Source organism: Erpetoichthys calabaricus, chromosome 13, assembly GCF_900747795.2.
Source record: "Erpetoichthys calabaricus chromosome 13, fErpCal1.3, whole genome shotgun sequence".
Taxonomy (NCBI): Eukaryota; Metazoa; Chordata; class Cladistia; order Polypteriformes; family Polypteridae; genus Erpetoichthys; species Erpetoichthys calabaricus.
The window spans coordinates 18,844,987-18,917,075 of NC_041406.2; the positions used below are offsets into that span (position 1 = coordinate 18,844,987).

Sequence of the window (72,089 nt, forward strand, 5' to 3'; positions counted from 1 at the left end):
ATGTTATCTATGCTGGAACCGGAAGTGACATCCTCAGAGGTGCCGGGGACGGAAGTGACGTCATCAGAGGTGCTGGGACCTGGTGAGATTTCCCGGGAATGGTCTGCAAGAAACTGAGAGAGACAGTCAGCACACTCTGCCACCCCCGGTCTGGTGTAGTATTACATTTACTCAGGCCCTTTAGCTGTCTCCTACTCGCACGTGTGTGACAAGGCCCCCCTCCTTAGTCCAGACCTGCACAGAGAGGTCATGAGAACGAGGGCATTGGCGTTGGAATGATGAACAAGTGAATGCTTATACAGTTGAAGGTCAAGAAACCACCTAGTGACCCGAGGATTCGACTCTTTGTGTAGGGCCATCCACTGTAAGGGTGCATGATTCGTCACCAGAGTGAATTCCCGACCCAAGAGGTTTTACCTCAACTGGGTAATCGCCCATTTAATCGCAAGTGCCTCCCGTTCTATTGCCGCATGCCTGGTCTCCAGATCCAACAGTTTCTGGCTGAGGTACATGACGGGGTGTTCTACACCATCGACCTTTTGGCTCAACACGGCACCGAGACCTGTGTCAGAAGCGTCGGTCTGGAGAATGAAAGGAAGAGAGAAATCAGGAGCTTTCAAAATTGGTGTAGACGTAAAGGCCTGTTTTAAGTCACTAAATGCAACCTCCGTCGTATTATTCTATCCCACATTGTTAGGAGCCCTCTTCTTTGTTAAGTCAGTCAAGGGCACCGCTGTCTCTGAAACCCGGAGTACAAACTGGCGGTAGCACCTGGCTAGTCCGAGAAAGGCTTGGCCCTGCCGATTGGTTTGCGGACGGGGCCATCGTATTACGGCTTCTATCTTTGAACACTATGGTTTTACAGTACTCCGACCCACCAGATAGCCCAAATATTTAGCTTCTTTCAATTGGAAGAAACATTTCTTTGGATTAATTTAAAGCCCAACTTTTCCTAGCATCCATAACACCGCAGTAACCTGCTGTACGTGGTACTTCCATGTGCTGCAATAGATGACGATGTCATCCAGATATGCAGCACTGTACACATTATGGGAGTGGTGCACTCTATCCACCAGACGCTGAAAAGTTGCAGGTGCCCCGTGTAACCCGAATGGAAGAACACGATACTGCCAGTGTCTGCTAGGGGTACTAAACGCAGTCTTAACCTTCGCGGAGTTCGTTAAAGGAATTTGCCAGTACCTACCCCTTAGTCATGTCTAGTGTGGTCAAAAACTTAGCTTGGCCAAGCCTTTTGAGGAGATCGTCCACTCGTGGCATCGGATAAGCATTTAATTGGGATACTTGATTAAGCCAACGGAAGTCATTGCAAAGCCTTCAGCTCCCATCAAGCTTATTAACCAAGACGATGGGACTGGACCAGGGACTATAACTTTCCTCTATTACTCCTAGTTCCAGCATACACTTGATTTCAAGCTCCACTTCTATTTTATACGATAGGGCTGCCCTCTAATGATAACCCCGGGCGCTGTCACTATGTCATGCGCAATCAGATAGGTCCTTCCGGGTTTTTCACTCATCACCTCCGGTATGGACAGGATAGCTGTTTCAAGCTCTTGTCTCTGTTTGGAGCTTAACTCTGTACCAAAATTAAAGTTGATTGTGTGAGCAAAGAATGAGCTGGGCTGAGCAGAGGTGGGATCAGGATCACTCTCCTTCCATGGCTTCAGCAAGTTCACATGATAGATCTGCTCGCTCAGTGGATGATTGGGTTGTTTCACAAAATAATCGACGAGTCCTTTCCTCTCCTTAATTTCAAGGTCCTTGCCAATGGGCAAGTAATTTAGAATGGGAGGTGGGTCCAAGACCATGACATGATCTCCTGGGTGGATTTATCGGAGGGTCATACCACGATGATAATCACGGGTCTGTGCTGCTTGCGCTTTTTCCAAGTGACTTTTTAGAACAGGTCGAATTTTTCCAAATCGATTGCGTAACTGCACAATATACTCCAATATATTGGTAGAGGGAAGGGCCGCTCCTTCCCATCCTTCTTTTAAAATATCCAATAATCCCCCGAGGTTGTCATCCATATAATAATTCAAAAGGCGAAAACCCCGTAGAGGCTTGTGGGACCTCCCGATAGGCAAAGAGTATGAGGGGGAGGAGCTGATCCCAGTTCCTCCCATCCTCACTGACCACCTTGCGAAGCATTTGCTTGAGAGTCTGATTAAATCTCTCCACTAGACTGTCGGCTTGAGGATGATACACCTCGGTCTTTAAGTGCTTTATTTTAAGTAACTTGGAAACTTCCCTTCCAAGGTGAATGGTGTCCCTTGATCCGTAAGGACCTCTTTAGGGATGCCGACATGCGCAAAGACCCGTACAAGTTCCCGTGTGATTGCTTTCAACATGCTGAGCACAGTGAAACAGCCAGCATAATCAACGAAGACTAATATATATTTATGTCCTCGGGCTGAGGGCTCTAAGGGTCCTACAATGTCGACCTCAATTCTCTCAAAGAGAACATCAATCGGGGAAGGGGAACGAGAGGATCTCGGCCCCTTCTAGGAATTTGCCATAATTGACAGTCTGAACAAGAGACGCAAAAAAAGGTGAACCTCCTCATTAATTCTTGGCCAAAAAAATCGAAGCCTAATCTGCTCCAGTGTTTTTTCAGTGCCCAAATGGCCTCCTAGGAGGTGGGCGTGTGCTAATTCACAGACTTGTACCGGTAAATTCAGGATTAACAACAGCTTTCTCACCTCCCACTCATGCTCAGCTATTCAATATAATAGGTCGTTTTCTATCACAAAGTGAGGACCCTGTGGCATGGGCTGATGAGTGCGTTGGCCATTGACAAGTACTGCTGCATTTTTTGCATGTTTCAGGGAGTCATCATTCCACTGCTCCCTTATGAAAGAAGCCGGCGTTTCTCTGAACTGAAAGTGCATTTCAGAGAGAGAGTCTGGTTTGACCTCAAAGGGTGGGGATTCCTCCCGGGTGATGACGTGTCTGCCTGTGATGGTCCAGGAATCTCCCCGTCTACCTCTTGGACTTCCATATCTCTCTCCGCTGGCTGATTACATGGCGTGGAGACAGCTGAAGTTGAGTCATCCCTGTCTATAGCTAGGCCTAAGTTTTTTCCAGGAGTAGTAATTAGTACACCACTTTTAATGTTTGACCAGTCCCGCCCCAGAATCACCGCAAAAGGTGAACTCAGTAGGACTGCCACAGGGATTTTTTTTAGCGATCCTCCATAGCTGATAAAACATCGGGTGGTTTTATATTTATGGGTTTCACCATGTACACAGGTAATACTGGTCTATATTTTTATCCACTGTCGCGGTAATACATAAAAGCCTTCTTGGATTTAGCAAAAAGACATCTAAGGGACTCTCAGACTGTGAGAAACAACATTGGATGGTCTGATAAGATCAAGATTGAACTGTTTTGCCTCAGGCCCCACTCGTCAAGTGTACAATACCATCCCAACAGTGAACAGATCTCTGGACCTCATACTTGACTAAAGGTTCACCTTCCAACAGGAGAGTGACCCTAAGCACAAAGCAAAAACAGCACAAGAGTGGCTCAGTGACAACTTTAGAAATGTCCTTGAGTGTCCCAGCCAGAGCCCAGGCTTGAACTTGAATGCAGTTGAACCTCTCTACGAAGACCTGTAAACAGCTGTGGAATGATGGTCTCCATCCAACCTGGAAGAGTCTGAGGGGATCTGCAGAAAAGAATGGCAGAGAATCCCAAAATCCAGGTGTGTGATGTTTGTTGTTGCCAACCCAAGAAGACTCTGAAATCTCTTTCAAAGGGGCTTCAATTAAGCACTGACGAAAGAGTCGGAATACTTGTGTCAATGTGATATTTCAGTTTTTAATATATATTTTAATAACTATACAAAAAATTCTAAAATCCTGTTTTTGCTTTGTCATTCTGGGGTATTTAGTATTGTTGATGACGGACAAAATGAATGTAAATGGTTTTAGTGTAATGGTGCAACATAAGAAGTAAACAAGTCCTTAATGCTTTCTGAATCCACTGACTATACATAATGTAATGTCTTTGATAATGTATGAGTAGGTGTTACAGATGAGCCATGATGTGGGAAGCCAAAATTTACAAGACAAAAGAAAATGTATGTTATATGGACCAAAAAGCAGGAGACAGACCTGGAGGTGGCAGAGTTAAAGATGCTAAGATTTGCACTGGGTGTGACGAGGATGGGCAGGATTAGAAAAGAGTACATTAGAGGGTCGGCTCAGATTGGATGGTTGGGAGACAAAGCTAGAGAGGCGAGATTGTGTTGGTTTGGACATGTGCAGAGGAGAGATGCTGGGTATATTGGGAGAAGGATGCTAAGGATAGAGCTGCCAGGCAAGAGGACAAGAGGAAGGCCTAAGAGGAGGTTTATGAATGTGGTGAAAGAGGACATGTAGGTGATGGGTGTAACATAACAATATGATGCGGACAGAAAGATATGGAATAAGATGATCCGCTGTGGCGACCCCTAACTGGAGCAGCCGAAAGAAGATGGGCTTCATAATCAGAGAAGGAGAACTTACTGATATTTCAGAAAAAAAGTCTGCACCACACTCTTCACAGAGTATAGATGATGCTTGCACAAGCTTACAGATACAATGCAATGACAGACATGGTTCATTCACACTTTATCTCCATATGTGAACAAACAAATTAGATTAAATACCCAGTAAAAGAGAACAAATCTGATTATATTAACATAGCTAAATCCTGATAATATAAGGGTGTACTCACAGCGGCAATTTGTTCTGTGCCCGAACACGTTTGTCCGCAAAGTCTAGTTCGTTTGACTAGTGTGATCGCTTTTTTGCCAGGGCAACCATACTGTGCCCTGGCACACTTGAAAGAGGTGGGCCCAAGCAGGTTCAGTAGCATTCGGGAACAGAGTGATCGCCAAACATGCCCGAGCACGGAAAACAGACATGACATCAATGATGTGACAAGCAATTCTCATTTCATTCAATACCATTTGAGTTAAAAACAGGTTTTTATTCTCACCTTACACATGAACGTGACTTGTAGTTGGCAAGAAAAGCTGCAAATTCCTCCCTTAACATCATATGTCTCTGTAAAAATCTTTTCATACATACAGCACGATTAACAGCAAAACGCTGCACTGCACACTCAAAAAATCTGTAAGAGGGTAGAGTGCTATCATGCCTTACACGACTCTAAAACAACCACAAAAAAAGTTAAATCATTGGGACATATATGCTGTCACTCCATGTTCAGATCTTGTTTTGGCTTTACACGAAGTCGCATGGTCATGATGAAAGCGTGCCTGGGCCCAGAACATTAAAGCACAGTGTGAGTGCAGGTCAGCGGAGGAGTATGGAGGGGGGACAATCGCGCTTGGGCACGGTACAGAACAAACGGGCCTAGTGTGAGTGCACGTCTCAAAGTCCATTAACTCATAATTGAGATTAGGCAACCAGACATAGGAAAACAAAAGCTCAAATCAACGATACACCAAGAGAAAATAAACCTCTGGGCGTCTACTCTCAGTTAAATGTGTCACACAGACAAAGTCTGATACCCTCCTGGAAATTCTATATTATTATTAGTACACGCTAGTCAGTCTATTAAGAAGATTAAACCTATTCATCCATGGCACTTGTTTAAGAAGAATAGAGGTATTGATTTTGGAATAGTACTTTTCAGCATTTCACTTGATGGATTTAGCGGTAATCCTTGTAGCACCTTAGATGATAGGAATTACTTCAGTGTCTGTTTTCCCAGAGTCTTTTAGTAGTCCTCTATTTATGCTCTTGTTTTGGACTTATGCTATAGCACTCTTTTAGATAAATTTTATTAGTTCATATAGGTGATGTTTGGTTGGTTGGCATTAATTGTGACATCAGTTTGCACAGGGAGCTCCCAGAGTATCCTGGATGAAGCCTTTTCCAGAGGTTTATGGTCCTCCTAGCTCCATCTCCATCATTGCCAAGGCACTTGGAAATTGTTGTTCTTGACTAGGGTCCATTGGATGTATTGTACCAAGTTATTGTGACACCATAGAAATTATGTTATTACTATTATTACTGATAATTATAATAACAGCAATAAGTATTATTATTATTATTAATAATTATAATAATTACTGTTGATCAGTGAAATTGGCCAAAGCATTTTTCGCAGCAAATATGCTGTGTTCGCAGGTGACTTTGTTTGATAAATACTTTCCTGGAAATTTGACTTAGATGAACATTTTCTCCAAGCACCCCATGATACTTTGCAAGGCCAGCGTGACATCATAGAGCTGTGACAGCCAGGTGCAGGGCTTCCATGCATGCTCACTATAATGCTGCTGCCCAATCTGCTTCGCACATGCTTGATGTCTTGACTCTGTCCAGCCAGATTTACATTTGCATACATTTAAAAAAAATTCATTTGAGGGGTACAGTAGCTGACAATAACGAAAATATTATGATTACTGACATGGGATGTATATCACTAATCCCTGTGTCAGCTCAACTTTTTGCTAATTTGTGTGCATAATTAGACACGTGCAGCTCTTACCAGTCAAAATAACCCTTAAAGGTGCCCTCCTCTCCCCATCCTAAAGTTAGAATAAGATCCTGTGAAATTATTATTATTATTATTATTATTATTATTATAACAAAAAATGTATTACTATTTACAAGGTTCTGATGGTCCCAAACTACTGCTTAGTGGCACGACCAATGTGATTGCAATATATATATATATATATATATATATATATATATATATATATATATATATATATTCATTGCATTCATAGTCTGTGACACAGTCTGATTGTATGGGTGGTTACCTACCAGGTAACGCTTGTGGTTGGCCAGCAAGTCGGCTAACATCCGCCACGATGCCCTCAGTTGTGAGAAGCAGATCATAGAATGGTTGAAATAGTTTACTGTCAAATAATGCAAAGAGTACGCGACACGTGTTTCGCCCTAATTCTGGGCTCATCAGGCGTACACACTCACTGCACCCCCTCTTGGGGAATTGAACCTCGGACGTCAGCGCTAGAGGCGAAGCCCCTAACGCTGCGCCACGGCGTGTGGTTCGTTTATTTGACAGCATGTAGATCGGGGTAATTACATTCATTGCATTCGTAGTCTGTGTCACAATCTGATTGTATGGGTTGACGTCCGAGGTTCAATTCCCCGAGAGGGGGTGCAGTGAGTGTGTACACCTGATGAGCCCAGAATTAGGGCAAAACACGTGTCGCGTACTCTTTGCATTATTTGACAGTAAACTATTTCAACCATATTATATATATATATATATATATATATATATATATATATATATATATATATATATGTACTAGGGGCCTGTGCCACCTACACTTTTTGCTCACCCACCCCATAACCCCCACCCCACAGGGGCACGCTTCATGCTAGCCACTTTGCATTTCTGCCAGCTCGTGTTGTGGGGGGGGGGGGGTTTGGGGGTGCTGAACACACGCTAAGGATGGATCAGCTACTGGCTTGCTTCTAGCTGCTACCGAGCTGTGTGATCTACATGTCGTGTTGAGCGTCGATCATTACAAAGCCTGTACAGCAGCTGTCCTTTTGTCTCACTTCCTTGTGTCATGGGACGTTAAAGTGTCTCCGAGAAATTGTTTGTAAGTAGGGTGTGATGTGCAAGAAGTCCCACGGGACTTCAAAGTGTCTCTCTGAGATGATCATGTCTCGACCCAAAATTTTTTTATATAATAGATATTTATATATAATATATATATAGCCTCGTGCCCTGTGTTGCCTGGGATTGGCTCCAGCAGGCCCCTGTGACCCTGTAGTTAGGATATAGCGGGTTGGATAATGGATGTATATCTCCCCTGGCACCTTTGGCGCCAACCCCCAGTTACAGCCAGTCTGCCGCTCATGTTGTGAAGGGGGGGGGCTGAACGCACCCCAAGGAGATGCAGTTGCTCCTCCGAAACCCCATCTTAAACAGTGATACAATGGGAAACAATTACAGTTTTTTTTACCTTCTCTTTGCTCAATCAACTGCTGGCTTGCTGCTGCTGCCGTGCCGCATGATCTGCATCTTGCACGGCGCTTCGAACATTTAAAAGCCTGTACAGCAGCTGTCCTACTCTTTGTCTTTTATTTCCGGCCCCGGGCATGGTTAAATCTCTTGGCACAATGTCTCGTCTCTCGGGATGTGAGTTCTTGATATTTTTTTAGTTTATAATTTAAAAACGGAATAAGAATCTGAAAATCTAACAACATCACATTAAAGTTCGATAAATTCTGAAAAGAATAATACCAAACATATATATATGTAGGTTTTAAAATAAGCTTGATTTAAAGTATGACGAAAAACGTGACATAAAGACATCACATAAAATCGTTGCACAAAATTTATGCACTTTTAGGTTTAGGATTTTATAATATATAAAGAGTATATATATATATATATAAGATTCAGCGGGTTGGAAAATGGATGGATGGATGGATATATATATATATATATATATATATATATATATATATATATATATATATATATATATATATATATATATATATATATATATATATATATATATATACTACGAATGCCATGAATGTAATTACCCCGATCTACATGCTGTCAAATAAACGAACCACACGCCGTGGAGCAACGTTAGGGGCTTCGCCACTGACGTCCGAGGTTCGATTCCCGAGAGGGAGTGCAGTAGAGTGTGTACGCCTGATGAGCCCAGAATTAGGGTGAAACAAGTGTCGCGTACTCTTTGCATTATTTGACAGTAAACTATTTCAACCATTCTATGATCTGCTTCTCACAACTGAGGGCACCGTGGCGGATATTAGCCGACTTGCTGGCCAACCACGAGGTAACCACCCATACAATCAGATTGTAACACAGACTACGAATGCTGTCGAATGTTTACCTTCCAACAAGACAATGACCCTAAGCACACAGCTAAAATAACGAAGGAGTGGCTTCACAACAACTCTGTGACTGTTCTTGAATGGCCCAGCCAGAGCCCTGACTTAAACCCAATTGAGCATCTCTGGAGAGACCTAAAAATGGCTGTCCACCAATGTTTACCATCCAACCTGACAGAACTGGAGAGGATCTGCAAGGAGGAATGGCAGAGGATCCCCAAATCCAGGTGTGAAAAACTTGTTGCATCTTTCCCAAGAAGACTCATGGCTGTATTAGCTCAAAAGGGTGCTTCTACTAAATACTGAGCAAAGGGTCTGAATACTTAGGACCATGTGATATTTCAGTTTTTCTTTTTTAATAAATCTGCAACAATTTCAAAAATTATTTTTTTTTGTCTGTCAATATGGGGTGCTGTGTGTACATTAATGAGGGAAAAAATTAATTTAAATGATTTTAGCAAATGGCTGCAATATGACAAAGAGTGAAAAATTTAAGGGGGTCTGAATACTTTCCGTACCCACTGTATATATATATATATATATATATATATATATATATATATATAGTGAGAAGCAGACCAGATGCAGACAGACGGACATCACCCAACACACGTTTATTATTTACATTATTTACAAAAGTCACTGCACAAACCCTGTGCCTCCAGCACCAATCCCCCAAAGTCCAGGCCTCTCTTTACAGTGCCTGCTTCCTTCAGGCCGCCTCCACTCCTCTCCAACACAACTCTTGTCCACTTCCACCCGACTCCAGTCATCGTTTGCAAGGAGGCGGCCCCTTTTATACACACCCGGATGGGCTCCAGGTGCTTCCCGACACTACTCCACGGACACTCCCCTGTGTGGCGGAAGTGCCGGCTGTGCTCCCAGATGCTTTACTTTAATGACTTCATTAAACTTATATATGTGTGTGTGTCTGTGTGTGTAAGAAAGTTTAATGAAGTCACATCCTCAACTGGAACTGGTTGCCTGTTCACAACAGACTTTTCTTTCTACCATATTGGTTTATCTATAGCATGTTTGTTTGTTTATTGTTTCTGTTGTTTTTTTACATTAAATAAATATTAAATACTGGAATTCAACAGTCTCATATCTCCAGTCATCTGACCGTGACTCCTGCACTCGACTTTCTGTTAGCTAAACCCTGTGAATTAGTGCATTTCCAGAGGTCCCTGGAAATATATATATACTCACAAAGGTGCTTGTCAAAAACAGGTAATAGAATCATTTATCAATATCCGCTGTCTCTTGCCTTATGTGTATTTTCAGCGCCTTTTCTCTGTCGTGTGTCTGAACCTCTCGTCACCGGTGCTCCCTTTCTTGAACACGTTCTCATAAAGCCTGCTCTCAGACCCTTTGATTATTTATTTCTTTCTTTCACACCTCCTGTCTGGTTTATACTTTCCATCTTTGAAGGCGACTCTCTCAGCATACGCCTTTACTCTTCCTTGTGCATCTCGCACTCGCACTCCCTCTTTTGTTGCGTAACCAAAGCCAAACTGACCAATCGCACCAAAGCCAGACTGACCAATCAGATTACTCTGAGGGACTGAAAACACAGACCTTACTGTTTTACTATACAGTATTTGCTGTACTTATTGCTAGTTTGCAACCATTTGTTGTGTTCTGTTAAGTTATGGTTCCTTCTGCATTTTTTGCTATTTGCACGGCTGCATCAGAGCTCAGATCATATTTTGGCTGCAATAATCGGTCCAGCATAGTTCAAAGACACTTCCCTAGCCTTCTGTGACACTTAAAAAAAACATTAAATTCAACTCAAAACAGTGATTATGATAAAATTCCTCCTTGTATTGTCTTCAGTGTATTTTGCAGAATTCAGCGAGGTTCCAGAACATTTCAGTGATTTTGCCAAACTCACGAGGTAGCGAACCTTTATGTGTTCGCTCATTAATAATAATAATAATAATAATAATAATAATAATAATGTTGTCAAAGCAGGCACAATATTAAATGAAGAACTGATTCAGTTGTCATATGTGAGCATCATAATTAAAAGACATACTGCGAGATAGGAATGGACTCCCTACGATCCTGAACTGCAATAACAGGTTAATAAAAAATTGATAGAAGCTGTGTGCGATTAAAGTCCGCTGCCTTAAAAAGTTTACATTTCCTTTTCCAAGCCTCTTTCTTTTGCCTTCATCTGTTTTATCAAATCCGGGATTAACTGGCTTCGTTAAATTATTTAACCGCGGCACAGAACTTTCCAAATCTGCACTATCGGAGAACTGTCAGCACTCCAAATTGAGTGTGTAATGGTTAACATTTAAATTGATTTGAAGAAATTGCTTAACTTAGCCTTCACTTAATATTTAAGATGGGTAAAACATGCCTTTTTTTCTGTGTGTTTTACTATTTTATAAGAATGGCACATAATCAATGAAAACAGAAACAGCTACTTACAGTGTCCTGAATGCGGATTTAGTTTATTTGCTAACCGTTAAAGGAGATATTAAATTATGTATACAGTACGTCTAATGTTCTGTTTCACTGTCATTAATGAAGGAATTCTTTGCCCAACACTTCCTTCTCTCATAGTTGTTTAGCTCTCCGTGGGTTAAATAAGAGCCCATTTGTCAAAGGTTACGTTTTTGACTGCGTGTTTTTGTTGCAATCTTTATTCAACACAAGAGAAGGTTAAACTGCGGCTCCGCACGAGTTAACTGAGGACAAACAAGTCTGAGTTCACAAGTGTTGAATACCACTGGGAAGACTCAATAAATCAGTGCGGCTGTCATTCAGCACTCATTGACATGGTTTTAAATAGCTTAACATTAGCAAAGAATTACAGCAACTCGTGCTGTCTGTTGCATGTACGCCGGCACCTGACACGGCATTTCAACCAAGTCTGTCAAAGTCTGAGGGGTTCTCAACCTATGTGAGGAATAATTAAGACTTGGAAAGCATCCCAACAGGTTTTCAGATGAAACATTGAAAATAATCGGAGCTGCAATGCTTTTGGTAAGTATAATTAAGAGTAAACAAGGAATTGACGCTTTCATTTTCACTAACGGCACGGAGTGCAGTTCCTACCTGAAATGATTTGAAATACACTAATTTAATTGTTTAGGCCTAATAAAGAATTTCCCACAATTATGAAATCCAAAGTGTGTGTCCGGAATAGATCTTGATGTATTTGACTGCTTGTGAAGACGGCGAAGTCTTGTTTTCCATTTGTTTTCCTTTAATCCCTAAAGTCATTCGGCGCTCCTCTCATGGAATTATGTGATGAACGCGTACAAATTTCGACGTCAATGAAAATAGACTTATGAAGCTGACAGGTGACTGACAGGAAAAAGAAAAGCAACATGATTAGGATGCAGACTGCATTCAGAGAAAAAACAAACGAAAAAAAAGGGGAAAAGTTTGAAGTTAAACAACACAGCATGAGAACCGGAATAATAAAACAAAAAGAAAATTCTACCTGCCTGAATATTGTATATGGTTCTTTCATATGCATGAGCAGTCTTATAGATACTTGGAATCTTTCTAAAGATCACTTAATTTATTACTTGTTATATTCAAGGTTCTAAGCCTTTTCAGTGTATTGCATAAAATGTTAACCAATTAATCAAAACAATATTGCAATAAAGAAATACCCGAATAACATCTTTTAAATATATGTAAAGCAGCCCCTTATATATGCTCCTGGAAATATTTTATTAAAGGAAATACATCCCCAAATATTTAATCGACTGATCTGGCCTATATATGAGATTCAATTATGTTGTTCCTGAATTATTATTTAAGTTTTTCTCCGACATTGCGAAACTGATATTCATTCAGATCATAGTGTGTGGATTGAGAATCATTAAACGGGTGAGCTTATATGTGAATTTTTAAATGTACAATATGACTGTGTCATGATCATCCCGTTTAAAAGTTATCAGATAACCTAAATTTCTCAGCAATTACATAATGTCATTAATTGGGTTCGTGTTTTAACAAGCTAATTACATGTTTGGAGTGATACCTCAACTGAGGAAATTATTAAAAAAAAAAAAAACTTATTACCATTGTAATCATTCAGATGTGTGGCAGAAAGTTCAAATCAACAAATTAAATCCATGCCCTATTTGTTGCTGGAGTTCACGCATCATCGCTGTATTAAGAAGGACGCTATATGTATGCACAGTGGAACTGCAAACTACAAATCATTATTGGTAACTTAGCCGACTCCTTTATCCAAGGCGACTTCCATCATTTGGGATACAAGTAGCTGCATTTCTTTTTTAACTCTCCGATTGGAACATACCGGCAAGTGAAGTGACTTGCTCGAGGTCACACAGCGTCAGAATTCGGATTGGAACCCACAGCCTCAGGGCTTGAAGTTCAAAGCCGTAACCCCTGTGTCACAAAATGACGGTGTTAATTTTATATTAAACGCCTTTAAGGGGAAGACACTTCAGCGTGGAAGGTAGTTATTTATCCTTAATCAACTCGTCTTTTTTAGTGTGACTGATCTTTAAAAAATCATTAGGTTAAACAGAGGACAACATGTACCGTATAATCAATACCCAGCTAAGGCTGCTCCATATTTTGTGCCGACACACAAGGAAGGGCTTTTTTTTAACCGTTTAAGCATTGCAAAATATGCAGTATGATATTTCTCTATATATACAAAAATAGAAATATATACCGTACAGTAGTAGGAAGATGAAGGATCGCAATAACTATATGCTTAACGTCACAGTTTTATGGGAGGTTAGTGAAGTGAGTGTGGAGCCCAGGGACTTACTTTTTTTTCCAAGAGAGTCAGGTAGAGTGAAACGCTTGCATTAATTTTCTGAAGCTCACTCTAAAATGAACGTATCTAGTCAAGAAATGAAGGTGGATCCCCCCAGTCACGAAAAGACTGTTCTTCAAGGAATTAAGCTGGAGAAAGAATAAGGTAGATTGTTTTATTATAGTTTCTTTTTCTCTCTCTCTCTCTTTTATTGTCATAAGCATACCGTTTGTCAGACCATCAAATAATTTGCACGCTTCTATGGAGCTCCATGAACGAGGGTTTAATTTTTCGTTTGTGTGTTTAAAATAAATCAATCAATAAATAAACTGTACCTGGTTAATTCGTGAAAGGTCAGCAAAAGGAGAACTCTTCTCCTTTCTATTTTCTCGGTTTTATTGTCACAAGGAAACTGTTCGCATTTTCCATACCATTAAATAATTTGCACTTTTCCAAGGAGCTCAATAAATAAGGATTTTGTTTATTTGTTTGTTTTGTATGTTTAAAAAAAAAATCTGAGTTTAAGTACTGCATTTGTGAAAGGTCAGGAGTAGGAGAAACCTGACACTGGCATACACTAAACCTGTTTGTATCTCAATGGCTTAGGAATTAACACCTCTAAAGTTGGGAGTACAGTACACAGCGGTAAGCGGCATTTTGAGCATGCAAAGTGAGGAAAATATACTTGTCAAATTGGGACCTTGAATGGTGGTTGTTATTGGCCTCAAAGCCAACAAATAATCTCAGGCACTTGCTGTTTATAGATACAGACTGGCTTCAGGATATCGATGATCGTTTGCTATGACGCAATGAATCTGCACGATTAATATGTAAAAAAAATGTTTAGCAGGTACATTATGATAGATAGATAGATAGATAGATAGATAGATAGATAGATAGATAGATAGATAGATAGATAGATAGATAGATAGATAGATAGATAGATAGATAGATAGATAGATAAAAAGCACTATATTAAAAAAAAATTGTTCTTTAAATATACTTTACTACAGGATACTGATGAACGTTTACTGGGAAGCAAAGAATATGCACATTTAATATATGCATAAAATATTTGGCAGGTATATTGTATTTAAATATATGAGCTTATGGCTCCAGCTTCGTTTGTGTAAAGTATAAGTATATTACGTGACTTTTACAGACTGATTTACATGAAAAAGAAGTATAAGAAAAACATAACCAAAGCACAGTCCTTGAAGCATACCAGGCAGACAGAAAAAGAAATAGATAGATAGATAGATAGATAGATAGATAGATAGATAGATAGATAGATAGATAGATAGATAGATAGATAGATAGATAGATAGATAGATAGATAGATAGATAGATAGATAGATATGAAAGGCACTACATAACAGATAGATAGATAGATAGATAGATAGATAGATAGATAGATAGATAGATAGATAGATAGATAGATAGATAGATAGTCATTTCTATCTATCTATCTATCTATCTATCTATCTATCTATCTATCTATCTATCTATCTATCTATCTATCTATCTATCTATCTATCTATCTATCTATCTATCTAACAACCATTTTTCTATATTGAATGTGCAAATTCATTGCATCTCAGCAAACGGTAATCAGTACACTTTAGCTAAGGCATCTTTAAAGAGCAACTGACTGAGAATCTATGTTGGATTTCAGTTTCCTTCATCTATCTATCTATCTATCTATCTATCTATCTATCTATCTATCTATCTATCTATCTATCTATCTATCTATCTATCTATCTATCTATCTATCTATCTATCTATTTTTTATATAGTGCCTTTCATATCTATCTATCTAGATATATTGCCTTTCATATCTATCTATCTATCTATCTATCTATCTATCTATCTATCTATCTATCTATCTATCTATCTATCTATCTATCTATCTATCTATCTATCTATGTTTAATTACGGAATTTTGCGGTGTCTCTTTTGTAAAACACAGCTTTGTTTCCCTTTATTTTAATGGTTAAAGTTAATCCAGCAGGAAATGTGTCTATGAGTTTTTATAATACCTTGAGAAAATTAATTACTCTCTGTACAGTCTTTGAACATATTAAAGAAAAGAAAAGAAAAAAAACTCGTTTAGGAGCCCTTCAAATGTCCATCGTTTGTTGTAAATACGTATTTGCTCAAATATGCCATGAATGGGAGACTGGACATGGTAAGTTACTAAGCTTATCTGTCAACATTTTCAAAGCATATATGTGTGTGTATTTGTCTGTGAGACACGCACACACTCACGCACGCACGCACGCACACGCACACACACACACACTCACCCATTATGTATATATAATTTCATGTTACATATACTTTTGCTGGGAAGAAGTACAAGTTGAATATCAATAGCTCTGTACAAATAACTGCTTTCGTTTATTCTTACACAAGCGACACAATTAATGGCATGCATCTGAAAGTACAAAATATGCCTTTGTTGGCGTGTTCAAAAAACATAACTGAATAGCATTTCAGTTTAATGACGCTGCCCCTTGGCTTGCATTTAGTCGCGTTAGAATATGTAAAAAGGTGCAGCTTTGCGATCGGATACTCGCTCCTTTTACTGTGTGGTTTTTCAGCGTCTATTGCGCTTCTAAGCCTTTCGATTTCTCTCATCCGTCTGTGTCGATCTGGCTGTGTCTCCAATAGAGAGAGGACAGGTAATAAAAATGCTGAAATAAATGCACATTACTAGATGGAAGTAAGCGAAAGTCCTGTGAGCAGAGCAGCTCTCTGATTGCTTGGTTGTTATTAACCGAGGTGGCACGAGGAGATTATGGCAGTTTTCGTATATTAAAGGTCCACCAGGCTTTTATTGAATTTATGTACAAACAAGATTATTAGAATGAGTAAAATGTCAAATTAATTATGGTGAACTATCGTATATTATATTGTATGCAGTTAGGCATGGAGCGGAAAAAACTATTAAAAGGACGATTTTATTCTTGAGATAAATTGAAGGCAGTAACACTACTGTCCATAATTGATATAAAAGGATATTTAAGGCCTTCTAAAAGGGTTTATAAATACTGTATTCATGCTATAGCCTATTAAAGTGCAGTGGTCTTAACAAGAAGAGTATTCTCAAGTGTTCTGTGTGTCACTCTCTGGCACTTATCTACTGTTACATCAGAAAACACAAGAGACATCGTCTGCGGCAAATTGCTAGGCTGAACATCTATGGGCCTGAAAATGGTCTTTGGGTAGAAAGGATCAGTTGTTTGCCCGAGCTGTTTAGTTAAAGTGATGTTTTAAGTCTCTGTATTAGTATCTGATAATTCTTTTAACACCGTGATTTTAAAAGTCGTCTGTATCAAATAGTGAATAAAGGAATGATTTTAAATGATTCATTTTTTATACATTCAAGGATGACAAAAAGGGATCTCGTCAATATGTGAATATGCAAGTCGGCCAATTAGCAGAAATATTCTATGAAAGGTGCGTGCAGAAGGATGAGGTGTACACATAAACCGTAAAGGTTACGCCCTGTTTAAAAATAAAGAAATCAATAACAGAAAATAAACGACGCACTTCCTAAAATATGTTGACTTCATGATTCATATAGGTTATTACTTCAAGCTGAGGAGAAAGAGAGGAACCGTCTTGATAATTTAAATTTACGAAGAATTCATTATTTTGAAAGCTGCCCCTAAATGCCAGCAACTTGTTTTATGTAGCCTAACTTAATTTGGGTACAAGTACTTTCATCTGTAAATGAAAGCAATTATGCAGCACATATTATATTATGTTGGCTGTGGTCTCCAGATAGTCATCAATCACCCTCAATCGAGCTGTCATTGTGGGCAGATTCGTTTGTTGCAGGCAGTCTTCCAGCTGGGGAGAAGAGGAGAACATCATCATTAATTTGAGTGTGACCCTGGGGCTATTCACATGTCTGAACCCGGGGATCGCTGAGCAAGTCTGCACACCAGCACCGCACATCCAGCCTGCACTACCACCTATGTACAAAACATAACATTTAGCTCCTGAATTAAAGTTGCTTTAACGCTTCAAAGGCGCGCTTCAAATGTGTAATACAAAAAAAAGGCACTTCATTAGCCGGCAGGGCTGCTGAAGCGGAAAAGAAAAGCTGTCAGAAAGCAGCAATATTCGATATTCACTTCAAGCTATCAATATCTTACTTCCAGGAACTAAAGTCATTAAAAAAATAAGCCATGTAATCTACGCAATTTTAAACCATCAAGGCAAACAAAAATGTTTATGAAAAGGTGAGAATATATCACTAAAACAAGGCATGCACATGCACCATCATTGATGAATAGGAATGTTTAACTTACTGTTTCAATCATAAAGAGACTCGTTTTCATCTAATAGGCGTGGCAGACAGTCGGGTCTAACCGTCAGCCGGTTGTCATCAGGCGAGATGAACTGGGCTGTTTGTTAATACATTGTTTAAGTATTTATTATTTTAATTGATTGCGTTCATTATACAGGAAAATATGGAGGGGGGGGGGGGGGTGCAAGGTATTATTTAAATGAAAGTAATATATTGTGTATTTTAGGTATTCTACAATTTAAAACTGTGACTTACTGTAGAATGAAAAGACATCCATTGGATGCGCAAAGAAAAATATTCAGAAATCATTTCTCTCCTAAATGTAATATTAGCATGGTATAGACAGGTAAAAATTAATGGCTGGCTAGATAGATAGATAGATAGATAGATAGATAGATAGATAGATAGATAGATAGATAGATAGATAGATATGCAAGGCATTGTATTAGATAGATAGATAGATAGATAGATAGATAGATAGATAGATAGATAGATAGATAGATAGATAGATAGATAGATAGATAGATAGATAGATAGATAGTGTTTCTCCACATTTTAAAGAGCACATATAGTGAAACAGTCAGGTAGGAAATGGAATATCGTTCAAAACATGTGGTCCTGTATTTTTTATCTTATTTTTAATTTTAATTTAATTTAATTTTTAATTTTTTTATTTTTTGATGTGACAAATGCTTTGTCAGATCCTGACAGAAGATTTACTTGCGTGTATGTTTTACTTGGTTTGCCTCATTTGTACTTGAAACTAATTATTTCGAAAAGGGTGGAGTGAGGCAGGAGCTCATTAATTAATTTCTAATTAAAAGTTCTCTCCATCCCTCAGTGACTTGGAGAGGAGCATTGATTAGTTTAATTATGCCAGGTACATTGACTTTACAGTTTATTTTTTTCCGAGCAATATCTTTTTTTTTTTTTTTTTTTGAAAGTTTGCTTTTGTGCAAATGATAATATATTGCAGAATATTTGAATAGCCACAATTCTAGTAAATTGGTAGGCTTTGCTCCCAAGAAATGCATATTAAAGTTACAGTCTGGTCATTTTGAGGGGGATTCATCTGACGTCAGAGTCACTGGTGTTTAAAACAACGTGCATCTGAGCTGACGTGTTTTATACTACTTTTTAAAAAGCAAAATATGTATTTCCATCGCCAAAGTGATTTTTTTCTGGATGGTCGTATGTTTTCTTGCATGTTAGTGTGCTCATCTCTTGCAAAAAGAATTTGAGATGCATCAAAGCTACCTGATGTATTCCAGAAAACCCTTTGGAGAAGCATTTTAACAAATTAAATATGGTATTCTGCTTCGTCCTATAAGCATCTAGGAGCCTGTGCTTACCAATCAATTGGTACAGTGAAACACAGCAAGACTGCAATAGCGTTGAGACCAGGCGTCTCTCTTTATTTCTGACTACTGGGACCTCTCTACCATGTCATACCCACAATTCGGATACCCATACTCATCCGCACCCCAGGTAAGGTTTGATTTATTGATTATCGAAAGGGGGAACTAGACTGAATGTATTAGGTTATCGATTACAAAAGTTTATGGAAGCGCCTACAGCTACATATTTACTAACGGTCGGCTTTAAAAGTACTTCAGATAAGGATAACGAAGGGACGTTCTCTGTATATGAAAGGAATGCACTCTGTTAGATCTGGCAGATAAAGACGGTGCTGGTGGGTATTGAAAAAGGGTGACGAGTTAACTATTTATGGATAATCCTAATTTCTGCTGCACGTTATGCTCACCACAGTAAAAACTGTATAGAGTAATAATTTTACATGTTGTGTGTGTGTGTGTGTGTGTGTGTATATATATATATATATATATATATATATATATATATATATATATATATATATTTATATATATATAGGTTTACAATATGCTATAATTTGTGTGTAAATATTTTTCGTGAGTATTATATCTGTCAGTACAGTCCAACTTGTAAAGCTTTTAAGAAATGTACAATGTCTTATGCACATGTTCACTCTGGAGTGATGCAGCACGTAATTCAGAAAGACTGCAGACAAGAGAACACAGTCGCCTTATCCCGGTCTCTTATCCCTGCATGCTGTCGCTGTCCCCTCCAGTTCCTGATGACCACCAACTCCTTGACAACCTGCTGCGAATCCAGTGGCCGAAGCCTGTCCGAGTCCGGCTCCGCAGCCAGTGCTCAGACGCCGGTGTACTGCCCCGTTTACGAGAGCAGGCTGCTGGCCACGGCCAGACACGAGCTCAACTCGGCGGCGGCTCTTGGTGTCTATGGAAGCCCTTACACCAGCAGCCAAGGCTACGGGAACTATGTGGCTTATGGCGCTGACGCCTCGGCTTTCTACTCCTTGGTAAGCGATTCTCTCATCTTTTTTTTTTTTTTTTCCTCGCCATTGATTATTATATCAGAACCAATTAAGGCTTACATAATTGCACCTCTTTGTCCCTCACAAAGTGCTTGTTTCAATCAAATACACTGCAGTTTGATGGTTGTGATTTATCTTTTCAAGCAGAACAGCGGCTTTTCATTTTGAACTAATTGGCAAATGTACCTCTGCATTGTACGGGCAAGTCGACCTATTAATTATGGCTTGGATTGCAGGTGACACGCGATCAAACTCGATTTATATTGCGAAATGTTCGATTGCACGTGTCGTCTGCTCTTTGATTTTTTTTTTATCGTACCATAAAGTATTAGATCGTGAAAAGATCACGAAAATACTCATTTATTGCTGTGTTACTCCTATCCCACAATAAAGCACAGCTTGCAGACTACTTTGATCGCTTTTTTTAATACCAGGCTCACGGACTGTGCTTCTGGTGCAACTTGCTGTGGTATTTTTTCTGCACTTTTTCTGATATTTGTTTGATAAACCACCCATCGGAAGCGGCATATGCCATTGAATTATTCATGCAGATGATGCGTATCAGAACCATGCAGCAGGTTTAAAAGCTGCCTGTCCGATTGCAAACAAGAATTATAATATTTTTTTTTTTGGTAGGTATGATCTATTGACTGCATATTTTTACTTGAATGCCGCTAAAGGTCATCAGTTGAGAGTAACGGCTAACAAGGTATCATCACCTGTTTCTGATTTAGGGGGCATTTGACACGAAAGATGGGACAGGATCTGCGCATGCGGGGATCACCCAAGCAGCTGCCTACTATCCTTATGATGCTACTTTGGGACAGTATCAGTATGACAGGTAAAATCGATCAATAAATTAAATTAAAGCTAATCCACGTATTCCACTGTTACAGGATAAATGTGCACAAACAGTACGGCGTGCATTGATAATATAATGTGTATTGCTTATATATATATATATATATATATATATATATATATATATATATATATATATATATATATATATATATATATATATTATGTTTTGCTAATAATACAGCCTGAATTTTTTATAATTAAGTTCTGTTAACTGACTTTTTCATAAGTTAGGTTGACAATGCTGTTACAAATTGTATAATGAACTAAAGCAGATAGCTAGATATGTGAACGGCACTATATGATAGATAGATAGATAGATAGATAGATAGATAGATAGATAGATAGATAGATAGATAGATAGATAGATAGATAGATAGATAGCAGTTTATTTGCCCCAAAGTGGAAATTTAGGTTTTTAGAAGACATTATACACTCTTAAAAATAAATGTGCCAGAGCAGTTCATCAAAGCGATGCCAAAGGGTGACCATTTTTGGTTCTTTAAAGAACCATCCACATGAAGGTTCCAGAAAGAACCCTCATATATTTAGATCAATGAGAGGCATACAATAACACAGACTGCGTTCAGCGTTTCTTGCTCTGATAGTATCTTGCTATAGGTACTCCACATTAACATTTCTTATTTTTTCTACATATTCGGAACCTTTTGAAAGCCTACCAACATCTAATTCAAAGGACCCTTCCTAGAATGAAATGTTGCTTTATCAGTTAAAGTTTCTATGAGGAACCACGGAATCCACTGCCTGTGACAACTCATCAGTTAACTTTACTATTATATTATCAAAGACGACTTCCAACCTTTGGTTTTATATATATATATATATATATATATATATATATATATATATATATATATATATATATATATATATATATATATATATTGCACGAGTAGGTGAAGTGACTTGCTCATGGTCACACAACACCATTAGCGGGATTTGAACTCGCAGCAATAGGTCTTGAGGTAGAAAGCATTAACAGCTAAGCCACATTTTCCTGTAATTGGAACCTGGGTAATGGGGAATATTAAATAAACAACGAGGCAAAATTAATCTGCGTGTTTTAAATTAATATATAATATATGAAAAGTAGCTCCTTGAGTAAATACAAACGAGTACATTAACGCAGGTTCGTTTATGAATTTACTCACAGATCCTGGACATTTTCTTCCTAAGATCAGACTCAGTACGACGCACAGCACGCTTTCAGGGTTGTATTAATTATTAATAAGCACACTTTCCCTTTAATACTCTCTGTAAACATTTAAATAATAAAAAGAATGACCATAACGATAGCATTGTGAGCCTTAAGCTATGCGAAGCTGTAATTATGACTTTAGAGCGAACATAGCTACACTAATATTTCTTTATGATACAATTTAACCAGAGGGTCCTTTTTTGCACAATCAAGCATTTGTAGCGCGGGTTATTTTATCCTCAGGGATCGCAAACTTGGAGATACGGATATGGTGTCACTGCTTTACGTTAGTTCTGTATGGTGGAAGCTGTAAGTTAAAATGACTCCATGTTTTGTTAGTAGCATTTTATACTTTATATCGCTGTAGTGTTTTCATTTTTATTGAAGTTCCCGGGGTGGGTTCCTGCCTTGCGTTCGATGCTGCCGGCACTGGCTGCAGGCACCCGTCGCTCCACCCTCTTCCTCAAATTGACCGAGGCACTGAATTAGATCGGGTTCAAAATTACATAAACGGTTGCTAAACATTTCGTTTGTATTTTTACGACCCCGTGGTTAATGTGTGGCTTTGTTTTTGTCAGGTATGGAACCATGGATGGTGGGACAAGGAGGAAAAATGCCACTCGAGAAACAACGAGCACTCTCAAAGCCTGGCTCCAGGAACACAGGAAGAATCCATACCCCACCAAAGGAGAGAAAATCATGCTCGCCATCATTACCAAGATGACCCTCACCCAAGTATCTACCTGGTTTGCCAATGCAAGGCGGAGACTAAAAAAAGAAAACAAGATGACTTGGCCACCACGAAACAAATGTTCCGAGGGAAAGAAGTACGATGATGCAGAAGAAGAGGACGAGTCGCAAGAAGGCCATATAAAGAATGAGAAGGAGGATGACGGTTAGAATTAACCTTCGCTCTTATACTTTTTTCTCACTTTTCAGGAATGTCACACACAACCCAAATAACTGACGTCAGTGTTCATTAGTTAGTCTTACTGTAGATAATAAGGATTGCCTGTTATTACCATAATATAAATTTAACACTTAGTGCCCAAGGGTCCCAAAAGCATTGCAATAATATGAAACTACCGCATTTTAACCCTTGTCACAACTTTTTATATTCTGAGTTTACGCGGAAGTTTTGGTGGTGATGGAATATAACGAAGAGTGGGCTTTTTAATAACATTTGAGGTACAATTGGTTATTATTCTTTTGTTTTTCTAACTGAAGTAGAGGCAGGTTAAGTAATTTGCTCAGGGTCACACAGTGACTCTGGCGGAATTTGAACCCCACAGCATCAGTGTTCGAAGTCACAGCTCTTAACTACGACGCAACACCTCCTGCCTATAGTGAAATACTTAAATAACCGTGTAGGATTTATAAAGATTAATAATCACTTAAGTTCCTACTCCTTAGGACGAAGCGATGGGGCCGCACTGGTACCACACAGCGCTCGGACTCGACGTCCGTTCTTGAGCCAGGATATTTTCTTTGTAGTGTTCGCATGTTCTCCCCTTTTCGTTTAGGGTCCTTCCCACAGTCCAGAGACCCACGATTAGATTAAACGGTTACTGTAAACTAGCACACTGTGGAAGTGTGCGTTAATATGGCTCGTTATTTACTTTACGTCCTGTATAGGCTATAGTAGTTGTCGTCATAAACCTCGGCTTCTTTGTGAATCCACAAGGAAGGAGGGTTCAGCAAATGGTGGCATAATTCTTCATTAGTGCGCAGTGCTATAAAAAAATCAGCTCCTAAAGTTTATATCTATTGCGTAACAGACATTAAACCTAAGAGAGCATTTGAATGATAATGGGGAATGGAATGCAATCCTGAAAACAAATCAAATCAACTTTTATTTGTCACATATAAATGATACATTTAACTGTGCAATATCTAGTGAAATGAAATGCAGATGCTAAACTCCAATACGTTTCCAACAAGCTTTGGTTGTTTTGTATAACTTTGGTGAATGTTGTTATTATTATTATTATTATTATTATTATTATTATTATTATTATTATTATTATTATTATTATCCATCCATCAATTCATCGCTTTGTCCTGTTCAGGGTCTCCGGGCAGCTTATTATTATTATTATTATTATTATTATTATTATTGTTATTTTAATTTTCTTCCTCTCGTTTATATTTGACGGGTTTACTGGTAAATCCAGATCTCAACAGATCTATCTATCTATCTATCTATCTATCTATCTATCTATCTATCTATCTATCTATCTATCTATCTCATATAGTGCCTTTCCTATCTATCTATCTATCTATCTATCTATCTATCTATTATTATTATTATTATTATTATTATTATTATTATTATTATTATTATTATTATTATTATTAATTCTTCGATGGGCTGGAGTCCTTATCCAGGTGTTGTCCCTGCCTTTGATACAGTATGTTTAGGATTTTATTAACATAGTGACGCCTTGCACCTGGTGACTGCTGGGAGAGGCTCCAGCTCCCCGTGACTCTGCCCTGCAGTCTAGAAATAAATGTTCTGTAATGGCTCTTTACTGAATTGGGTGGCTATTTGTGAATGCATTGCGTGATAAAGAAACATTTCATTTTGGGAAGGACTCCATGCTATATGAAGTTGATTTCTTGGGCTCTTTAATGTATAATAGGGCACCTAGCAGGATATCATAACCTGTATGAGCCGTGACTGTGTTATTGTAAGCAGGAGAGAAACCTTTAAATTTAAAAAATTATAAAATTATGACGCCACCGGTATTTCGTAGACCTGGTACAATCTGTTCACGGTTATTTATGAAATCTGACACAGATGTATATAACGGTTCTTTCTGCATTATACAGATAGTTCTTTTGGGCTCCCCCATGGCATCGCTCTGAGGACCTACTTTGACTCTTTTATTTTTAAGAGTGTGAATAATCTGGTTAGGAAAATGGATGTATATAATAATACTACTAATACTAATACTAATAATAATAATAATAATAATAATAATAATAATAATAATAATAATAATAATAATAATTTGCTATCTCGGCAATTTTCCGGCGACTGTTGCGGTGTCCGTGTCATGACCAAGGCCCAAAGGTTTAACCCACCACTTTAAAAAACATTTCAGCCGTTCTCATCAGCTGTTATGGTGTCCTGGCGGCTCCTATTTTGTTAGTACCTAGAGGCCCGACTACCACAGGCACAACTCTAATGTTGGTGCCCCGAATTCAGGTGATCTCGATCTTTATATTTATTTTTTATTTATTATTTCTATATTTACGATGATGCTGGTTTGATCGTTGTTATCTGATCAGAGTACACTGTGCCATGTGGCCTGAGGCTTTATTCCAACGTGTTGTTCCTTCAGCTCCTGCCTTAGCGAGACATTTGATCTGCCTGACATTCAGCTGCTTGTACTCGTAAAACTCTTTGAGGCTGCTGATGTCTATAAAAAGGCGCTATAAAACAAACGTTTTTCTTCAAATGATAATGAAGCATTTTATCTTCTTTTTGCGATGCTATTCTCTGTAAAAAGGCGCTATATACCTTTTCCTGTAAACGATAATAAAGCCTCTCCTCTTCCTCTTTACAATAACACATCATTATATGAAGACAATGTAATAAGGACACGGTGGCGCAGTGTTAGCGCTGCTGTCTCATATTTAAGAGACCCGGGTCATCCCTGCGCGGAGTTTGCATGTTTACCCCGCGTGCTCTGGTTTCCTTCAAAAAAGAAATGGAGGTTAGGTGGGTCAGCGATGCTGGATTGACCCGCGCGGGCACGTATGTGCGTGTGCGTGTGTGTTTGTGCGTGCTATCACTACAATAGACTGGTGTTATTCCGGGGAAAGCATGACTTTTAAAACTGCCTTATATATAAATTTATGTTTAAAAATGTTTTCTTTTTTTAGAGGATGTCAAGAATTCATCACTTATTTTGATATCTATTGAGCTGTTATTGCCGAAAGTGGCCACTATCGCAGGTTCCATATTGTAACGCAATAAAATTTCCATAAAGAGAATATTATTTAGAGGTGGATTGACTATGCTCAATTGTCCCCAGTTTGTTTGTGTGTGTGTGAGTGTGTATAAGAGAGAGACACAGAGAGAGAGAGTGAGAGAGAGACAGAGAGAGAGAGAGTTCACCCAGGTATGGACTGGACGAGTCATTCCAGTCTTGCGTCCTACTCTTGCTGCATGGTAGAGGCTCCACCTTCCCCGGAACCCTTCTCATTATAAAACGGATTTAAAAAAATGTACGGATAGACGGGTAATAAGAACGTCATATTCATTTAGATTTAATATTCTGTTCTATTAAGGAGTAGTATGCCTGAAATAAATCGCTTAACTTTTTATCGCCTTTTTGTTATCCAGATGTCAGAAGCAGGGAAGAAAAAGAGCTGCAGCTAAGCGACCTGGATGAGTTTGAAGCCATCGAGTCCGAGAGTCCCGAATGTGACCTCAAGCGTCAGTTCCACATGGACAGCAGTCACTTGCGGACAAGCGACCGCTGCAAAGACGCTGTCTTGAAGATGCCCATTACGGCCTCCTTGGAAGGGGACGAGGACATCGGCAAAAACTGTCTTAAATCGGCGTCTGAAGATTGCGAGCACAATCTAATATCTGCTAGGCAGACAAAAATGTGTTTCGAACAGAGCCAGCATATGCTGGAGAGCAAACCGAGGATCTGGTCTTTGGCGCAGACCGCCACTTCTTTGAACCAAACAGAATACCCGTCATGCATGTTGAAATGCCAACAGGTGATCCCGACCACGCCCACCGTGTCATCTCCCGTCAGTGTAATGGACAGACAGCAGGATTCACCGGTGACCACTCTGAGAAACTGGGTGGACGGCGTTTTCCACGACCCCTTGTTTAGGCACAGCACTTTGAACCAAGCATTGACCAATACCACAGTTTCGTGGGCCACAACCAAAGGCGCGGCGCTGGAGGCGGGGGTCCTGGGACGGTCCCTTGCCAATACGACAAATGTCATTAAAGGACACGTGCCTAGCTTGCAACATCAAGAGGCCAGTAAAGACACTCTGCTTTTCCCTAAAACGAGCAGCAAAATGTTTTGCTCCTAACGAACATAAGACTTGGTTGGCAGCAGCAAAACGCTACTCTGGGATGTACTCTTGAGAAACGTGGAAACGCTCGATTTCAGTCTGATACTTGTGCTTCGTGAATGCTGGAATCGCATTTATATTTGATCAGCCAAGGGACTTCTGTTTTTGTTTTGTTTTTTTCTTTCTTCAATTGGTTGTATGGACAGCAGTTCACTATAGTGGAAAACTCCCCGATTGGGACTGGTGTTTATGTTTCATTTTAAAGGAAGCACGTTAAAATGTAGAGGTATACATGAAAGTTTACATTTGAAAACGTTTACAAAAAAAAAAAAGAGACAAAAACACCGTATTAGTGAACTTTGTTTCCTTTAAAGGCATGCTGAAAAACTAAAAAAGACTTCTGATTTTCCTATTTTAATAATCGCAATTGTCAGCCAGAGTCACGAACATCACTGCTTAACATTTCACATAACTGCACACTTTTTCCTTGCGATCGGGAGGATTTGTTAAACGTATGTTCACTTTAATAAATGATCTGTTTCGGATGTACGCATCGGGTGTTGTCTGCTTACATTATTATTGTTTTTCTTTAATGCGACTGACTTGATTTTTTTTTCTATAGACTTTCAACAGGACTTTTATACCCGTTAGCCATGTCTTAATGTTTTTGGACTACTCGCTCTCAGTCTCATTTATCAATTTATATGGTGAACTTTAAATTCGAAGAGGGAATTAAAACGTATTACTCTTAAAAAATGACGATTCTGTAATGGCTGTTTACAGAGCCATTGTGCGGTTCCTTGTTATAGAGTCATTGCTTGATAAAGATTCATTACATTCTGGGAGGGATTCTTTTGCATCTGAAGTTGAATCTCTGTGCTTTGAAAAGGTTCCTAATATGTGGTCAAAATGGAAACCAATTAGTTTATAGTAGGATACCAGTAAGATAATAACACATCAAGAAAACCTAAAATGGGCTGTGTGTTACTGTATGGAACAACAATGCTTTCAAAATCAGAAGCCTATTGGGATTTCACAAGTCTGTTATCACCTATTCATGGATATCAATGGCATTTCTTACAGAACTAAATAAATAAAGGATCTTTTTAGAACATTCATGTGAGCTGCTTATGGATTTAAAGAAATTAAAGGTTCTTTCTGGAACCATGATGTGAATGGATTTTTCTTTTTGGGAAGTAAAAATCATTCCTCACTCTTAAAAATATGCGTACCAGAGTGGTTCTTCAGAGCAATGCCACAGGGGAGGCTTTTTTGGTTCCCAAAAGACCCATCCACATAAATGTTCTAGAAAGAACCTTTTTATTCATTAGATCCATAACAGGGTCCACACAGTAAATAACTGTGAATAGATGATGATATTTGTGAAACACTAATGAGTCACAGTTTTACATGCTGCATGTAAAGCTTTCTTAATCTGTTAGTGTCCTGAAGCCTACCATGCATTAAAGATTTTGTTTTCATTTTCAACATATTAGGAAGTGTTTCAAAGCACAAAGAATCAGCTTCTTAGACCAAGATCCCTTCCTCAGAGTGAAATGGTTCTTTTGTCAAGCAATGGCTGTATGAGGAACCACACAATCCAGTAAAGAGTCATATAGTGCCATTATTTTCAAGAGGGCCCCATGGCATTGTTCCACAGAACCACTTTGGCACCTTCACTATTAAGGTGCCACTCTATAAAAAATAATGAATTATTAATGGAACCTTACTGGTTTGAGTAGTAACCTTGCTTGACAAAGAACTGTTTCATTCTGGAAAGGGTTCTTGAATGTGAAATTGTTTTTTCGGGGCTCTTGAAAAGGTTCCTAACATGTGGGCAAAATGGAAATCCTTAATGGGTACTAGCAGGATAATAACAGATCAAGAAAATCTGAACCACCTCTGTGGTATTGTATGCAACAAAAGTCCTTTAAAAAATCATCAACCTATTGGGATTTCTTAAGTCCGTTGATACCTGTTCATGCTATCAATGACGCCTGTTACAGATCTAAATAAAGGTTCTTCCTGGAACTTTCATATTGATAGTTCTTACCAAAAATGGTTCCCCTATGGGGCTGCCCCACGGGACCACTTTGGCGCCTTTATTTTTGAAAGATAGATAGATAGATAGATAGATAGATAGATAGATAGATAGATAGATAGATAGATAGATAGATAGATAGATAGATAGATAGATAGATAGATAGATAGATAGATAGATAGATAGATACTTTATTAATCCCACGGGAAATTCATGAATGAAATTCATTCATTTCACGAGTACTGGTTCATTTGTAGCAATTAACTGGGTCAAGTTGTACCTTGCTTGACAAAGAGCCATTTCCTTCTGGAAAGGGTTCTTGAATGCAACATTTTTTTTGGGGGGGGGGGGCTTTGAAAAGATTCCGAATATGTGGGAAAAAACAGACGTCTTTAATGTATAGTGGGCTACACTCTTAAAGCCTAAAGGTGCCAATTTGGTTCTTCTGAGTGATGCCCTAGGGGATCCATCTTTGGTTCTTAAAAGAACCATCCAAATGAAGGTTTCAAAATGATCTTCTAGGTATTTAGATCGTTAAACAGGATCCATAAACAAACATGATTAGATGATGGCAGATTTGGGAAATACCAATGGGTTCCTGATCTTTATTATCGGCTAAGGTCAGGTTTCCTTAATCTGTTAGTATCCCTGCCTGCTACACATTAAAGGTTTACATTTTGTCCGCATATTAGGGACCCTTTCAAAGTCCAAAGAACTAATCTTAAAAGCAAAGAACCTTTCCCAAAATTAAATTGTTTTTGTCAAGCAAGGGATGTAGGAGCAACCACACAGCCTCGAGACATGGTATTCTAGAACCATCCATGTTTTTAAAAGTGTAACTAGCAGGATACTAACAGACAGGCCCAGTTCCAGGGGTCATTTAGCCAGGCTAAGACCCACTCCCAGTAAATATCATGTCAAGCTGCCCCCATCATTCTGTCGAGTATACTGTTACTTGTTGGATTTTTAGGATTTTATCATACCATACCCCTAGTATTTAAGAGGCCCCTCTTACCATTTTAGTCTGGAGCTGGAGCTGCTAACAAGAAAACCTTCAACTCCGCCTGTGTTATTGTAGGCAGCAAAAACCCTTTTCTAAACACACGTCTTCCATTCAATGCTAGTTATGGAACCTTGTTACAGATCTTAATTTAGGTTCTTCAAGGGACCTTCATGCGGATTGTTGTTTGGAGAACCAAAAATGGTTCCCCTATGGCATTTTTCAGAAAAATCCACATTGGCCCATTTATTTTTCAGAGCGAAAGACTAACTTTGCAGGATGTTCTGCAGATTCACTTCTATTAGAGAGAGGGAGAGTGTTTCAAAAGTTATGTCTGTAATTTTTATATAAAAAAAGGTTGTTGGAAAGATGCCTAGCTTGCAATATCAATAATTATTTTATAATCCTAAACCCACTGGTATTTCATGAATCTGTTATCATCTATTTATCGAATCTGTTCTGTATATCTTAAAGATTCTTTCTCATGTGAATGACTTTGTTTGTTTGTCAACCAAAATTGGTTCGCTTGTGACATTGCTCCGCAGAAACCTCTTTGGATCCTTTTAATTTTTAGTGTAGTAGTGTAGGACTAAATTCTGTCGCAGGGGGTTTTACAAATTGTTGGAAAGACGCCTAACTGGTAACATCAAGGGCCCTTTTATAATCACGAACTGACTGTTATTTCACAAATCTTTTATCTATTTATAGAAACAGTTATGGATCTGAATAAAGGTTCTGAGTGGAACCATCAAGCGGAAGGTTATTCTGGAAAACAAAAATTGTCTCTCTATGGCATTGCTCCGAAGAAACACTTCAGCACATTTATTTTTCAGAGTGTAAGACTGACTTCCTTTGTAGAAACTTTTACAAATTTTTGGAAAGCTTCCCATCGAGTTCTTTTGGTAAACGTGACCCCATTTGGTATTTCATAAATCTGTCATCATCCCATTATATGGAACCTGTTACAAATCTTAAAGGTTCTCTTTGGAACATTCATGTGGATCGTTGTTTTGTGAAACAAAAATGGTTCCCTAGTGACATTGCTACACAGAACTTCTTTGGCACCTTTATTTTCTAAGAGCGGTTTAAGACCATCTTCCATTGCAGGAGGTTCTACACGGTGTTGGAAAAATGTCTAGCTTGCAACATCAAGAGTCCTTTAAAAATTATGAACCCACTGGTATAAATCCTTCCTGTTGCATGGAACGTTATTATCTATCTTGAATGTTCTTTCCGGAACCTTCACATGGATGGCCATTTTGGGAAACAAAAATGGCTCCTCTGTGGCCTTGCTCTGAAGAGCCACTTTAGCAACATTTATTTTGGAGAATGTAATAATAACTTCCTCTGCAGGAGGTTTTACAAATTGTTGGAAAGAAGCCTCACTTGCAACATCGAGAGTCCTTTTATAATTAGGAACGCGCTGATATTTCACAGATCGGTTATCAATTTACGGAACCTGTTACAGGTCTTAATAAAGGTTCTTTCTGGAACCTTCATGCAGATGGTGGTGCTTTTACCACCGTCATTGTTACGAGTGTAAGACTAACGTCATTTGCAGGAGGTTCTACAAATGTCAATCTATTGGAGAGGGAGAGTGTTGAAAAAAGGTACATCTGGGACTTTTTATATAAAAATGGTTGTTGGAAAGATTTTTATTGTTATATATTTGAGGATGTTCTTCATACTCTGTATAGATCTCTCTATATATATAATCCAACATCTGTCTGTATGTCTGACCACTTTTTACGAGAGAACTACTTAACAGATTTAGATTTTGCTTGAACATTCCGGTTGATTTTGCGACCTCTCTCATCGCACTAAGTGTCATAGTTCACTTGTGGTACTGATTTATTTGCACAAATCCGATAGAGACGCAGCTTAGGTGGAGCCCTCCTCACTCAGGCGCCAGCCTCGGGGAGGAACCTTATATGCGCTTAGCTAGCGAACGAGAGAGCTACTTAACGGATTTAGATCGGGTTTTTTTCTAGAATTTTCTTGAGCATTTCGTTTGATTTTGCTACTTCTCTCATCGTGCTAAGTATCATAGTTCACTATGAAGGAGCGATATATTCGTGCTAATCCAAGACAGAGGCTGCAGGCCAAGGGGAGTGGGAAGCGTGACGTCGGTAGTGGGGAGTCGGTCTACTTCTGTGTTTTGGAGTGAACCTTCCTCTCTGCTTAGCTAGCAATACCCTTTTATTTATTGATTTTTAAAGTTTCTCCTGTTTCACTACTACATGGGCGGAACTGAGGGGGACGGCTAGTTTCTAAATAATCGTCACACTAGGAGTTGCTTTATTGTTTCTCTGAGTTTATTCCACATTGTTCGACAAGACTAACTAACATTTTTTTTATTAATCTGCATTGTTTCTTGTATGTATGAAAAGAAGAAGAATATTTCATTGTCTGTGATGATGTTGTCATGCATTGTTTTGCAGGTAAAGTGCTTTACTTACTGATTCTTCATTGAACTGATGTTTTACAATGTACCATTTCTTTGTGAGGGTTCTTTGGATATGAAGCTGGTAGAAAAACTTCCTAATATGTAGAAAAAAAACTGACATCTTTAATGTATGGGCAAGCTACTTGGACAATAACAGACTAAAACAACCAGGACATGGACTGCATGTGCTAATGTATGCTACGAGAGTCCTTTTAAAATCACAACTTATTGGTATTTCACAAATCTGTTACACTCTTCAAAACAGAGGTTCTTTAATACCACTTGATGGTTCCCTACTCGGTTGTGTGGCTCCTTATAAAATTATTGTTTGAGAAAGCACCCACTCTTAAAAGTGCCAAAGTGGTTCTTCAGAGCGATGCCATGAGGGAAACCTTGTTTAGTTCAACAAAAGACACATTCACATGAAGGTTCCCGGAAAGGACTTTTATTAATTTATATCTGTAACAGGGTCCGTAAAGTACACAAGTGGATGGTAACAGATTTGTGAAATACTAACAGGTCAAGATTTTAGAAGGACCCTTGCTGTATATGTCCAGTAACACAGGCTAAGTCCAGGTTTTCTTAATCTGTTAGGATCCTGCAGCCCGTCATACATTAACTCTCTTTTTATTCTTCAGTTTAGGGATGTTTTCAAAGCACAATGAACCAACTTCATATGCAAAGAACCCATTCCAGAATGAAATGGTGATTGGTCAAGCAATGGAGCTATGACGCATCCTACAGCATAATAAAGAACTATATGGTGCGATAAAAGAATCATTATTTTTAAGAGTGCCATTTCTTTGTGTGGATGGATCTTTGCATACACTTAGTGTGGTTCTTTAGAGCGATGCCACAGGGGAACCATTTTGGGTTCCACAAAAGATCCATCCATGCACACGAAGATTATTGATTTAGATCCAAAACAAACTACATAGATCTCATAACTATGAATAGATGGTCACAAATTTGTGAAATAGCAATGGTTCCTAATTTTAATTCTTGCTGCACAGGCTAAGTTCATCCATCCATCCATCCATTTTCCAACCCGCTGAATCCGAACACAGGGTCACAGGGGTCTGCCGGAGCCAATCCCAGCCAACACAGGGCACAAGGCAGGAACCAATCCCGGGCAGGGTGTCAACCCACCGCAGGACACACACAAACACATCCACACACCAAGCACACACTAGGGCCAATTTAGAATCGCCAATCCACCTAACCTGCATGTCTTTGGACTGTGGGAGGAAACCGGAGCGCCCAGAGGAAACCCTTCAGGTTTTCTTAATCTGTTAGTGTCTTGCTAAATGGCCTACTAAACATAAAAGATTTCAGCTTCTTTCTGTATATTAGGAAGTTTTTTCAAACCTCAAAGAACAGACTTCAATTAGTTAGAACTCTTACCAGAATGAAATGGTGCTTGGTCCAGCAATAACTGAAGATCTCAGTTCCAAAATCAGCTAAGTACAAAAGATACATTTTGGAGATAAATAGGAAAATCTGGGTCCGTAAGCAGATTTTGAAACTAAATCCCTAAAACTATAGCGCTACACTGTTGCAATTAGCAGGTTTTGAAGCTCAAACATATTTTCTGCGCATAACCAACTGCATGAAAAGTCACAATCATGTGTTCACTAAATTTTACTAATAGATGTAATTAGCAGATTTTGGAATTCATATCTTCAATTCTGCATGGAAACATACAACCCAGTAATGAACCATAAAACGCTATTAAAGAACCAGCATTTCTAGGAGTGCAAACAGAGTTGCTTTGATAAACGTTCTATTATGTAGAAAAATATGAAATCTTTAATGTATGATAGGCTACCTAGCAGGACCTTAACAGATCAAGAAAACTTGGCCTGTTCTATTGTATGCAGCAAGAGTCCTTTTAAAATCCATTGGTATTTCACAGATCCTTTACTATCAATTCATTGCTACTTACTACACTGTTGCAAATCGAAATAAATAAAAGATCTAAATAAATAAACGGTTCTTTCTGGAACCTTCATCTGGATGGGTCTTTGGGGAACCAAAAACGGTTCCCCTGTGGCATCGCTCTGAAGATCTGCTCAGGCAAATTTATTAATAAGTGTGATACACAACGATAATCGTAAAAAAAAAAAAGTTATCCGAAATTACACACATACATATAAACACAAACAGGGAAAGTAACAAGTTCTTTGTGAATTGTAGTCATCGGATCCGTTATACGAGTGTGATTTTGGTGAAGTCGGCGTTAATAATTAAGGGCAGCACACGGATACAGAAATCCCAGCATTTAATAAAGGCAAGACATTTACAGATTTTTATTTATATATATATATATATATATATATATATATATATATATATATATATATATATATATATATATATATATATATAAATCTAGCAACTTTGTCTTGAATGTATTCCTCGTTAATTTGCTAAACAATCTGAGCGATAATGAACGCGCGTTTAAAGAAGCGTAGGCAGCAGACGGCGAAGAAAAAAATGTTTATTGTTAAAATTTAAAAATAAACAGACAAAAAAAAAAAAACTATCTGCAATCAGCTGTAATTGGGATGTATACAGTTATAAGTCTTGTCATTGTATTGACTTTCTCTCTTCAAGATGATATTATCGAAATCTCTGAACCTCTGTAGTGATCCAGCTGTCAAAAGGCTAAGACGAGAGCCCCGGTCGCTAAAATGTGCAACAGCCAAGATAATTTGAAGTGAAATTTTCATTCTGACACTAACCCCTCAATTTCCAAAGGCTCTGCACCATGTGATATCCACGTCAGGGAAAGGCTTTACAGGGAGCCATGTCTTAAACTGAAAAGGGCAAAGGAACTCGAATTAGTTGTAATAGATAAAAAGGGCAAAAATAAGGAGTCAAGGGTACTTGACAGCAATAGCGAAAAGTCTATTCCCCTGGGAGAGGTGTTACAGCTCCAGGCTGGGCAATGATGAATTTTAATGCAGACGCCAGGCAATAGAGATCTTTTAAGTGAAACCTCTTAGACAAAGCAAATTATTTCGGAACAATGAGAAGAACACCGGCAACGTTAACATGCTGGCATTGCCGATTTTTTTTCTGATCCCATTAAAGTAAGCAACCATATTAATTGTTATTTTTTTAAGTATCAAGTCATAAACTACTAACTGGACCAAAAACAAAAGTGTTACATTATTTAAGTGTCAGAGAATTCCATTCAGTGCATGCGAAGGCTTAATTTGAACCCTTGCGGAACAAATCAAGCCCTTTGGCAAAACGGCACCTTGTTAAATAGGACAACTCTGCAAACTGGGATCCCTTATCTTGACACACAATACTCTTTTATTTGTAATTATTTGCACAGTGAAAGAGAAAATAATGTATGGCCTGGCTTCTTTCATTTCACATAGTCTTTTTTTAATAAATAAGGGAAGTGCCAGAAGAACGTTTGCTGTGTTTCAGCTTTATTTTTAGTTCGATAGAATTAAACGAATTAATGGTGGAAATTGTTTATTATAGTAATTAGAAGCAGAATGTTTTTTTCCGTTATTTTGTCTGAAAGGTGCCAAGTCTCAAACTCAAACCGTCCCATAAATGTTTGGCGAAATTCTTGCGGTTACATCCCGAAAGGCTACTTGGCGTATCGAAGCTACTCTGTGATCGGATGGAACATTTAAATATTATAAGTGTTCCCCATCAGAGTCATCGAAGAGCACACCAACGAATTAAGGAAGTCAGAAGCTGTTACAAGAACAGAGAGAAATGTGAATGGAGGCGAACAGGGCGTTAGGAACACAAACAAAAAGTGGAAACTGTAAAGTGGTTCAATGGAGAAATTAGAAAGAAAGAAAAAAGAGGGTGGGAGGATGGAGCAAAGACAGAAAGAGATAGAGTGAGAGATCGGCTTCAAGCTGGAAGAGTCTAAATCATTCAGCCATGGCAAATTCAAACACACAGAGGAGGGGATGCTAAATTAACAGCGCTTTTTACATAGGGCCCAAATAAAACTGTAATCAGCGACGCGTTACTTTTCATTAAGCGAGTTTGACAGCAGCATATTCAGTCTCGACAAGGGAACAGGACCGGGGAAATAAACTGCTCTCAAACCGAGAGTCATAAGATAATTCCTTAAGCTCCATTAACAACTCTTAGCCGCAGGAAATGGGCTCCCTGAAAACATCTCCAAATCTAAAAGCTTTATCGACCTGGCAAACCTCTGCTGATGGTTCTATTTTTTTAACTTAAGGGAAAGATACGTCCAGCAGAGGTAATAGACTTTGACACAACACCTTCTTAACGTTAGAGTATGAGGGGCAGCGAGCGAGGGGGACAGACAGGCAGAGACAGAGGCAGAGGGACAGGAGGAAACTGAAGTTAAAGGCGGCCAATTAAGATTTCAAATGATACTCTTCAAAATGTAATCATTTACGTTACTGTCTTTCTATTAATTACAATAAAAGGCTTTTGAAAAATACTTATGCGCTCTTAAGTATTACTAGTTACCCTACCATCTTATCGTACTTACATATTAAGATCGTTAAATGGGTCATTAATATTTTAAACCATAAAATACAAGACTGGGGACTGGATTAACCTCCGTTAGCGGGTCATAACGACAAACGGAAAGTGACTACTCGTGTCTATTGTCAGTGGGCAATAAAAAGAGAGAGAGAGAGAGAGAAAGAGAGAAAGAAAACTCTCTTAAATAAATAATGCAATGAAATCCTTTTCACCTACTTGTGAATTAAAAAGTAGCAGGTCCCAAAATATTTATAAATCAGTTAAAACACCATCATGTTCAGGTCGGAAAACAAAAATCTTAAAATGGAAACGTTACAGTTCTATTATTGTACAACGGGGAAATGAATAATTACTTTTCTTTTGTACATGCGCAATGTAAATCAAGCTCCATTTAATATATATCTGTACAGTATATACATACATATATATGTATATATATATATATATATATATATATATATATATATATATATATATATATACATATATAACATATATATGTGTGTATATATATATATATACATACATATATATATATATTTTATATATATATATATATATAAATGGTTAGTTTAATAGTTTAATATGCATTATACGTATAGTTTTATGAAGTCATACTCTCTCTGTGTCTGTTCTTCTGTATGCTGCTAAAGTATTAAAATATCTACTTTTATAGATATATGCTTATATATAGTGCATATTATACTGCACATTATACATATATTGGACACATTTTAAAACATATTCTCTCTCTGTGTCTCTACTTCTGTATGCAGCTATAATTGTGGATATATAAATATATGCTTTTACATATATATATATTTGTAGCTACAGATATGCAAATTTGATCACAGACCTTCACCTCCATAAATATATATGTACATATATTGGGTATACCTATCTATTCATCTCATACAGTACATTTAAATATGTTATACTTCTCTATACTGATATACTGTTGTATATACTGCACATTACATATATATATATATATATATATATATATATATATATATATATATATATATATATATATATTGTGAATTTCCCATTGGGATTAATAAAGTATCTATCTATCTATCTATCTATCTATCTATCTATCTATCTATCTATCTATCTATCTATCTATCTATCTATCTATCTATCTATCTATCTATATTAGGTAGTTTAAAAAGTCATTGCTAGTCACACAGTATGTGAACAGTATGTGAAGCACACATATATACAGCTAGACATCTTTCCAACAATTTGTGGGACCTCCTACAGAACAATCAAGTGTTACCACTCTTACAAATAAAGGTGCCACAGGGAAACCATTTTTGGCTCCTTTGGAACCTTTTGTCTGGATAGATCCCATAAATACATAATAACAGATTTGTGAAATACCAGTAGCTTCCTGATTTTTAAAAGACTCTCGACAGTATACAATCACACAAATGAAGTTGAGTTTTTCTTGTTCTGTTTGTATCCTGCTAGGCACCCTGCTATACATTAAAGATTTCTGTTTTGTTCACATATTAGGAATCTTTACAAAACCCAAAGAACTAACTTCATATGCGTAGAGCCCTTCATGAAATGAAACAGTTCTTTGTTCTATGAAGAACCACACAACCCAGTAAAGTGCCATTACAGAACTGGCATGTTTAGAAAGAATTATTAGAGTGCAGTATATATATATGTGTGTGTGTACAGTATACTGTAAGCTTGTTTAAAAATATAGAACACACTATGTAAAGAGCATATAGTACATATGTATATTTCTATCTCTCTCTCTCTCTCTCTCTCTCTCTCTCTCTCTATATATATATATATATATATATATATATATATATATAATTCAACATGCTAAGTGTTTTGCTAAAGTTATAATAAATTTAACAACTGCATAATTATTTATTCATCTAATAATTTTATGTATAAGGTTTTTAGATTTTATCAGTTAAAATTGACCAAAATTGAAGAGTATTTGCGTTATTTAGAAATGTAGCTGAAAATTTGAAGAAAAAATGTACGTCAGGTTTTATAACTATTATATTGTATTTTAAATATTAATAGTACATTATAAATATCTGACAAATTGTACCATTGCTATGTTTGTCCATTTCATATGTTTAATTCATTCCCATCATACTGGATGATACAGTTTAAAACCTCTGTTTCTTAGATTGTGTAAACTTATTATGCCCCTTGCCCTGGAGATTCTTTAACCTTTACTGCTTACTTTTATTGATTGACCGGGTCCATCAGTTCATTAAATTGATATGATTTACTCGTACCATTAAAAACACTAAATTCAGCTGCACAACATCAAACTATCATTACATATCCTCTACTTTTATGTCAGAATATGGATTTGTGATAGAACTGCATACATATACCCTGATTTGACATTTATAAAAGTCACCATTTTAAATAGGTTTCAGAGCCAATCTCACATGTGACCCATTGATTAAAATTATAATTGTGGGATCCCAGGTGTAGGATTCTAAAATAGTTTCAGTGTCTTCCAAAAAATTATTCAAATTATAAAAATGAAATATTTGGCAATAACTATGGTGTTTATGTTTTGTGCCATTTTGCCTAACTTAGGAAATGTGTTTTTGGCTCTAGCGTCCTTTTTTTAACATACATATATTATGAGACTTTCAAGGATTGGTCTGCATTAATACTTACATGAAAAGGTATTAGAGAAGTTACAAAGCATATCCATTGTCTTTCAAACATGACAGATAGATAGATAGATAGATAGATAGATAGATAGATAGATAGATAGATAGATAGATAGATAGATAGATAGATAGATAGATAAGTACAGTATTACTGTTTGAACACTGTTGGTATATAATTAACTATAGTTAAAATAAGTAATTGAAGGCACCTCAGAAGAAAATTTCATTCCACAAATACTGGCCTGTGTTTTTTTTTAATCCATTTATGTTATGCTTCCATTTTCCATAAACAAGGCTATGAAAAAAGAAAAACAAGTTTAGATTCCCTGCTCTGATATTTCACAGGACATAAAAAAAAGATAATTATTTTTACTTATACATTAACTTTAGATACAAAAATAATATCCGTGGGTAAATTAGCTAAATAAAACACACTGAACCATATTATAAGTGTTTTGAAAACATTTGTGTTTGTCTTCTTCAGATTGTTTACAGCAGACAACCTTTGGAAATTTTTCAAGTTGTAGTATCTGACCAACGTAATGTGACAGCAGAAGGAAAATCGACACTGTAAACCATACAGATACAGTATTTAATTCTTTGAACTTGAAAACAAATCTGTCTCTTTTTGATGAAGACCTCTTCTAGGTAAAATGCATTGTGTTAATCCATCCATTTGTCCTTTTTCTTTCTGCTTATCCATGGTGGGCAGCTAGGGTCAACCACTGCATGCAGGGCATCACAATAAAATCTTAGACATATTAAGTCTTAAGTTACAGGGAATTCCAAACTTTAGTAGTTACATTATTTGCAGGCATAAATTAAGTAAACCACAAAATTATTTGCTTGAATTACTCCTACAGAAATATTTTACAGAACAAAGTGTGCTTTATATTACATGTGTGGGGTGACAAGAGGAGTGCTGAAGTGTTTATGCTTTTGCAGGGAATGATTAGGACTGGAGTGAAGTGTCTGCAGAAAAAGTTATTTTTATCATATTAGTAGATAATGTAAACAGCATCAATGCCTCCCTTCACACACACACACACACACACACACACAATTTGCTGACAGGTTTTAAAGACATTAAAATATTAGCATAACAATATTTATTATATATTGTGTTACTGTAAAAGTTTGCTGAAGGTAGACAACTGCATAAACATTTTCAGACCATAAAGTCACAGTGTAAGTATCATCTTCTCACTGTCTGTGAATCCTGAACAGCTCGTATTTTTATCTGTTCTTTCAAACCAGTGTGAGTCTGTCTTTGTGGGTATGAAACATTTAATATATGATTAAAACAATGAGTATATACGTTACCGGCAATGTATGAACAGCAGGCATTGTATAGAATGCCTAGGCAATATATACTGTAGAATTCCTGGTGTTTTTGGGCAAAGTATGAAATAGCTGAATTATTTCCCAGGCATTGTATGTAATACCTAGGCATTATATACTGTAGAATGACAAATGCTATTTAGGCAAAGTATTAAAAGAGAATCATGAAAAGGCTTTTATTGAAAAGACATATATGAAAAGGAAGGAAATACAAAATAAAGTATTAGGACTTTCTTATTGAGAAACATCATTAGTGGGAATATTTTATACTTTGCCGGTTTGTCTTTTGACATTGCATAGAATGCCTAGAAAATGTGAGAAATATTCATACTTTGACAACAAATTTTCGGCATTCTATATATTGCCTAGGTATTCTATACAATGCTGCGGTGGGTTGGCACCCTGCCCAGGATTGGTTCCTGCCTTGTGCCCTGTGTTGGTTGGGATTGGCTCCAATAGACCCCCGTGACCCTGTGTTTGGATTCAGTGGGTTGGAAAATGGATGGATGGATTCTATACAATGCCTGCTTTTCATACATTGGCGGTAACATATACAAAAATCTATCTATCTATCTATCTATCTATCTATCTATCTATCTATCTATCTATCTATCTATCTATCTATCTATCTATCTATCTATCTATCTATCTATCTATCTATCTATCTATCTATCTATCTATACTATATGTATCTTTCTCTCTCTCTCTCTCTCTCTATATATATATATATATATATATATATATATATATATATATATATATATATATATATATATATATATATACACACTAGAAGCACTCCAGCATTTTACTCACATTTCGTGTCAAAGAGGGTATGCTGAGGTATTTCACGCCACACAATATGGATATTCTTACTTTTTTCTGTATAAGACGAACAGTGGGAATGTAGGTGGGCTGCATTACAATTATTTATTGATCTGGTAGGCAATACGTGGTAGTTAGGATTTACAGGGGGGATACAACTGTATGGCAGAAAATAATGATTGCAGATTTCAGACTGACTGACCTTTTTGTTTCTTTGGTTTTTTTAATTTGGCTACAGATCGGACAGTATACATCAAGATTGTCTATTCAGCTTTCTCAGATCCTTCAGAATAAATAGATAAATACATTATTTTTGATATCACATTTTTCTTGTTTGCACCTTACTGCTCAACTCATGTTTCTTATTTCAGATGAGTATTACTTTAACTTGTAAATATTATAAGGCATTAATATCACGCTTGTCTTGATTTTCAAGTCCTGTAAATTCCGAGAAGCACCACATTCTTATTGTAATTTAGTTTTTAGATTTCATAATTCTTTTTCAGCACCTCATTGATTTTCCCCAAATCTCGTAATGAATATTTTGTAATGCTCTCTGAGGATGTCCCTGTTTCCTCACATACAAAGACAAGGACATTTAATTATTTACTTTTCATATTGTTCCAGCCAAAAGGATGTCACAATTCTTGACAAAAATGCAATGCCAATGTAACATGTATTACACCTGCTACCATTTAAGTGCAAGTTGTAAGAGGATAGACAGACCACGATAAAGAGTTGGGGCACCACCCTGGTGGCCCCATATAATTGGAATGCAGCAATGCAAACGAAAACAAGCAATAATTGCAAAAACACCTTTTCAGGCACGAGTTCCAAAGAGAACTGTTTCAAGATTTTCCAGGTTTTTTAATTCCTTTCAGGAGGAAGAGGCGGGTCCAGGTGGATGGAAACTGGAAGTGACGTCAGAGGTGTTATAGCTGTCAATCATCGAGAATAGGTATTAGAACAACAGCAACAACCCCTGGACTGGCGGAGGATTACAATTACCAGAGTCCATAAGCTGCCCTCTATGTTCATGTGTGTGACAAGGTATACTGCAAGATTTTATTACATACAGAAAATAAAGAGTACATAATTAAAAATAGAATAATTATATGTGTGAGCAACTGAAATAAAGCAAGAAGAAAATGAAGTAAGCAGCCAAGAACAATAATCAGATATTGACAAATAAGAAATACATCAAATCCTGTTATTATGCTACCTTTACAGTCCATATTCCTTCCTTCCTTCCATTTTCCTAGCCTTTGTGCCTTATAAAGAGACACATCATTCTACAGGAGATGTTGAGAGCACACAATAGACCTGTATGTCAGCTTTCTTTGTCAGTCGGTCTAGATTGTGTCTAGCAGAATTACACCTAACTCGGTACATGTCTACTTCAGCATCCTGCAATGCCCAGCGATATACGCCAGCTTGTTGTATATGGCAAAAAGCAAAAGCAACACAACACACTCCTTTGAAAGTATTTACCAATGTCATTGGAGTTCTGTCGTCGACAACTTCGAGGGCCGCTGTAAGAGCTGTTGGTTAGTCACCAGCTGCCAGCCTGTAGTCAGAGTAGCACTCCTGTCAGGTCCTCTGTGCTTCTCTTCATTTGCTGCCATCTCCAGACTTCCATGTCACTTGTTATAAATGTTGGTGTTCATTCAGCACAAAGGGACTTTAATTAGCTGTAACTGTTCACCTACGGTACCTCACAAAGGTGAATGGAAATCACAGTGTTCTTCAGATAATCCCAGGAACTGCATTAGCAGAAGATTTCTGTAGTTCACATATATAAAATGAAAATAAATAGCAATGTCTGATAAGACAATGCACAACTGTGGTAACCCGCAAGGGCGGGAAGCATTCAAGACTCTGGGATTGCATGGTGCAGGGTCAGTGAGTCAGATTTCATTGTTTGATTGTTTTGTTACTTAGGAACTCCATGTTGTGTGCAATGCTGCAACTATGTGTTTTGTTGTGGAGCTCGACGGCCTTAGTTTTTTACTACAGGGATGACTGAACAGAATTATTAAAATTTATTACATATTATTTGTAAAGAAATTCTGTCTCCTGATGATGTGCGCCTTTAAAGAAAAGATGTTGAAGTGGTATGACATATTTTAAATGACCTTTTAGATTTTCCATCAGCCATGCTGATTGTCATTAATGCTGTCATACATAGGTAGCATTGATCAGTACTGGTATAATTAAGTTCAAATAAATCTACATATTATATTATATTATATTATATTATATTATATTATATTATATTATATTATATTATATTATATTATATTATATTATATTATATTATATTATATTATCCATGATACATAACAAAGACAGTTAATAGAATAATTAAAAAATTGTTTCTATCTCTGGCCCTACATGTACCTTCAGTGCCTTTCCTTGGTAATTGTGTGTCTGATCATCTCTTCACCACACTCCCTTTGATGATTGTGTTCCCTTAAAGCCTTCTTCTCAGACTCATTATTTTTTAGACGCCTTCCTTTACCTCCATTCCATTTTTATATATGCCATTGTATTAAGGAGAACAGAGACAGTCAGAGTTTTGGGGCACCCTTAGGCAAACCATATGCAAAAATTAGTCTTCTCAGATGTGAGTTCTACTATGACTGCCCAAGATGGCGGTTCTTTTGGTTATAAGGTAGAGGCGGGTCCAGGTGGGTTTTAATTTTCCAGTCTGCAGAGAAAGGAAATGAGAGAATGTTATCACATAGGGCCATTCCCTCGAGTGGCAGAAAAAAGCCATCACCAAAGCCCATATGCATGCATGTGACACCATCTTTGAAGGTGATTCTCTTACGCTCTCTTCTCTTCTACGCTTTTACTCTTCTTTCTGCATCTCATACTTGCACTTCCTTTTTTGTCGCATCACCATAGCCAAACTGACTAATCAGATTGCTCAGAGGGACTAAATACACAGACCGAAGTGTTATATTATATTATATTATATTATATTATATTATATTATATTATATTATATTATATTATATTATATATATATTATATTATATTATATTATATTCGATAGAACTTTATTTGGTTTGAGGAGGAAATTTGGATTTTTTAGAGAAGCTTAAATATATATATATATATATATATATATATATAATATTATATATATATATATATATATATATATATATATATATAAACATATATACTGTAAATATTACAATAAACAAGAATTGCTAAAAAGAAAGAGAACGTCTGATTTGGCTAACAATTTCAGAGTAGTTCCAGTCACAGTGAGGCACTATACAAACATATTGGTCTTGTTATAAAGGAGCTCCAGCCACGTTTCCTGACACACTTCTGCTGAATGATTCATTGCTTGAAAGTCTTTATTGTTGGTGTGTCATTGAGAGGATGAGCAGCATTGATCATAATGGCACTCAGTTTTGTCTTCATTCTCTTCATCTCTACTACCTCTAGAGGTTGTGAGTCCCATAACCAAGCCTACCTTCTTAAACAGCTTGTTGATTCGTTGGGCCTCTCTTAACTCTTTGAGGGCTGAATATTTTTTCCAAAAAACATAGTTTTCTGAAACGCAATGGCTTCACACAGAAATCAACATAAAATATCTGTTGTTGCATGCTGTGGCTGCCAGTTTGCCAAGAATGTTCGGCAGGCAAGCTGCCAGGCTGCATTCACGTGGCTGCACGAGGCAACAGCAGTGGTCACGGTCACAGTGCATTGCAATCTGGTTTCTACCTCTTATCATTGTTAAGTGGCAGTCCTCCCAGGCGAACAGTGCCATAGGCATGTCAGCTACATGAACCTGTTCAGCACCACGATTAGCTGGGGACCAATCAGCTGAAGCTGATTGCTTGTATCAAAATCAGTGTCCAACAAGTCTTAGTCCAATTTAGAGAGAACAGGCAACACGTCCTCCACGGAGTATTTTGCTTTACGCTTTCGCTTTAATCTCTTGCCAGATGGCAGTGCCATTTTTGCCATTCTCTGCGCCTTGCTGCTCATGGAAGCGCAGGAAATCTCGGTCAAAACCAATGAAGAGAACTTTCCTTCTACCAATGAGAGCATAACTAATTGGTTGGTTTTGTCACAGTTTACAGCTGATTACCAATTATCGTCAGCTCCTCCTATTGACAAAAGTCGACATCATCCCTGAAAGAGTTAAAGTGATGTTACTGGGCCAGCACACCATAGTGTATAAAATAACACTGGCCATCATGGGGTTGTAGAAAATTTAAAGGATGTCACTACTCACATTAGCTCTTATATACATGGGACTTTCAGGAAACACTATTACATACCTTGGGTCCTTAGTGACCCAAAAAATCAAGTCAGAAATAACCATTACTGTGCAAACCTTTACTGAATGCCTCTTTCCTGAATACTACACATTTGTGATGGTCCGGGTTAGCTGCAACTGCCATGTCCCACTCAAACCAAGAGTCATCAATAGTCATGTCCGAGGATGAGCTGGGCAATGACGACACATAACACTAGAACATTAGCACAGAGTAGATGAGAATGCACCATTCGGACCAACAAATCTCACCAGTCCTATCCACTTAAGTCTTCTAAAATAACATCAAGTCGGGTTTTGAAAGTCCCTAAAGTTTTACTCTCTTCCACACTTGTTGGTCAATTATTCCATGTGTCTATGGCCCTCTGTGTGAAGAGAAACTTCCTAATGTTGGTGCGAAATTTACCTTTAACTGTGTTCCCATGTTCTTGATGAAGAAATCACAGTCTGAATATGCTTAACTAATTCCCTACATAGTTTTAAAAACCTCAATCATGTTCACTAATTGTGTCTGCAATATACTGTATAGGTTGTCATAGAGAATGGCAGGTCATGAGAAAGAGAAAGGTTGTGGCACCAATCTGGACATCGTCATTTATTTCCAAATAATAAGAAAAAATAAAGAAGCGCACAGTGGCGTCAAAACTATAACAAAAGATTGCCTGCTTGGGATCTGGGCAATGTAGTTCTATTAGGTAGTCGTGGAGTTCCATCTTGAAGAGACGCCTCCTTCCGACTGGTGGAGCTTTTATGGCCCAGGGGCAGAGTCAGTTGCCCTCACTGGATGGTTTCTTGGTACTATGGGGGAAAAAGATGACAACATAATGGCAGCACCCCATCTCGACCTATGGTGGGCCTACATACCTGGGAGGAACCCTACACAATTTATTTGTATTTATTTATATTTATATTTATAAATCATGACATGTGTGTCAGAGGGTCACCCCATATAATTGATGGAAATAATGTAGCTAAAAAAAAGTCACAAAGACAAGAATAAGCAAGTGCTGCAATTTATCGTCTTCTTCATACAAGGTCTTTTTAGACACTGAGCTGCTGGTGACGATGTCCTATTTAATTCAACCCTGAAGGAAGTGGGGGTTTGGGGGGTTTAAGGAATGTGGAACCAGAAGTGATGTCACTGTTCTTCGTGATATGGCTCTGAGGTTGAAGAGAAACAAGAGGCATTAGGAGACGGTGCCAACCCTTGACTTGGAGCGAAAGATAATAAGCACCGAAGTTGAAGTGTGTGGTGGTCTGCTCAGCTTGCAAATGATTCCTCCTTTGGGTCAGCTGGGCTTCTTATATTACACAGACTGGAAAGGGTGGTGCTCAGTGCCGTCACAGGGTGGTTTCTCGGTGCTGCAGAGAGAGAAGTGGAAGAGAATTTTAGTGCCATTGCCCCCTCTCACCCCAGTGGGTTGTCACATACATCGTACGAGCCTGTCAGTAGATCTTTGGACACGGATGCACGACTATGTTGTACATATGTCTTCTCCTTAATTATTCCATTCCCTAATTTGTCCATGATACATGTTAAGCTTACTGAACTATGGTTACCTGGATTTGTCTGATCACCTTTTATAGATAACAGGATAATATTTGTTATTTTCCAGTGTTTAGGAAATTTCCCAGTGTGTAGTGAATTTTAACAAATATGAACAAGGGTTTATGTATCCTCCTTATTGTGGATACTTTGATCAAGGTTTAAAGGAAACTCAAGGTCGAATACTCTGGCATTTAGCACAAGTGGTTTAGTAAAAATGTATGCATTCAAGCATTACTCATGTAATTATAGCATTAACTTTATACTTCTCATTATAAATTTCAGAAGGCCTCTACTTCCCAATTTTGTAAGATTTACTCAAACATGATGGAATAAAATAAACCTAAAAAGCAGGTGTTCCATAGTTGTTAAGCTGCCTAAAAATACAAAACAAAGAATAGAATAGAAATCAAACAAAAAATCTATGCTATTCATCCATCCATCCATCCATCCATTTTCCAACCTGCTGAATCCGAACACAGGGTCACGGGGGTCCGCTGGAGCCAATCCCAGCCAACACAGGGCACAAGGCAGGAACCAATCCCGGGCAGGGTGCCAACCCACCACAGATCTATGGTATTCAATGTTGAAAAATCTTTCTACTACTGTATGTAATGAAACGCTAATATCTATGTGTGTGTGTGTGTGTGGTCTCTCTGAGCAATCTAATTGTTTGTCTGATTGCTCTGTTGTGCTGTGGTTGCTCAGTCAAATGTGATCGAGACAGTAGGCACCAGACAAGAGAGGTTGACACATACACATGAAGAAAGTGAGGAAAGGCTTAGGAGAAATGTTGAGAGCTGCCTTCAAACATGGAAGTATTGCCAATATATGAATGATGTTTTCCCACCAAGTAATATTGGCACATCTCCTGTTGGTGGTAGTCAAAAACCAGACAGGACGCGAGCAATGCGCCTCGAAATGACAGAGTCTTGTAACACGACTGAGAGAGGAAGAGCTGGCCAAGAGGGGCTGAGACACAAGAGGATACCAAAGAAAGGCGTACAACAAACACTGATGGTACATGTAAAGCAAGAGATATGAAAAATCAAATATTTTTACATTTATTACAAGTACCGTAGCTAGTATTTAATATTTAGATTGCATCAACTATCTTCTTCTTCTTTCGGCTGCTCCCGTTAGGGGTTGCCACAGCGAATCATCTTCTTCCATATCTTTGTGTCCTCTGCATCTTGTTAGATCGCATCAGCTATCTAAAATTTTTAAATTCTGAACAGATAATTGAAACTGGTTTTCAAGTTGTGAATTTTGTGTAAAAGTGAGGGCTGTTTAATACTTTTCAGATATAAAAATAATGCCTAACAAAAGAATTAACACAAAAGCCAGCAAATATAACTAAGTGAAAGTGAATATGACCACCCACTGATAGAAAATAGTAAATATTTAATGAGAAAATGTGGCATTGAATACTGTAAATAAACTAGCCGGAATAAAAACATTGGCTGGGAAACCTGAGTGCAGTGTCAGTAAACCAATGCACAAGACACGGATTGTGTTAGATTTGATGTGTATACTTCCAACGAGGCTTTATGGTAAAATTTTTAAAAAAGCATAAAAATATTAATGAATTTCCAGTTACAGTTCCTGTTACAGAGACATGACATTTCTCTTACTTCCTGAAAAGAGAATAAAAACTAAGTAACACCAACCTCATTAAGCAGATGTGAGAGGTAACCGTCTCGGCCTTCTGACTGAGAATGGTCTTCCTGGAGAAATACTTAATTTGGAAGAAAATTCTTAATTATACAGTAATAGTTCTTAACTGTTATACAAAGGATAATATTCAGACCCCTTCACTTCCTGCACATTTTATTGTGTTGTAGATTTAATTTTAAATTATTAAATTTCCCATTTTTGCCCATCAATCTACACTCAATTACCCATTATGACAAACTGAAAGGTTTTCAGAAAGGTTTAGAAGCATATTAAAAATCAAAAATTGAATTTTATCATTCATTTAAATATTCAGATCCTTATCTCAGTTCTTCGTAGAAGCTTCCTTGTCAGCAATAAGTTTTTATTTAAGTCTCTACACGATTTGCACATGCTGATTTGGTCTTTTTCTCCCATTCTTCCTGACTAGATTGGAATGGGAAGCATCTGTAAACTGACATTTTCAGGTCTCCCCATACATGTTCTATGGGTTTAAGTCTGGGCTTTGACCTATGTCAAATGTCTATGACCCTCAGAAGTGTCCAGAGGTCACTTGAATTGTGCATCAGGTCATTCTTCTTCTTCTTCTCTTTCAGCTTCTCCCATTAGGGGTCACCACAGCGGATCATCTTCTTCCATATCTTTCTGTCCTCATCATATTGTTATGTTACACTCATCACCTGCATGTCCTCTCTCACCACATCCATTAACCTTCTCTTAGGCCTTCTCTTTTCCTCTTCCCTGGCAGCTCTATCCTTAGCATTCTTCTCCCAGCATCTCTCCTTTGTACATGTCCAAACCAACGCAATCTCGCCTCCCTGACTTTGTCTCCCAACCATCCAACTCGAGCTGACCTTCTAATGTCCTCATTCCTAATCCTATGCATCCTCACCACACCCAATGCAAATCTTAACATCTTTAACTCTACCACCTCCAGCTCTGTCTCCTGCTTTCTGGTCAGTGCCACCATCTCCAGCCCATATAACATAACTGGTCTCACTACCATCCTGTAGACCTTCCCTTTCACTCTTGCTGATATCCTCACAATTCACTCCTGATACTCTTCTCCACCCATTCCACCCTGCCTGCACTCTCTTTTTCACCTCACTTCCACAATCCCCATTACTCTGTACTGTTGATCCCAAGTATTTAAACTCATCCACCTTCGCCAACTCTACTCCTTGAATCCTCACCATTCCACTGACCTCCTTCTCATTTACACACATCTTGTCTTGTTCCTACTGGTCTTCATTCCTCTTCTCTCTAGAGCATATCTCCAATTCTCCAGGGTTTCCTCAACCTGCTCCCTACTCTCGCTACAGATCACAATGTCATTTGCAAACATCATAGTCCATGGGGACTCCTCTCTAATCTTATCTGTCAACCTGTCCATCACCATTGCAAATAAGACAGGGCTCAGATCCGATCCCTGATATAATCCCACCTCCGTCAGTCCAACTGCAGACCTCACCATGGTCACACTTCCCTCGTACATATCCTGTACTGCTCCAACATACTTCTCTGCCACTCCCGACTTCCTCATACAATATCACAACTCCTGTCAAGGCACCCTGTCATATGCTTTCTCCAGGTCCACAAAAGACAAAATGCAACTCCTTCTGGCCTTCTCTAAACTTCTCCATCAACACCCTCAGAGCAAACATTGTATCTGTGGTGCTCTTTCTTGGCATGAAACCATACTGCTGCTCACTAATCATCACCTCACTTCTTAACTGAGCTTCCACTACTCTTTCCCATAACTTCATGATGTGGCTCATCAATTTTATCCCCCTGTAGTTACTACAGTCCTGCACATCCCCCTTATTCTTAAATATCGGCACCAGTACACTTCTTCTTTACTCCTTAGGCATCCTCTCACTTTCCAAGATTCCATTAAACAATCTGGTTAAAAACTCCACTGCCATCTCTCCTAAACACCTCCATGCTTCCAAATTGTTAAGCTTAAATTGAACCATCATCCCAGTCTGAGGTTATGTGCAGTCTGATGCAGGTTTTCTTTAAGGACCTCTCTGTATTTAGCTGCATTTTTCTGTTCCTCAATTCTGGCAAATCTCCCTGCCCTGCTGATGAGAAGCATTTTCAAAGCATGATTCTGTCACCACCACAGGGGATGGGATTAGGCAGGTGATGAGCAGTTCCTAGTGTCTGCCAGACATAGTCCTTGGAGTTCTGCCCAAAGAATGCAATTTTTGCCTCATGAGATGTGAGAATCTTTTTCCAGATGCTCTCAGAGTCCAAGCTGGCAGTTATATTCCTTGGACTCAAGAGTGGCTTCCATGTAGCCACCCTAACATAAAATGCCTGATTGATGGAATGCAACTGAGATCGATGTCCTTACAACAGGTTCACTCATCTAAATAGAGGCCTTACAAAGCTTTGTTAGAGTAATCATTGGGTTCCTGGTCACCTCCTTGACCAAGGCCCTTCTTGTCCCATTTATCAGTCTCTCAGGATGGACAACTCTAGGAAGATTCCTAGTAGTGCGGCCATTGTGCTACTAGAAACACTCAAAGCTTTAGAACTGGTTTTATCCTCTTGCCTTGATCTATGCTTCATCACAATTTGATCACAGAGGTCTACAGAGAGCTCCTTCATCTTCATGGCTTGGTTTTTGTCCTGAAATACACTGTGAATTGTGGGACCAGCTTATACACAGGTACGAGTGGGCCTTTCTACATAATGTTCATTCAATTTACAGTGAAAGAGGTGAAATCCAATCAAATTCTAGAAACATCTCCAGGAGAATTAAAGCAAACAGGATGCACCTGAGCATGACTTGGAGCGCCACAGCAAAGGATCTGAATACTCATACAATGGGTGATTTCAGTTTTGAATCTTTTATAAATTTGCAAACCTTTCTACAAACATGTTTTCACTTTGTCATTATGGGTTATTGAGTGGGAAAAAATGGCAACTTTAGCAATTTTCAAATTAAATATAGAACACAATGAGGTATGCAGAAAGTGAAGGAGTCTGAATTCTTCTTGAATGCAGCATATGCGCTCATAAAATGCCTCTTTATGCATTTTATCTGTCAACACCAGATAAATAAGTTAACATATTAACTGTGTGCTGTCTTCTTTTGAAACACTCATGACACTATCATTGCTGAAAACCCCAGCGGAACTGTCACACCAGTGTGTCTAGTATTCACAACTATGACATGTCCCAAGTCATTTTGATCTTTTGTCTTCCTAGTTCTCTGTTGAGTTGCAAACATGAATGATACACACACACACACCAACATACTGTCACTGGCTTTTCAGGCAAGGTCATAGGCAGGTGACCCTAATTAAGTGGACACTTGATGCATATCTTAGCAGGCACTATGACCTGGGCGCTAAAGATATTGAACGTAAGTCGTAAGTGTGTTGGTTCAGCCTGCAGAACTGACTGAGGATGTGACCCTCAGTAAGTGACATAACCCACCTTAGTAGCAACAGCTGGATATGAAAATAGAGGTGCCACGTACATAGGATTTGCAAGTTGTTTTGAATAAAAGAGGTATCCAAATACACTTGTAAATACATTTCAAGTTGTGACTATTTTTAGAAGCTTTTTTGGAAAACCAGTGGTTGCAAGGAGTCTTCTTTTGTAGTTTGGTGTCATTCTGGCTGAAAAAGTAGGTAATTTCTTAATATATGTCTGTCTATATTGGACAGAATTGGTCAATTTAGTATGGAAAGAGTTTTCATTTCGTAAATGATGTTAAAACACTAGTGTGGGCGGAGATAGTTTTAATTTAAAAAGCACCATTAAAAAAAGAAATGTAGCAGTGGGAACGTAATTCAAGTCTACCATTTTTCTACAAGTAAAGGAACACAACGCTACAGTTCTAATGTAAAATTATACGCCTTGCCAGGTGGCAACAACTAAGATTTCTTTTCTATAAAAAGAAAAAAAATGCAATAAAAGAGTAAGGATGTATTACAACAAATTAAAACATTTTATATTTCCACATTTACTTAGTTATGGTGTGCTTTATTTTATCAAGAACTCAATTGTTTAGTTAAAATCAAGAGAGGCCCACCGAATCTACAAGATAATTAAATGGGCAGGCTCAGGTATGGTACACACTCTGGACCCCCTGGAGGTTTTAGTAGCAAAGAAGAAAATGAAGAATGAACTGAGTGCCATTATGAACAACACTGCACATTAACAGTGAGAACTTTCACACAGCAAATTATTCAGTAGAAGTGTGTCAAGAAACGAAATGGGGGCTCCTTAAAACCAAAAGCAATATACCAGTAGAGTGTCTCACTAGGACCGAGACTGCCAAGTCAAAAGCTTTCTTTCTCTTTAATTGTTTTGGTTTTTAGTCAATCTGGTGTGCGTTAAGAAGATAGAGAAATACATATACATACAAACACACACACACACACGATCTGTTTATCTATTTAAAGAGCTTCTGCAAAAAGTTAAAATTTCCCCCTTGGGTCAAATAAAGTTCTATCTATCTATCTGATGTTAAGAAATGTCTAACATAAAGGTAGCAGGAGACAATATCCGAAAGGTCCTGTAATGGTAATGGATGCTCAATGTAAACTCTGAAATGAACAGCCCCCCACAATTTATGGTGACTGCAGTTTAATGGGGTACAGAACACTTAGAGAAGTTCTCAAGTGAGAGAAAACGACAGACGGCAGAGTGCGCACAGGTTTAGCAGTTTGTAGAAGCACAAAGAATCTTAGTCCAAGGAGAATGAGTTTAAAAAATGATAAAACACAAAAGTTACAGGAGACGGCATTTTAAAATCAAATAATAGCTTGTAGGCTAAATTCAGATCAATTTATTTTTGTTTAACGTTCTTCATCGAGTCCAGGCTGAGCGTGCTATAACAAGTAAAAAAACAAATTACAAACATTAGAAATGACATATTGCACATACATAAAACTACAGATTAGTTAAAATTCAATGTAAAATAAACAGATTAATATAAAAGGATCCTAACTAAATATGTCCATCAGTATTATCACTAAAATATGACTAGTTGACATCAGTGGAAAGGAAAGCAAAAACTCTAGTCAGAAGCATCCCTGGAGAAAATAAACCTTCTGGGGTCTGCAGTTGCTTAGAGCACAAAGTCACAGACCAAGTTAGACGTAGTCACAGGTCTGGAGGCCCAGGCCAACTTGAATTCTGCAGCATTAGAGGATTAATTGCATATATATATATATATATATATATATATATATGTATATATATATATATATATATATAGTCATGAATAAAGACTCTTCACAATACAAAAAAGAGTTGGGGAATGTCCCCATATAATGTCCACCGGACTAGCAACAAAAACATGTGTAAAAAGTGATCAAAAAGCAAGGCAATTGATAAACAGAAACAGTGACATGGCGTTTATATAGAAAATATGGCTGATGAAAGTGATGTGGCAGGAGATGACATCAGAACGGATGGACGGCAGTGACGTCATCAATGGGAGAGTGGAAATGATGTCATCATGGTTGTGATGGAAGTGACATCATCAATGGGAGACCAGATGTGATGTCATCAGATGTGGAAGTGATGTTAGGCAGCCATTTTGTGAATCCGGAAGTTGGAGCGGTGAGTACAAGGAAATATTTTTCTTCGTTTGGTCTGATGAAAAAGAGAGTGAGGCGTTAGTACCACAAAACAATACGTCATCTCGCGATGTTTCACTCACCTCAGGGCTTGTTGACTGCCACCTAAGCGCACGTGTGTGACAATATATATGTTTTTTAAAGAACATATGTAAAAACTCAAATTTCCTTCTGGAGACAAATAAATTTCTCTCTATTTATCTATCTATCTAATCACAGCATTTTCATACAATAATAAATAAAAAAGATTTCAACTCAACAACTACTGTAACTGAACTTGTCACCCACTCTTTTAATCGATTATCTGAAGGACTCCAATTGTTATGAATCCAGTAGTCTTCAATAGCACAAAGGGTATGAGGCCTCCTAAAGACTCCACAAGTCAGGTCAGCCCTTCCAAGGCTGCCTAGAATAAGCCTCACTCCAAGAAGTTTGACTTTCCAGCAACACAGCACACTTCAGCCTACTCAGGCACCAAATTCTGAAATAACTGTCAAAGTTCTATAGAATCACTTGAATGTCCCAAAAAATCAATAAAATGCATAAAAATGCTCTTTTAGGGAAAAGAACTGTCAAAACTGATGGCACAAAGGCACAAAGTAATTTTTATAAATGCAAAAATTTATTTTGAGATAACATAAATAGAACAAAAAGGTAATAAGGACTTTCCTAAAAAATGCAATGCTAGAAAATCAAGTCCCAATACAGAATCCAAAGAACAGTAGCATAAATATTTAAGAACCAGAATATCCAATTGTCACAATTTTAAGCACTCAATAATTGTCAAGGGAGCACTGAAGGATCTGCACTCAGCTGCAGGTTATAAAGGCTGGGGGCGGTTCTTGAGCAGTGACATCAGGATTGCCTCACCTCTTTGGGTTCCACCCACAAACTGCAAGGCACATAAGAAAACAACTCGATTACACACAAAGAGTGAATAATAAATAAACAAGACATTAACAGAAATACATAATTACCATAAACATATGCAAAATAATACTTCAAAATAAACAAGACACAGAAAAAGAAAATTAATAGAAGTCAGAGAACACACCCTGGCTAAAATATGACACAAATCAACTGCTTGAATTTTAATTACTTGATTAATGATGCCAACTAACTTATTTAATATTCTTTGGATATCAGACAGCACAACATCCCTGTTGCTCCTGAATCAGTAGCTAATTTTACAGTCAAAGCTTCAGTATGTAATTCTAAGAATTACATTAATAGCTGTGAAATTACAATGGTCTGCACAAAAATCTACCTGCGCAAAAAAAATAAGTGTACTTCATAGATTTAGGTGTAATGAATCCATTTCTGAAATGGGAATTTCTCCACCAAAAACTGTTCATTACGATTTCAGATTTATTAAAATATGGTGCTTTCAAAAAATAGATTTTTAAAAAATAAGTTGTGTTTATTTTAACACATAAGTATGTTTCATGATCAGGTTCATTGAGGTGGAAACAACCTGAAATTAAGCATTTGTTACATAAGTCAAAGTTTTTTTTCATTCTTATTATACCTTCAGATTAGCCAGAAATGTATGTTTAGAAGGTTAGAAAGTCAAGTCAAATCAAGTTGGGAAACATGCACTGGTACAGCGCGTTGCCGCACCCACTACACAATGAAACAACTCGGGATCCCGGTTTGCAACACCCCAGGCAGACACACGGTCCAGTCCCACCCTCCGGAAATGACCCTCTATCTGCCGCAGCCAGGTGTTATGTGGGCGACCCCTTGGCCTGGTCCAGCCACTTTGGTCCCCAACAATGAGGATCTTACGAGCTGGATCACCCACGGGGAAACGAGCCACATGGCCGTAGTGCCGTAACTGACGCTCCCTCACAATGCAGGTAATGTGCGTCATTCGGGACTCCATGGGCAACACAAAGTCAAACCAATGATACCCAAGGATTTTCCGGAGAGACACAGTAGCAAAGGAGTCCAGTCTTCGTCTCACGTCACTGGATAGCGTCCATGTCTCACAATCATATAGCAAAACAAGAAGCACCAGGACTCTGAAGACTTGGACCTTTGTCCTTTTGTAGATATCGGGAGCGCCACACACCCCTTTCCAGTGACCTCATGACCCCCCATGCTCTCCCAGTCCATCTACTGATTTCATAGGAAGAGTCACCAGAGACATGAATGTCACTGCCAAGGTAAGTAAACCTCTCAACAAGGTCGACACACTGCTGATGGCTGTGCCCAAAAGGTCATTAAAGGCCTGGATCTTGGTTTTTATCCAGGACACTCGTAAGCCCAGACACTCAGACTCCTCCTCCTTTTTATTGGAAGAGAGAAAATTGTTTAATTGGCTTTTGCAGAAGTATGGAAATTCAAAGTTGGAAAAGTATGAAGGACTAGTTGAAGGCTTCTCTCTTTCTACATAACATTGGGTAATAAAAAGATGAGTTTGTGTGTTTGTCTATGTGTCCATCCAGTTGCTGTTTAACCTATCATTCCAAAAGATAGCACATCACAAGCATTTTAGTAATAAAATGCATTGTATTTGTTATTCCAACAGATGGCTCATCACAAACATTAACACTGCTTTTACGAATCCCATACCAAATGGCATTAAACAGAAACGTATGTAATGCATGGTGTACTGCAAACATTAGTCTATGGTGAATGCATACATTCATCCCATCTTAGACAGGTAGCACAGCTAGTTCACCTTAATAAAAGGCCAAGTGTCTGTGCATCCATCCTGTTGCCATGTCCTATCATTTCAACAGATAGTGCATTATAACCATTTGCAGTAAAAAATGCATTGCATTTGTCATTTCAACAGATGACACATCACAAACATTAACACTGTTTCTACAAATTCCCTACCAAATGGTGTAAAACAGAGACGTATGAGTTGCATGGTGTACTGCAAATGTTAACGCTGAGGTCTATGTTGATTACTTAGATTTCAATCCCTCTTAGACAGGTAGCACAGCTAGTGTCTTTAAAAATCCATTTCCTACACTCTCATTTGGATTTTTTTCCCTGAGGACATGAGAGTGGTCTTAGATGAACGAAGGGTGAGGTTCTAGCAGGACTTCACTCAAATAGAGGGACATTATAGTGGAAAGTGGAGTGAGTCTATGTTAGCAGATACCTGTTGCTCATTTCACCATGAAACACAATCAGAAAATATATGACTAATATATAAAATAAATATATGTTGTAGCAGTAGGGGGCACTAACAGATACCACTCCAAACACCTGGTAAAACTATAATTATTATTTATTTTATAATAATAATGTGCATAAAGCACCCTCCACTTCACACTACACATACAAGTACACTATAATCACTAATCAATACCAATCCTCCTCTCCCAGACACTTCGCCACCCTAAATCCCAGCTCAGCTCAGCGTCTGGGCTTTCCCACAGTCCTTTCATATTCCCTGACCCGGAAGTGTTTCCCATCCTACAGTCCATGTGATTTCTTATCACTTCCGGGTCAGATAAAAAGTCCTTCTCTTCAACCCGGAAACACGTCGTTCCTTCTGGTCATATAATCATGACGTGCTTCCGGGTTATAGGGCACGTATAAGTCCTTGAGCCTCCCTGCAGCGTCCTCTGGTGGGCCCCACGGTGTCCAGCAGGGTTGGGAATGAAAACTCCATTGTCCATAATTCCCTGCTGGTCTTCGGGGCCCTTCCATGCTACAGGGAGGGCTCCATCTAGCGGCCTGGGGGTATTGGCCTTGATGAACAGCCGGCCATCTCCCACAATGTGTAATATATATATATATAGTTTTAAGTCATAATAATCACTTTTACATTTTTTTTTCTAAAATAGTGTTTTTAATTTTAATAGTTTTTCAGAAACTGAATGTAATAGAGCAATTCTTTTGCCAGATATGGATTCAGCATCCTCAGATCCATAAAGAATACCTACAATTTTTGACAGGTGTAATACATTTCATTTTGTTTATTTATTTATTTATTTATTGATAGACCAGTGGAAAGGTTTTATCCTCCCCCTTCTTAATTTGACTTTTTAATTAATGAGCCATTTTGTTTCACAGTAGCATAGACAATATGCAGCAGCAGCCATAATCTTGTAAATCTGCTGTGACAGTCTGTCCTTTCCCCTTCTTGTAAAAAGATTCCAGAAGTTTTAACCCTTAGGAAGCATCTGGGGACTGCAATGACATGAACATGTCTGGGTAAAATGATGTCATTGTGTGACGCTCACATGAACATCTGGGTCATGCATGACTGAATGGCATATTCTTCATCAGTGGATCTCCAGTTCAATCATGGGAATCTATTGTGGTTGCAGGTTTTCAATCCCAAGCCAACTTTTTCTTTTAATTAGACTCCAATCATAATTATCCAAGCCGAAATTTTCCAGTTTGTATGTTTTGGTGGGAATCTTAAAATTACAAAATAGGATTTGTTAAAATTTAATATGTAGCAAGTACATCTGCATGTCATATGAAGGTAATTTGACGTCCTTTTGTGTGCTACAGCCAGGATTTACTGTATATGTATGTTTCTGTTTATTGTTGCTTTTGTTATTTTTAAATTATTATTTTTTCATGTCTTTATGTAATTTCTATTAGGTTTGGTTTGTTATTTAGTATTTATGCACTGGGTCTATGAGTATTTGTTCACTCCTTGTGTTTTGTGAGTGGAACCCGAAGAGGCGGGGCCACCATGATGTCACTGCTGATTACATATGGTAGGCTGGGTCAGCTGACCTTTCAGTAGATCAGTAAGTGTTGTTGGAGTTCTAGTGTAAGTTGAGTTTTGTTTGGATTTTCTGGTTTTGCTTCTGTTCTTGGATTTTTGTATTGAATTACACATTGTTACCTTTTGAATAGTCTTTTTGTGTTATTTATGCCCCCTTTCCAGATTAAATACAAAATACATTCTCAATTTATAAAGATTCATGGTTAGACTTCTAGGGACATACCATCTACAGGTAAATTCTTGAGGTGTTAAAAGGTCACATGGCCATTTTACATCCAAGTTTGAGGATAACAAACCTTTTCTTTGTGGCTTTTCAAACCTTTATTTTTGATTTCCTGGTTCATGAATCTTTGCTCTTGTCCCTGATCTTTGATTTTGATCTCATATTGGCTCAGTTTGATTCTTGGTTTTGACCTCAGACAGTATTTTGATTTTACATAAGAACATCAGAAATCTGACAAACTAAAGGAGACCATTCAGTCCATCGACCTCACTTGTTTAGTGAATAGCATACTGTCCCTGTATCTTGCTCACATACTTCTTTAAGGTTGCCTGGGTTTCTGCTTTAACTCTATGAGCCAGTAGTTTATTTCAGATTCCCACAACCCTTTGTGTAAAGAAGAGCTTCCTGGTTTCAGACCTAAATGCACTTCTCCTTAATTTCCACTGATGTCCTCTAGAACATTATTCACCTTTACACCGAAAGAATGTTGTTGGATCTACTTTATCGATGCCTTTGAGGATTTTGAAGATCTGGATTAGGACCCCACGCGGTCTCCTCTGCTGGAGACTAAACAGGTTTAATTCTCTGAGTTTGTGACAGTAGGACATGTCCTTAAGTCCTGGGATGCACCTGGTTGCTCTCCTCTGTTGAGCTTCAAGTGCTGCTATGTCTTTGTTGTAGTGTGGTGACCAGAACAGCACACAACACTCCAGATGTGATCTCACTACCGCATTATATAGCAGAAGCATAGCGTTCCTCAACATTATGTTTTTATAGTATAATGTAGCTTTTTAAAATGCTTTTATGTGTACCTCCTGGTCCTTTACAGAAGAATACACTGTCTCTCTCTCTCTCTGAGTCAGTAAACTCACCCATTCACTATGTTTGTGATTCCCATTCACAACACCGCTTATTAATCAAATAATAATTATTATTTTAATTCTGTGTATCCATCTGTTCTGGAAATTTAAACTACTATTTACTAATGAGCATGTGCAGTAAATGTGACAGTGAAATAGTGGCAGCCTTTCAGTATTTAATGTTGTATACTCCTATGTTTCATTAATTGTCATTTTCAGGATACAATTAAGAGAAGAAAGTCTACGGAAAAAAATTAGTTCATAGGAAACTGTCAACAGGCAATTGGACCATTAAAGCTATGGCAAAATTACAAATATTTCTACATTTCATCTAAATGTACACAGCTGCAGCTTTCTAAATACTTAATAAGAAAAGGGAAAAAGACCAGCAAATTAAACAATGAGATCAAATAGAGGTGAAACAAGTCGCTGATATTATGTTATAATGGGTCTTTTACCTGGCTTAGACTTATTTTCCATTGATAAAATTTTATTTTTGTTGTTTTGAATTATTATTTTAAATATTTTCATTTCTTTCATTAGATTTATTTATCATTTACTAGGGGGCTTTGCCCCCTGCTCACTTCGTTCATCAACCCCCTGGGCCTGCGCTACGCCCCAGTCACTTTGTGTCTCTGCCGCTCGCGTATGTCGATTTCATTTTCACCAAACAACAAATCTTTTAATTCTCGTGGATACACCTGTTCATTGGGAAGAAACACTACTTTTCCCTGATGGCAACATGAATTAGATGATCTACAAGTCTCCGAACAATATATTCGATCTCTTTTCACTGTTCCGTTACAGAGAAATAATTTCTGTTTGTTTGCGCTAATGCAATCTTTACTATCGTTTTTTTTTTTTGAGATTTTCGAATTTTAGTACTTTCATTATCTCTAACCTGCTTTGCATGTGTATCGAGCCAACTTTTTTGAATTCTTTATGGTGTTCTACTTTGTCATCTACTCTTTGTCTTTTATTTCCAGCCCCGGGTGTGGTTAGATCTCTTAGCACAAAGTCTCGTCTCGCAGGACGTGAAAGTATCTCTTTGAAAAAGTTTCGTCCCAGGTTTTTTTTTTATTATAATAGAGAGATGATAGATGTTTGAATATATTCCTTGTTGTTTTTGTGGGTGGGGCCACCATGATCTATCTGGGACCACCCTCAGATTTTTATATTCAGGTTGAGGAGATGGTTCCAGCAAAATGTCTTTGAAAATTGTGGAGTGTAGGTCATCATTGTGATTTCTGACCTAATTTTCTGATTTAGTGTAGATTTCTAGTCATGAATCTATACTAATAAAAGAGAAGCCCTCACTGACTGACTGACTGACTGACTCACTCACTCACTCACTCACTCACTCATCACTAATTCTCCAACTTCCCGTGTAGGTAGAAGGCTGAAATTTGGCAGGCTCATTCCTTACAGCTAGGCAGGTTTCATTTCAAAATTCTACGCGTAATGGTCATAACTAGAACCTGTTTTTTGCCCATATACTCTAATGGAGGAGGCGGAGTCACGTATCGCATCATCACGCCTCCTACGTAATCACATGAACTGAAAACAAAGAAGAGATTTACAGCACGAGTCAAACGTGGGAACGAAGGTAAATGACGTTAATTGTTGAGTGTCTTTTAATACTGTGTAAGCATACATATTAACACATGTGCAATTAAACGTGTGCATTTACGGGGTGATTTCTCAGGCTTAAAAGCTCGCCTTTTATTAAAAAGGTAAATGCAAACTGTTTTCATTCTGAAGGGCACAAACCACGTTAGATTTCATGCTCAAGAGTAAGCTCAGCACACAGCTTGGTCATATTACAACCGGAGGGGCGAACTGACAACGTGGTATACAAAGAGATCCTTAACAAATAATTATTGATTCATTTTCCCTCAGTTTAAAAAGGTTTACTTTTCTTCTTAATAAAAATTTTAAAGCAGTACTTCGCTGCTGCGAAGCGCGGGTATTTTGATATATATCAAAATATATCGCGTCATCACGCCTCCCACATAAGCACGTGAACTGACCCGCTGCCATTTGCAATGCCATATTCGCGAGATACAAGTTTAATGAGAAGACACGAGGTATAAACGAGAGTTTGGATCACTTTGTAACAGAGTTAAAATTGCTGTAGCGAGAAACTTTTAACTGCCGGGTCTTAGCTAACATTAAATAAACCCGTGGACATCGTAACATCACACAAGAGAGCGGCTCACATGAAGTGACTGAACGCAGCAGGAGTGATCACTTCGATGAATCAAACCTGTTCAAAAAACACATTACACAATTGATAAGGTAGGAAAAGAATATGAAACAAAGCACGGTATAAACCGTAACTTTAAATTAAGTTTATAGAAACGCTCCCGCTGCCGTTTGCAATACCATATTTGCCCCTGCGAAGGGGATTTAGCTATATATATTAAACTATTTCAACCATTCTATGATCTGCTTCTCGCAACTGAAAGAGGGCACCGTGACAGAAGTTAGCCGACTTGCTGACCAACCACAAGCGTTACCTGGTAGGTAACCACCCATACAATCAGATTGTGAATCAGACTACGAATGCCTGCAATGTAATTACCCCGATCTACATGCTGTCAAATGAACGAACCACACGCCATGGCACAACGTTAGGGTCTTCGCCTCTAGCGCTGACGTCCGAGGTACGATTCCCGTAAGGGAGTGCAGTAAGTGTGTACGCCTGATGAGCCCACAATTACGGCGAAACACGTGTCGCGTACTATGCATCTTCAAAGCACGCTGTAAACCGTAAGTTTAAACTGAGTTTATAGAAACACTCCCGCTGCCGATTGCAATACCATATTCGCGAGATACAAGTTTAATGAGAAGACACAAGGTATAAACAACAGTTTGGATCACTTTGTAACAGAGTTAAAATTGCTGGAGCGAGAAACTTTTAACTGCCGGGTCATGTCGCGTGTTCTTGGGTAGGTACACCAAAAAATGTATACATTTATGCATGTAATGGGCAAACAAAAAATGTACTATACCCAAAAGCACTGCAGTAGTACTCAATGTATCTTTACTTCTTAAATGTTAATGTTTTACTGTTTAATAATTTATACGCTTCTTATATGTTGTTCAAATTCTTTTATCAAAATACCAGTAACAGCACATTGCACGATAACGTGGAGTGACTACACTTGACATGAGCATTCATGTTATTTATCGTCTTTCTCTGTACGTTTACCATTCGTTTGCTCAGAGGTTGATGCGCTTGCTGCTTAATGAGCAGCTCTTCACCCTAGTGTCCCGCTGCTTCTCTTCTTTCGTTGGCATCTTTTCCCAATAAAACTGTTTAAGTTAGTTTTTGTGTTGCGATAACTTAGTATGTTTTCTTTAATTTTTCAGTTAAGCTGGCACGTAAGTCTTCAATCTGCCTCAAGAATGATTAGCGAAGGTGGTAGGGAATGAAAACGGCACCCGTATGCATCCGCCACGGCCGCACTGGTGCGCGCAGCTGTGAGTTGATTCTACAATAAAATAAAATAAAGATAAAAAGAGTAATAAAACCATCACCCCAAAAGCGAATAGTAGACGTGACGTAGTATATGTGTACCAAATTTCAAGTCAATAGGTGAAACGGTTTGCGAGCTACAGGTGATTTAAAATCCTGGACAGACAAACGAATAGCCACGGTAGCAAATTATAGAAGAACATTTTACTGTTTAATAATTTATATTTATATGCAATGTGCTTCTTATATATTACTTCATATTCTCATATGATAATGATGTTAATGTTGTTTATATTGATTTCTATGTTATTGTAAGTGCTCTTTATTTGTGGAAAAATAAATTTTGGCAATTAACAAATTTTATACATACTACATTTTATTTTTTTCTCTTGCACTCAGTGAGTGAATCCACTGGGTAATCAGCTATATATACTGTATATATATATATATGTAGATATGTATATATATATGTAGATATGTAAATATATATGTATATATATGTGTCTGTGTATATATATGTGTGTATGTATGTATGTATGTATGTATGTACAGTATGTGTGTATATGTATGTGTATATATATATATTGATATGTGTATATATATATATGTATATATATATGTGGATGTGTATATGTATATATATATATATATATGTGTATATATGTAGATATGTGTATATGTAGATATGTATATATATGTATATATGTATATATATGTTTATGTGTGTGTGTGTGTGTATATATATATATATATATATATATATATATATATATATATATATATATATATATATATATATATATATATCCATCCATCCATCCATTTTCCAACCCGCCGAATCCAAACACAGGGTCACGGGGGTCTGCTGGAGCCAATCCCAGCCAACACAGGGCACAAGGCAGGAATCAATCCTGGGCAGGGTGCCAACCCACCGCAGGACTATATATATATATATATATATATATATATATATATATATATATATATATATATATATATATATATATATATATATATATATGACAGCAACACTCATAACAATGACAACACAATTACATTGACAATCATGTTACGTTATTTTTAAAATGTTTCCTTTTCTTTTTCATAACCTCTTTAACACACTACTTCTCCGCTGCGAAGCGCGGGTATTTTGCTATATATATATATATAGATAGATATATGTGTATGTATATAGATATGTATATATATGTGTATATATATGTAAATATGTATATGTATATATATATATATGTGTCTGTATGTGTATATATGTATGTGTGTATATATATATATATATATATATATATATATATATATATATATATATATATATATGTATGTATGTATGTATGTGAGCATATATATATATATATATGTATGTGTGTGTCTATGTATGTGTGAATATATATATATGTATATATATATATATATGTATATGTAGATATGTGTATATGTAGATATGTATATATATGTATATATGTTTATGTATATATATGTTTACATAACCTCTTTAACACACCACTTCTCCACTGCAAAGTGCGGGTATTTTGCTAGTTTCTAATATAACCAGATCATGAATTGGCCTGGAAATGTTTGGGTTGCCTTTATCGGCAAACTCTTTTTGTTTTATTTTTTTTTAGGTGGTTATCAGAAGATCATATGATTGAATTACACTATATTTGGACAAGACCTTCCTGTTTATTAACAGTAGATGGCTTTTGTTTAAGGAATATATGTTAATTGTCTCTTTGAAAGTGTATGAGCCATTTTTAATAAGCAAATGTTTATGCTATATACGCATAGGATGTTTTGAAGGAAAAGCTTGCGTTTGGAGTAAAGAGACAAAGGTTTCCATCCCGGGTCTTCCCTGCGTGACATTTGCATGTTCTTCCTGTGACTTCATGGGTTTCCTCCAGGTGTTATCTGATTTCCTCCCACAGTCCAAAGGTGTGTGGGTTAGGTGGGTTGCCAATACTAAATTGGCCCTAATGTGTGTTTTGTGTGTGTTTGTGTGTACACTCCCTGCGATGGACTAGCACCTTGTCCAGGGTTTGTTCCTGCCTTGTGTCCTATGCTGGCTGGGATAGGCTCTAGCACCCCCCTCACAACCCTGTTCAGAACCAAGCTGGTTAGAAAATGACTCACTTGCATTTAGAATACATATAGGCTGTTATTATGGCACAAAAAAGTACTTTAATTTCAGCACATTGTCAGCTTAATTGTACACCTTAAAATTCAATAGCAAGAACACTGCATTTCATAAGTAATTTCACACAAAGTACAACTTCCACCGGTTCAAAATTTCAAAGACAATGCTGTTGACATGTCCTTTTTTAAAATAAAAGAAAAAAACAGTTCCTGCATTGCTTGGGAAATGATTCTGAGGAATTGTCTCAATGCCCCAATGCACAGACCGCACACTTAGACAGTGTAAACGCATCGCTGTCATTGTTACTGCTCATCAGCCCTGAATCAGAGCATCTATTGGAAGGCACACCGCCACAGCCTTTCTGCTCCCTGGCACTTCAGTTTCACTTTCCTCAAAAATAGTGGATTGACATGAAAAATTCAGGGGACCGTGAAGCTAATGTGCGAGGTCCCAGTTCTGCAAGATCGACTTTGCTAAGAAGTGGAGCTCAGGGTACAGGATATATAAGCGTAGCCCACATCCCTTTATGTTCACCAGAAAGTGGGATTATAACTAACATTTAAAATGTTAAACCATAACAGCAAGCCACAGTGGACACCTGCCCCTATATATACAGAGAGAGGATGTGTGTGTAGAAGAAAATCATTGGTTAAGGCTCCATAAATGTATATTGTACAGAAAGTTTTCAAAGCATGCAGTGTTGCAAAATAGATTGGGGATATCTGTGAATTGCAACAGCCTGCTTGTCCTGCTGATTTTTTCAAATATGGATGCACTGCTAAAGGCTTGGGTTGGATGTTTCATTTGAAATGTAACTGTTGATGAGGGAATACTTTTGAAAAAGGATGTATATAGTAATATGGATACCAAGCAAGTTAACCATTTATTTATGTCACTGTTATAACCTCTTATGTAGTCAGTTAATGTAAAACTGACATAAGTGTTTGCTTAATTATAATCTATTGTAACAATATTTGTCTCAAGCGCTAACATGAGACGATTGCTACCACTAATCTGTCCTAGGTGACGGCAGATGATAAAAGGATAGGCCAATATCACACCCCAATAAATTTCCCATATACCCTTTATTCTACACAAAACAGTCCCTTAATACCAATGCATTTATAGCCCTCAAAAACTATAGTCAATATCTATCATCACATTACATAAAATAAACAAAAAAAAAAAATACAATTCCTTACACATGCACCCCCCCCCAACACCCTAAATAACCCTTATATTGCAGAGCCACAAATATATACATATATATACACACAATAACAATATTCATTCCCCCAGTTCTCCTTCCAGAGATGATAAATAGATCCACAGTTGTCCACTGTTCTGCCCCGCACCCTACGGACTCGGGTGAGCTATTTCAAAGGACTTATTATATTGTATCATGGCGCAAGACTGACTGTATGTCTTTTATGACGAAGAGGTGATTGTGCTAGTAGTCCGCAATTTTCAGGACTCCTCGTTTGGCCTGCCGGCAGTTGCGGGGCAGAACAGTGGACAACTATGGATCTGTTTATCATCTCTGGAAGGGGAACTGGGGGAATGAATATTGTTATTGTGTATATATATATATATATATATATATATATATATATATATATATATATATATATATATATATATATATATATATGTATATATTTGTGACTCTGCAATAACTGTGAAGTGGAACCAGTTTGGAACCATCAAGACTCACCCTAGAGTTGGCTGTCTGACAAAACTGAGTAAATGTGCAAGAAAGACATTGATCAGAAAGTTGCCCAAGATCCCAATGGTCACTCTTGCAGAGCTTCAGATGTCCTACGCTATGATGGGAGAACCTGTGCATTTGGAATGCAGTGGAATGAAGGCAGCTGAAGCAGTTAGGACACTCTTGCTCTCTCTCTCTGTCTCTGCTGTCAGCTCAGCTGAGGTGCACTTCCTGCTAATGCTTTTTATAACTTTTGCTAGAAATCTCTGGAAACAAAGAACATTCTCGGCATTTCTCCTGGCAGAGCCCAAGAAATGCTTTTCTGGCAGACTGATATTTCATGTTAATGAAAACAGAAAGCAAGAATAGATAGATAGATAGATAGATAGATAGATAGATAGATAGATAGATAGATAGATAGATAGATAGATAGATAGATAGATAGATAGATAGATAGATAGAACTTTATTTGTGCCCAGGGGGAAATTTAGCTTTTTACATTATATAATTAGAAGAAAAGGCAAACAATGTAACATAATAATAACAATCATAATCATAATATAGAATGTGTATCATATGTGAAAGAATATTTCATAAGCAGATTATGTATATGAGTTCCAAGCTTATTAAACACACAGTGTACAGTAATATTATTGAACCCTGAATTTCATGAGTGCCTACAACAGGGTATGATGGCTAGTACATTCACCTATATAGCATAGCTGGCTGTATTTTAATGTTGTCCATGCAACAAAATTCCTTGATTCATTAAAATTTGCAATTATTTAGAGGTTTGGATGCAATTAACTTGTTCTCTTTGACACCAGTAAATGTGAAGCTATTCTCATATTTCTCTTTCATTTTCATGTTAATGCCTATTAGATAGATAGATAGATAGATAGATAGATAGATAGATAGATAGATAGATAGATAGATAGATAGATAGATAGATAGATAGATAGATAGATAGATAGATAGATAGATAGATAGATAGATAGATAGATAGATAGATATTATTTCAGCCTTCTCACACTCATAGCATTCCTTCTCCAGGTGATGGTCCAAGCATTGGAGCTTACAAGGAAAACATTTAAAAATGACATTATAACATGTGAACAAACAGTTTAATTGATACACTGCTTTCTACTAAGGACCTGCTGATTGGTTCTTCAGGGGTATGAACCAATCAGTAAAAAGTAATGAAACCTGTATGCCAGTATGTAAAAGTCAGATGCTCACTATTTTTGTCTCATTAGAACATTAAAATATTAGAAAAAACTATGACAAGAACATGTCGTTCATCCCAACAAGTGTGTCCACCCTATTCACCTAGATTTCCAGAAAAACATCAAGTCGAGATCTGAAGACCCTTAATGTTCTACTCTCTATCACGCTACTTCGTCAAGTATTCCATGTGCCCGTGATTCTTTGTGTGAAGAAAAACTTTCTAATATTTGAGTGTACTTAACAAGTTTTCAATCACATCCTCATTTTCTTGTTGAAGAATTTATTTTAAAGCAGTAGCTGAGATCCACTGTATTAACTCCTTTCACACTTTTACACACTTCAGTCATGTCCCTTCTTCGTCTCTGTTTCCTTAAACTGGAAAGATACACCTCCTTCATTTGGTTCCACCTCTCTACTGCCAAGTTGCTTGCTTGCCTATGGAAAAAATCATCTCAGATAAAGAAGCACTGAAATAATTGGATAGAAGGGTCCTTTCATCTGATTGGCCAGCCCAGCACTCACTCAGTAGTGGGGAAACAGCTTATTGGCCAAATTCTTCAGGACTCTGACTGTGTCTGGCTTGTCTCTGACTCCTTTCCTACAATGTGGCAGTGGTTTTACAATTAGCTGATGTACAGCAAATTAGTTTCTACTTTGTTTTTAATGTATTTTAACAAATCTGTATCCTTATATGTGATAGTTCTGTATTTAGTGAATAGTATAATCTATTCTTGTGTTTTGCCCCAAGACTCGTCGTGGTGCTCTGCATCTGCACTTGGTGAGGGATGCTGTGCAAGAACAAAGTAGTTTGTTGTATTGTGTTATATGTCCAAGGTGGTCACGATAGACTGGCCATCCAGCTCTGTGAAGGAGATGACGTTTACTTCTGTTTTGTGTATTTTATGTTCCCCATTTTTTGACACACTTAACTGACCTGGTATGGGGTCTGTCTCTGAATTACCTTTCCCAAGATTTCTTCCATTTTTTTTTTTTTTGAGTTTTTTATTGTCTTCTTAGGGAGTCAAGGCTGGAAGGCTGCTAAAAAACAGGGCCTGCTAAAACCTATTGAGACTTTCCTTGTGTGATTTTGGGCTATACAATAAATAACTTCTTGTTGTTCAATCTCTCCTCAAAGTTGTTTTCTCTCAGTCCCAGAATAAGCCTAGTCACTTTTCTCAGAACTTTCTCTCGTGCTGCTATGTCTTTTTGGTAATATGGAGACCAAACCTGAACTAAGAACTCCAGGTGAAGCTTCACTAGTGTGTTACGTAATTTAAGTATAACCCACCCTTGACTTGTACTTTGCACATCGTGATATATACAGTAACTAACATCCAATTAGCTTGCTTGATTGCTTCTGTGCATTGACTGCATGTAGATAGTGACGAGTCCACTGTGACTCTTGGATCCTTCTTATCAGGTGTACAGTACTTTCAAGTTTCAGACCTCACATTGTAAATTCAAATCAAACATTTTCACTTGCTAAATGTAACACCTTACATTACTTATGAACTTTAACCTTCATCTGGTAAAAATCTGTCAAAGTCTGAATGCCGTCCTATTTTGTTACATTGTATTGTTAAATCTTCCGCTGAGTGATTTCCTGCCGTATCACTTAAGTGTAATTTACGTGGAATGGACTGTTCCATGCTGATTTTTGCTCCTGTCTCTGATTCTTAATCTTGATTAATTTTTCTGGTACTGATAAAAGATCAGATTTACTTTCGGTTCTGACGTTGGCTTTTATCAATTAATTAATTAATTATTCCTTTTATTATCTCATGTGAATCAGTATACCTAAAAACATGTCACTGGATTTATCAGTTTAAGATCAGTCTGGCAATCATTTTGTTTGGATGGGGTTGGTGTCAGGTGCTCACAACTATTGAATACTTCTACCCAATGGCATCATTAGGGTTGGTGTCACCCAATGTGAGAACCAAGGCCGGATTAAGACTCCCCAGGTTTTGAATAGAGCTCCTTTACAGATAGTTGATCATAGTTTAAAAAATGGTTTTTAAAACGTCTTTGTTGTCACAACCCAATCTTGCTCTGTTTAGCGTTTTCAAGACAAATTCCTTGATGAATGCCTGGACGATTGTCAGAACTCCTCTTGGAATATCGTGGATGATCATTGGTGGTGGTTGGAGTAATGGAGGACAATCATAGGAACAATGTCTATTTTACGATCCATCAGCGATCCATTACTATTAAATACAACAATGTCTCGTGACCCAATGACAGGAAACAATGACCCACTTTGGGTCACGACCCATAATTTCACAAACCCTGCTTG

At 37.7% G+C, this 72,089-nt stretch overlaps 1 protein-coding gene across 5 annotated transcripts; it reads left to right on the forward strand.

Moving 5' to 3' along the window:
- The first annotated feature begins 11,706 nt into the window (after positions 1 to 11,706).
- LOC114664013 (iroquois-class homeodomain protein irx-4-like) lies at positions 11,707 to 28,032 on the forward strand. 5 transcript variants are annotated; one of them, XM_051935656.1, is made up of 6 exons: positions 11,707 to 11,891; positions 19,309 to 19,465; positions 20,088 to 20,339; positions 21,089 to 21,195; positions 23,013 to 23,329; positions 26,789 to 28,032. In XM_051935656.1, the coding sequence occupies exons 2-6, from the start codon at positions 19,421 to 19,423 to the stop codon at positions 27,499 to 27,501; spliced, it is 1,434 nt and encodes a 477-aa protein (XP_051791616.1). In that variant the 5' UTR covers positions 11,707 to 11,891; positions 19,309 to 19,420; the 3' UTR covers positions 27,502 to 28,032. The 5 variants fall into 5 exon arrangements, with proteins under 5 accessions (XP_051791616.1, XP_051791614.1, XP_028673817.1 ...); XM_051935654.1 differs by lacking the exon at positions 11,707 to 11,891 and adding an exon at positions 12,857 to 13,821 and having other exon boundaries at positions 19,993 to 20,339; XM_028817984.2 differs by lacking the exon at positions 11,707 to 11,891 and adding an exon at positions 13,076 to 13,821.
- The last annotated feature ends 44,057 nt before the right edge of the window (positions 28,033 to 72,089 follow it).

What these genes read in the sequence shown, in the direction of transcription:
- LOC114664013 (XM_028817983.2), top strand. Translation starts at nt 19,965, where the DNA reads ATGTCTTATGCACATGTTCACTCTGGAGTGATGCAGCACGTAATTCAG. An exon ending in CCTCGGCTTTCTACTCCTTG is followed by an intron (nt 20,340 to 21,088) that starts GTAAGCGATTCT and finishes TTTCTGATTTAG; the next exon opens with GGGGCATTTGACACGAAAGA. An exon ending in GGACAGTATCAGTATGACAG is followed by an intron (nt 21,196 to 23,012) that starts GTAAAATCGATC and finishes TGTTTTTGTCAG; the next exon opens with GTATGGAACCATGGATGGTG.